Here is a 72,089-nt window from a genome sequence, read left to right as displayed (position 1 = left end):
TGAACGGTGTAGGAATTACAACAGTTTGCATATGTGCCTCCCACTTGTTAAGGGACCAAAAGTAATGGGACAATTGGCTTCTCTGCTGTTCCATGGCCAGGTGTGTGTTATTCCCTCATTATCCCAATTACAATGAGCAGATAAGAGGTCCAGAGTTCATTTCAAGTGTGCTATCTGCATTTGGAACCTGATCCAAAGAGCTGTCACTATCAGTGAAGCAAGCCATCATTAGGCTGAAAAAACACAACAGAGATAGCAAAAACATTAGGCGTGGCCAAAACAACTGTTTGGAACATTCTTAAAAAGAAGGAACGCACCGTTGAGCTTAGCAACACCAAAAGACCCGGAAGACCACAGAAAACAACTGTGGTGGATGACCGAAGAATTCTTTCCCTGGTGAAGAAAACACCCTTCACAACAGTTGGCCAGATCAAGAACACTCTCCAGGAGGTAGGTGTATGTGTGTCAAAGCCAACAATCAAGAGAAGACTTCACCAGAGTGAATACAGAGCGTTTACCACAAGATGTAAACCATTGGTAAGCCTCAAAAACAGTAAGGCCAGATTAGAGTTTGCCAAAGAACATCTAAAAAAGCCTTCACAGTTCTGGAACAACATCCTATGGACAGATGAGACCAAGATCAACTTATACCAGAGTGATGGGAAGAGAACAGTATGGAGAAGGAAAGGAACTGCTTATGATCCTAAGCATTCCACCTCATCAGTGAAGCATGGTGGTGGTAGTGTCATGGTGTGGGCATGTATGGCTGCCAATGGAACTGGTTCTCTTGTATTTATTGATAATGTGACTGCTGACAAAAGCAGCAGGATGAATTCTGAAGTGTTTCGGGCAATATTATCTGCTCATATTAAGCCAAATGCTTCAGAACTCATTGGACGGCGCTTCACAGTGCAGATGGACAATGACCCAATGCATACTGCAAAAGCAACCAAAGAGATTTTTTAAGGGAAAGAAGTGGAATGTTGAGCAATGGCCAAGTCAATCCGATTGAGACATTACCAGGGAAAAAACCCAGCGTCTGGTGATGTCTATGCGTTCCAGACTTCAGGCTGTAATTGACTGCAAAGGATTTGCAACCAAGTATTAAAAAGTGAAAGTTTGATTTATGATTATTATTCTGTCCCATTACTTTTGGTCCCTCAACAAATGGGATGCACATATGCAAACTGTTGTAATTCCTACACCGTTCCCCTGATTTGGATGTAAATACCCTTAAATTAAAGCTGACAGTCTTCAGTTAAAGCACATCTTGTTTGTTTAATTTCAAATCCATTGTGGTGGTGTATAGAGCCAAAAATGTTAGAATTGTGTCAATGTCCCAATATTTATGGTCCTGACTGCATATATCTCTGTACCGACCTTTGATATATGTATACATAGTTATTTGATCTCCTCTTAGTCGTCTTTTTTCTAAGGTGAATAACCCTAATCGGGGGCGTTGCTGGGTTAAAACATTCGGGGCCTGGGCCCCTGATGTTTTGTCCCAGGCCCCGAATGTACTGCCTGCCTGCTAGATACAACTGTATTGCTATCCTCAGGACCGCAATACAATTGAATCTAATGCCCTGCAAGAGCTGAAGGACCTGTGGTTACATCACAGTCCATGTGATCAGTTTTAAGTGCAGTAGCTGAAAGGGACCTGCGATGATGTCACCATCATGTGACCAGCGCAGGAGAGGAGCTCAGCAGTGAAGAAAAGTCCTGGGAAGAAGCTGTGGTGAGGTCTGTACATGAGGAGAGGTAAGTGAAGGGGTGGATTACTCAGTGTGAGAGTCAGAGCAATGTTGAGAGTTGTAGTTATTTAACTAGGACTGTATGTTAGGGCTGAAGGGAGGGAAGGTATTTACATGAGACAGTGGCGTGGAGTGATGTTATTTACATGGGACTGAAAGTTGGAGGTGGCTAGGGCAGGATGATGTTATTTACTTGGGACTGTATGTTGAAGGTGTCTGTGGGAGGGAGTGATATTATTTACATGGGACTGAGTGTTGAGTGGTAAAGTTATTTACACAGGACTGCATGTTGGAGATGGCTGATGAGGGGGCAATTTTATTTACATGGGACTGTATGCTGAAGGTTTCTGGGGGGGGGGTCGATGTTATTTACATGGGACTGAATATTGAGGGGTGTGATTTTATTTAAATGGGACTGTATGTTGAAGGCGGGTGGGGAGGGGTGATGTTATTTATGTGGGACTTTATTCTGGAGGGGGCTGTAGATAGAGAGGGATGTTATTTACATGGCACTGTATATTGGAGGGGGTTGGAGATATGGTGTGATTTTATTTACATGGGATTCTATGGCAGAGGGAGGGGAATAATGTTATTTACATGGGACTGTATGGTGGAGGGGCTGAGGAATTATAATTTCTGAGGACACTAAACAGAGGAATATAACTACAGGGGGCATTATAAATACTGGGGGCGCTTTAGGGCGAGAATTATAACAGTAGAGGGCGGTATAAAAACTGGGGTACTTCAGGGTGAGCATTATAACAGTAGGGGGCAATATAAATACTGGGGGCCCTGTGGGGACATTTTAAATCCAGGGGATATTAGGCGTTCTTATTACTACTGGGGGCTCTATAGAAGGGATCCGCATTTTTTCTACTAAGAGCACTATGGGGGCCTTATTACTACTGAGGGGTCTGTAGATAGCTTTATTACCACTGGGGAAACAATAGGGGGGGGGGCTTATTTCTACTGGGGGCTCTGTAAGGGCATTTTTAATACTGGAGGGCTCTTCTATGAATGGGGGCACTCTTGGGGAGCACTATCACTGTTGGGGGCACTGTAGGGGGCAGTATTACTAATGAGGGCATTCTAGAAGGGAATTACTATAGGTAGGACTATGAGAAGCACTATTACTTTGGGGAAGATTATCTGTATGGCACTCATTTTTCTTCAGGATAGTATTTGGGGGTACAGAAAAGTGAGGAAGCTAAGATGTCCGTGTGTCACACTCTGCAGAGACAAGGCGGCTGAGAGAAGTTGAAGTCTTCAGTGCTAGTGTCTGCGGGGGTTGGGGGTCGGCGATTGGTCGACTTAAGAGATTTGGGCCATATGCATTGAGGCTTGGGCTACGGATCTTTTGAGACCCTAGCCACGCCTAATTACTCTCTAGAAATACACCCAGGCCCCTCTTGAACTCTTTTAGTGAACTCATCATCACCACCTCCTCAGGCAGAGAGTTCCATAGTCTCACTGCTCTTACCGTAAAGAATCCTCTTTTTTCCAAGGTGAATAACCTTAACCCCTTAAGGACACATGACGTACTGGTACGGCATGTTTCCCGAGTCCTTAAGGACACATGACGTACCGGTACGTCATGTGTTGTTCCGATCACTGCCGCCCGGCCGGCTGTGATCGGAACAAGGTGCCTGCTCAAATCATTGAGCAGGCACCTCGGCTAAATGCGCGGGGGGGGTCCCGTGACCCCCCATGTCCGCAATCGCAACAAACCGCAGGTCAATTCAGACCTGCGGTTTGTTGCAATTATTGCAGTTTCTGATCCCCCCGGTCCCTGACAGCGGCGATCAGAAACTTTAGTGTGGCGAAAATATATATTTATCAACCCCCCTGCACCTCTGAATGATTTTAGCCCGGTGGGAGGTGCAGGGGGGTTTGCGGGCGGTGCGGGAGGCGGGCGGTGCGGCAGGCGGGCGGTGCGGCAGGCGGGATCGCGATCCCCCGCCTCCCATTGCGTCCGTAACGACCTGATCTATAAAACGGTCATGTTACTTTACCCGAACGGTGATCGCCATAAAAATAAAAAATAAAAAACTATGATGAAATTGAAATTTTGCCCACCTTGTCTTCCCAAAAAAAGGAAATAAAAGTGATCAAAAAAGTCGCATGTACGCCAAAATTGTAACAATCAAACCGTCATCTCATCCCGTAAAAAATTAGACCCTACTTAAGATAATCGCCCAAAAACTGAAAAAACTATGGCTCTTAGACTATGGAAACACTAAAGCATCATTTTTTTGGTTTCAAAAATGAAATCATTGTGTAAAACTTACATAAATAAAAAAAAGTATGAATATTAGGTATCGCCGCGTCCGTATCGACCGGCTCTATAAAAATATCACATGACCTAACCCCTCAGGTGACCACCGTAATAAAATAAATATAAAAACGGTGTAAAAAAAGCAATTTTTTGTCATCTTACGTCACAAAAAGTGTAATAGCAAGCGATCAAAAAGTCATATGCACCCTCAATCAAACCATCATCTCATCCTGCAAAAAATGACACCCTACTTAAGATAATCACCCAAAAACTGAAAAAACTATGGCTATTAGACTATGGAGACACAAACTTTTTTTTTGTTTTAAAAATGAAATCATTGGGTAAAACTTACATAAATTAAAAAAATTGTATACATATTAGGTATCGCCGTGTCCGTGACAACCTGCTCTATGAAATTACCACATGATCTAACCTGTCAGATGAATGTTGTAAATAAAAAAATAAACGGTGCCAAAAAAGCTATTTCTTGTTACCTTGCAGCACAAAAAGTGTAATATAGAGCAACCAAAAATCATATTTACCCTAAACTAGTACCAACAAAACTGCCACCCTATCCCGTAGTTTCTAAAATGGGGTCACTTTTCTGGAGTTTCTACTCCAGGTGTGCATCAGGGGGGCTTCAAATGGGACATGGTTTAAAAAAAAAACAGTCCAACAAAATCTGCCTTCCAAAAACCATATGGCATTCCTTTCCTTCTGCGCCCTGCCGTGTGCCCGTACAGCATTTTACGATCACATATGGGGTGTTTCTGTAAACTACAGAATCAGGGCCATAAATAATGAGTTTTGTTTGGCTGTTAACCCTTGCTTTGCAACTGGAAAAAAAATATTCAAATGGAAAATCTGCCAAAAAAGTGAAATTTTGAAATTGTATCTCTATTTTCCATTAAATCTTGTGCAACACCTGAAGGGTTAACGACGTTTGTAAAATCAGTTTTGAATACCTTGAGGGGTGTAGTTTCTTAGATAGGGTCACTTTTATGGAGTTTCTACTCTAGGGGTGCATCAGGGGGCTTCAAATGGGACATGGTGTCAAAAAACCAGTCCAGCAAAATCTGGCTTCCAAAAACCAAACGGCGCACCTTTCACTCTACGCCCCGCTGTGTGGCCGTACAGTAGTTTACGGCCACATATTGGGTGTTTCTGTAAACGGCAGAGTCAGGGCAATAAAGATACAGGGCCAGATTTATCATTAGCTCAAGTCAGAATAATGGAGTAAAAAAGTCGCAAATTTTTGCGCAATCACTAAAACTGCGCAAAAATTTGCGACTTTTTTTCTGCTCTGCACTAAGCTCGCCAATTTTCTGAAAGTGGGCATGTTTTCTTATGTAAATTAATCTCTAGACAGATTTACTATTGAGACTATTTAAAAAGTCGCTAAAAAGTCGCTAAAAAGTTGCAAAAAATTGCGCAATTTCACTCCAGTGAGGACCATGCTTATCTTATGAGACTTTTTAATAGAACATGCGACTTTTTCGTAAAGACGTGCAACTTTTTCGTAAAGATGTGCGACTTTTGTAAAGCTGCTTACTGACGGATAAACTGCTACCGTCAAACCACATTTATTACAGTCTTAAAGGGCCGTTCCTAAATCTGACTTGGCTAAAACTGACTTTAGCCATATGTGAAAGTGGAGTGAGCTGTAAGAGTCATGATAAATCTGGCCCATAGTCTTGTTTGGCTGTTAACCCTTGCTTTGTTAGTGGAAAAAATTGGTTAAAATGGAAAATTAGGCAAAAAAATGAAATTCTCAAATTTTATCCCCATTTGCCAATAACTCTTGTGCAACACCTAAAGGGTTAACGAAGTTTGTCAAATCAGTTTTGAATACCTTGAGGGGTGTAGTTTATAGAATGGGGTCATTTTTGGGTGGTTTCTATTATGTAAGCCTCGCAAAGTGACTTCAGAGCTTTAGTGGTCCCTAAAAATGGGGTTTTTGTAAATTTCTGAAAAATTTCAAGATTTGCTTCTAAACTTCTAAGCCTTGTAACATCCCCAAAAAATTAAATTTCATTCCCAAAATAATTCAAACATGAAGTAGACATATGGGGAATGTAAAGTCATCACAAGTTTTGGGGGTATTACTATGTATTACAGAAGTAGAGAAACTGAAACTTTGAAATTTGCAAATTTTTCAATTTTTTTTGTAAATTAGGTATTTTTTTATTTTATTAATTTTTTTTACTTCATTTTACCAGTGTCATGAAGTACAATATGTGATGAAAAAACAATCTCAGAATGGCCTGGATAAGTCAAAGCGTTTTAAAGTTATCACCACTTAAAGTGACACTGGTCAGATTTTCAAAAAATGGCCTGGTCCTTAAGATGAAATAAGGCTGTGTCCTTGAGGGGTTAAAGTATAACTGTCGTATTTTTAATTTTTTTTGGAGTATTGGATTGTGGTGATTAATATCTCCTTGGTGGCCCTATTTCAACTTTTCACTGTGTACTCAATTACCCCTTAATTCCACAGTTTTGTTCCCTGTACTGCCTACTTTTACCTCTGCTTAAAATCAGGTTGCTAGGCATGGTCCGTCTATCTGTTGAAGGACGGAGGACGCAGAAACATGCAGCCTGCAGGGTCACAATACTGACAGCCAGGGACTGTAAGTAAATGATTAAAGCCAGGTCCTCCCCAGAAGCTGATAACAGTGCCTGGGCTGTGTGCACTTCTCCCTGTCCCTGCGCTTGGCAGACGCTCCCTCACTCAGCAGACTGGGACAATGCAGAGCCGAAGCAGCGCAGACCAGGGAAGGGAGATCTGCCATCTGCTCAGTGTATAAATGAAAGCAACATGTGGTAAGAGGACCCCTTTCTGCTGCAGGAGATTAACCCTTTAGGGGGAGGGCTCTGGTTACTGACATCTTTGGGGGGCTATTGTTACTGGCTAGTGAGGGCAGGCGGGATTAGCCTCAGGGTGAGGGCAGTGGCGGCCATCTTAACTGAATAGTGAAATTGCAGTTTTATGCAGACTGGTTGCTAAGGGCTGAATCTTATTAAATATGGGGTAAGTCAGTCTAATAGTAACTGATTCTGGAATATCATGTTATTAGTAACTACATATAGGAAAATTGAAATTAAGGTCTAAGTGTGACAGTTATCCTTTAATTTTAATAATCTTTCTGGGTTCTGTAGCCCACCCATTCTGGTCTGACTAGCAGCACTATGTTCTCATCATGGGGATTTATGCCCCTTTTGATGCAATCCATTATCTTATTGGCCTTGGCAGCAGCTCCCTGACACTGGTTTCTACAGATTTGCTGTTCACTAAAATTCCTAAGTCCTTTTCCGTGTTACCCAGTGTTTTACCATTTAGTATGTACTGGTGACATGTATTTTTCCTTCCCATGTGCATAACCTAACATTTCCCTCTGTAGCAGTATACTGTCATCTTACTTTACACAGTTTAGTGTCATCTGCAAAAATTTATACTTTACTATGCAAGCCTTCTACAAGATCATTCATAAATATATTGAAGAGAATAGGGCCCAATACTGACCCCTGAGGTACTCCACTAGTGACAGTGACCCAATCTTAGTGTGTACCGTTAATAACCACCCTCTGTTTTCTATCACTGAGCCAGTTACTTACCTGCATACAGACATTTTCTCCCAGTCTGAGCATTCTCATTTTATATACTAACCTTTTATGTGGTAAAGTGTCAAATGCTTTGAAGAAGACCAAATATACGATATCCATTGATTCGCCGCAGTCAAGTCTAGAACTTACCTCCTCATTGAAACCGATTAAATTAGTTTGACATGACCGATCCCTCATAAAGCCATGCTGATATGGAGTTATTTGCTTGTTTTCCGTGAGGTACTCCAAGATATCATCTCTTAGAAAACCTTCAAACCGTTTACCCATGACAGATGTTAAACTTACCGGCCTATAGTTTCCGAGCTCTGTTTTTGGACCCTTTTTGAATATTGGCACCACTTTTGCTATGCGCCAATCCTGTGGAACACTCCCTGTCAGTATAAAGTACTTAAATATCAGAAATAGGGGTCTGGCTATAACATTAATGAACTATCTTAGGATACAGGGATGTATGCCGTCTGGTCCCAGCAATTTGTCTATTTTCATCTTTTTAAGAAGCAGTTACACAGGCACTTTTAATGAGGATTTTACTCTTACATTCTGCATTTCATCTGAGAGTTTATTTTCCTCGGTGAATACAGTGGAGAAAAAAATATTTAATAGCTTTGCTTTCTCCTCATCGCTATCTGTATACTTTTCACCATTTATATAATTAAAGAACATTTTAGAGTTGGTTTTACCCTCTTTAGCAATTAATCTCTCGGTCTCTAGTTTGGCTGCTTTTATTTGTCTTTTACATATTCTACTTTTTTTCCTTATATTTTTTCAATGGTTCCTCGCTACCCTCCTGTTTTAGTGATTTAAATGCTTTTTTTTGTGATTTATTGCTTTCTTTACAATTCTATTTATTACCCTTGTTTTTTTTCTTGTTTCTTCCCCTTTTATTCCCATAAGGTATGTTACCTCTCACAATTAGAGTTTAGGATGCTTTAAAAATATCCCATTTTGTGGCTATATTTTAATTTTTGAGGACTTTATCCCAATGACCTCTCTTAGTTGGCTAAATTTAGCTTTTTTAAAGTTTGGTATTTTTGTTCCTCCCTGAAGAAACACTCTTTTGAATGACAATTGGAAAGTTATTACTTTATGGTCACTATTTTCCAGGTGTCCCCCAATCTGCACATCTGTTGTTCTGTCAGGTCTATTGGTTAGTACTAAGTACAGTATGGCCATCCCTCTAGTTGGGTCATGAACCAGTTGGGAAAGGTAATTTTTGGTTATTGCCAAGAACCTGTTTCCTTTATGCAGGGGCATTGCTAGGTTAAAACATTCAGGGCCTGGGACCCTGATGTTTTGTCCCAGGCCCCGAATGTCCTGCCTGCCAAATAGATCCTACTGTATTGCCATACTCAGGAGTCTATTGTCCTGCAAGACCTAAAGGACCTGCGATGATGTCACCATCCTGTGACCAGTTCAGGAGAGCAGTGCTTAGCAGTGAAGAGAAGTCCTGGGAAGAAGCTATGGTGAGGTCTGCTACACGAGGAGAGGTAAGTGAAGGAGTAGATTACACAGTGTGAGAGGCAGAGCAATGTTGGGAGTTGTAGTTATTTAACTGGGACGGTATGTTAGGGCTGAAGGGAGGGAAGTTATTTACATGAGACTGAAGTTGAGGGGGTGATGTTTTTTTACATGGGAATGCATGTTGGAGGTGGCTGGGGCAGGGTGATGTTATTTACATGGGACTGTTTGTTGAAGACAGCTGTGGGATGGAGTGAGATTATTTAAATGGGAATGAATGTTGAGGGGTTATGTTATTTACATGGGACTGCACTTAGGAGTTGGCTGGAGAGGGGGTGGTTTTATTTACATGGGACTGTATGTTCAGGTGTCTGGGGGAGGGAGTGATGTTATTTACATGGGACTAAATATTGAGGGAGTGATTATCGAGAGGGTGGTCGACTTGGGCCATATGCATTGGGGCTTAGGCCTCAGATCTTTTGAGACCCTAGCAATGCCCCTGCCTTTATGAGATGTACAGGTTTCAGTTTCCCAGTCTATATCCAGGTAGTTGAAGTCCCCCATAATAACGACCTCATGATCTGCAGCCTCATCTATCTCGTTTAGAAGTAGATTTTCTGTGGACTCTGGTATATTAGGTGGTTTATAATAAACTCCTATTAGTATTTTATTATTGTTTTTGGCTCCATGTATCTCTACCCACAGTGACTTCACATGTTTAAGTCCCTCACTTATATCTTCCCGGAGCATGGGCTTTAGACAGGACTTTACATAAAGGCAGACCCCTCCCCCTCTCCGGTTTTGATGATCCTTTCTAAACAGACTGTAACCCTGGACATTAACTGCCCAGTCATAGCTATCATCCAGCCATGTCTCAATTATTCCCACTATGTCATAGTCCTCCTCACACATCACTAATTCCAGTTCCCCAGTTTTATTGAAATTAGTGTACATACAATTGAGAGGTTTATGTATATTTGTTACCCTACACCTTTCCTTATGAACTGTTCTAGTCCCTCCTTTCATTCCTCCCCCAGTTTCACTACCTCACCCCAGGTCTCTATCTGCACTATCTTCCCCTACTATAATGTAATTAACCTCCCCACCATGTCCGTAGTTTAAACACTCCTCCAATCTTCTAGCCATCTTCTCCCCCAAAACAGCGGCACCTTCCACATTGAGGTGCAGCCCATCCCTACTATAGAGCCTGTAGTCAACAGAGAAGTTGACCCAGTTCTCCAGGAACCCAAACCCCTCCTTCCTTCACAAGCCACGTGTTAACCTCTGTAATCTCTCGCTGCCTTTCTTGTGTGGCTCATGGTACAGGTAGTATTTCGGAAAACACTACTTATGACCTACCTGTAACTTTGTCATTGGTTCCAAGATGGACCATGATTGCTGGATCTTCACCAACCACTCCCAGTAATCTGTCAGCCCGATCCGCGATATGTCGAACTCAAGTGCCAGGAAGACAACACACCGTTCGATGATATATGATACGCCCCTGTTGACAACGCAGTCCGGAACAAGACGGAACCATTATTTGTGCCCATAGAACTCTATATGAGAGATCAAAACGGAATTGCTTCTAAAGGGTTTTGTTTTGCATTCCGTCCTTAAATTCCGTTATATTTCGTTATAACCCTGTTATATCGGAAAGGTATAATGGAATATACAAAGCATATGTGAACCCAACCTAACTTGGTGTTTTTTGTAGTATCTCTTATGCTGTACTATGCAATTGACTGTTATTTTCTGTGTTCAATAAACGAGTTTTAAAAAAAGGACCTGGTTATTGTCGTCATTCCCCACCCCCTGCACCCCAACTACCACCAGGCAGGAGCCCCAATACCAGGAAGTGCCATGAAGGAAGAAAGGGTGCAACCTTCTTTTACTGCACGGCCCCAGGGAGGATTGCATTGTGAGCACTACTACCACCATCATGGCAACAACCACCACTCCCATCCTCTCTGCCCTATGCCTCCCTTCTGGGTGGTTGTAGAAGTATCAGAGGTGGTTAGTGCCCCTTTTGGTGTGTACAGCTGCCTTGTTCCATCTCCAACTGCCCGCACTCTAGAAAGGGAACATAGGACAAGCAGCAGCCTGAAGACTACCATAAGCATCTCTGTATGTTATGAAAAAATACCTATCAAGAAACTACAAGACCGCATAAGATGTAGGTAAATTTTATTAACACAATACATGAGGGACAGTCCATACATAGAGAATAGGTGCAAGAAAAATGCGGCATCCATAGGAGGAAGACACAAGGGCAATGATTCAATATGATATCCACATATAAATAACAATAAAGTACAAATGCATAGTGCCAAAATAATCAAACATATGTAACACAGAATCAATTACCCATTATGTGCTTCTTCCAGGATAGTGCCAGCCCCGACGCACATTTTGGCGAAGGGAAATAGGTAGGAAATAGAGCAGAGGAAGCAGATCTTGCATCAACCCCACCAGATTGATAATGGACCAGATTAAGAAGATTCTACTCCTAGTCCTACCCCATAAGATTGATAGTAGACCAGAAGAAGCTCCTACATCACTGCACCACACAGCTCTCCAATCTTCAATCATCAGATTTTCCACAGCCCAGAGCAATATTGTGTGTAGCTCAAAATCAGGCTTGTTACGTAAACCAAATCATGGGATTGTCTAGATGAATAAATGGGGAAAAGGGGCACTTCTCACAGCAGATACCATGCCTTATACTATGGACACTTCCCTTACACGCGGCATACTGCCTAGTTAACATCTTGGTAAGATGTCAGCACAATGTTAATAAGAGGCTAAGGTAATTTTTCCCTTACTGAAAAGACATCTGCCAGGGGTTTCTAGGAGCACTGGTGTTCTGCAAGGTGTATATGCAGTTTGGTACAGGTAGAGGTCCCTCAAATATCCTTTTGTCCTCTGCAAATGAACAAGAATAGGGCCTGTGATTGGAATGGTGGACAAACCACAGAGATCCATGAAAAAACGGATGTGTGCATGGCCTCATTAAATTAAAAAACAGCACACTGAAAAAAAATACAGTTGTGTGTGAGCATAAGCAGAGTTAGACTGTCCATATGGCCAATGGCCAGTGTGCCGCACGAGCCCACCTCATGGCCACCGGCTGGTAACAAAACATTCTGGCGCTCCCAGCATTAATTAATGCTTAGAGTTCTACATACTTATGTATGCATTCCGTTCCATTTGGTTGCGCTCCCATCGCGGACAGAATAACGCTGCAAGCGGAGCAAGACGGATCCGTCCTGACACACAATGTAAATCAATGGGGACGGATCCGTTTTCTCTTGACACAATAAAAAACGGATTTGTCCCCATTGACTTTCAATGGTGTTCAAGACGGATCTATCGGATCTCGTCATGGCTATATAAGACATAATACAACCAGATCCATTCATGAAGGATGCAGGCACTTGTATTAGTGTAAAGGAAGCGTTTTTTCTGATCCACAAAAAACGCTAGTGTGAAAGTAGCCTAACTTTTTAGAGATCAGATGGGACTGAAAGATGTAATTTCTGAATGACGATGAAAGATAATGTCTACATTAGAGGAGATATCACTGGATGTAAAAGGTATGTAGTACTGTAATTAGAGATGAGCGAACTTCTCAAAAATTAGATTCGGCCGGTTTACAGAATTTTTTTTTTTTTATTTGGTTCGATCCAAATTTATTTGTGGTGAATCGCATAAAAAAAAAAAAGGCTATTTCCTGGCTGCAGAGAGCCTTTATAGTGGTGTAGAACACTGTGTCTTGAAATGGTAGTGAAACAGTACTGTGAGTCAGTATGACATGCAGATGACAGGCGTCACTCTTAGAATCACTGCACACTTCACTTATTTGGGCAGTTACGGAGCCAAAACTGACCAATGTTAGCGTCAAGAAGAGGCACACTCCTTTTACACCGTTGGCAGCTGATTCCACATAGATGTCTATATAACCTGTTCTATTAAACGCTTATACAAGTAGAGCCCCCCGACAGAGTGGAGAAGGTGTCAGCAAAAAGTTTGTGTTGACGTCATTGATTATTTTGCCCTTCCTCTGATCCGTCAGAACAATAACCCCCCAAAAAAGGATCCTGTGGAGCATCCGCCTTCACTCGATCAGAATTTTCTCAGTAATCCATCAGTATTGCTAAAGCCCAAAAAAATACAGGAGTGGATCCAAAACAGAGATGACACGTGAATGGAATATTTGCATGTCTTCCGTGTTTTGTACCCACTCCTGCTTTTTGCTACCAAATCACAAGCCAATTCTAATGCAAAATAGGGACCATTTCATGCAGGCCTTACAGCTGTTAGAAAGACAGGATCTGTTGTGCGTCTCATTTTTCCTTCCTTCTGACAGATCAGAAGAAGGGTCAAATAAATGATAATGTCAGCCAGGCCAAAAGGCAAAATAGTGGCCCAATCATGAAGTGGGGAGGGTGGGAACAGCATGAGAAGTCCACAGAGTTGCCTTATGACATAGTGGAAGCAGCATGAGGAGACCACAGAGTGACCCAATGACAAAGTCTAGAGGTCGCAGAAGCATCAGGAGGAGGCCACAGAATGGCACAATGACAGTGTAGAGGTGGCAGCAGCAGCATCAGGAGGCCACAGAGTGGCACAATGACAGAGTGTGGAGGTGCGGCAACAGCAGCATCAGGAGGAGGCCACAGAGTGGCATATTGACAGAGTGTGGAGGTGACAGCAGCATCAGGAGAAGGCCACAGGGTGGCACAATGACAGTGTGGAGGTGGCAGCAGTATTAGGAGGCCACAGAGTGGCACAATTACAGAGTGTGGAGGTGGCGGCAGCAGCATCAGGAGGAGGCCACAGAATGTCATATTGACAGAGTGTGGAGGTGGCAGCAGCATCAGGAGGAGGCCACAGAGTGGCACAATAACAGTGTGGAGGTTGCAGCTGCAGCATAAGGAGGCCACAGAGTGGCACAATGACAGAGTGTGGAGGTGGCGGCAGCAGAAGCATCAGGAGGAGGCCACAGGGTGGTACAATGACAGTGTGGAGGTGGCGGCAGCAGCATCAGGAGGTCACAGAGTGGCACAATGACAGAGAGTGGAGGTGGCAGCAGCAGCAACATCAGGAGGAGGCCACAGATTGGCACAATGACAGAGTGGGGAGGTGGTGGCAGCAGCAGCAGGAGGAGGCCACAGGGTGGCACAATGACAGAGTGTGGAGGTGGCAGCAGCATCATCAGGAGGCCACAGAGTGGCACAATGATAGAGTGTGGGGGTGGTGGCAGCAGCATCATCAGGAGGATGCCACAGAGTGGCACAATGACAGTGTGGTAGCATTATCATCAGGAGGCCACAGAGTGGCACAATGACAGTGTGGATGTGTCGGCAGCATCAGGAGGCCACAAAGTGGCACAATGACAGAGTGTGGAGGTGGCAGCAGCAGCATCAGGGAGAGGCCACAGTGTGGCACAATGACAGTGTGGAGGTGGCAGCAGCAGCATCAGGAGGCCACTGTGTGGCACAATGACAGAGTGTGGAGGTGGCAGCAGCATCATCAGGAGGCCACAGAGTGGCACAATGATAGAGTGTGGGGGTGGTGGCAGCAGCATCATCAGGAGGATGCCACAGAGTGGCACAATGACAGTGTGGTAGCACTATCATCAGGGTGCCACTCTGTGGCCTAATGACAGTGTGGATGTGTCGGCAGCATCAGGAGGCCACAAAGTGGCACAATGACAGAGTGTGGAGGTGGCAGCAGCAGCATCAGGGAGAGGCCACAGTGTGGCACAATGACAGTGTGGAGGTGGCAGCAGCAGCATCAGGAGGCCACAGTGTGGCACAATGACAGAGTGTGGAGGTGGCAGCAGCAGCATCAGGGAGAGGCCACAGTGTGGCACAATGACAGTGTGGAGGTGGCAGCAGCAGCATCAGGAGGCCACAGTGTGGCACAATGACAGAGTGTGGAGGTGGTGGCAGCAGCATCAGGGAGAGGCCACAGTGTGGCACAATGACAGTGTGGAGGTGGCAGCAGCAGCATCAGGAGGCCACAGTGTGGCACAATGACAGAGTGTGGAGGTGGCAGCAGCAGCATCAGGGAGAGGCCACAGTGTGGCACAATGACAGTGTGGAGGTGGCAGCAGCAGCATCAGGAGGCCACAGTGTGGCACAATGACAGAGTGTGGAGGTGGTGGCAGCAGCATCAGGAGGCCACAGAGTGGCAAGGTTACATAGTGTAGAGGTGACAGCAGCATCAGGAGATCACAGAGTGGCAAGGTGACATAGTGTGGAGGTGGCAGCAGCATGGGGAGACCACAGAGTGGCAAGGTGACATAGTGTGGAGGTGGCAGCAGCATCAGGAGACCACAGAGTGGCAAAATGACATAGTGTGGAGGTGGAAGCAGCATCAGGAGACCACAGAGTGGCAAGGTGACATAGTGTGGAGGTGGCAGCAGCATCAGGAGACCGCAGAGTGGCAAGGTGACATAATGTGGAGGTGTCAGTAGCTTCAGAAGACCACAGAGTGGCAAGGTGACATAGTGTGGAGGTGGCGACAGCATCAGGAGACCCGGTGACAAAGTGGGGAGGTGGGTGGCAATACCAGTACCAACTGAAGATGGTGTGTGAAAGAAGAAGCACTTGGCATCAGATGTATGGCATCAGGCGGGTGCAATCCTATTTGGCAAAGAAATGACGGCTTGGGACTCTCCACCTCGGCTCGTCACAAGCCATCAGTTATCTGAAAGGTGCAGAGTCCACCACTTGGAAAGAGAGGGACTGCAGCACCCACAACTTGGCCAGGAGTACATTTAGCTTCTTTGCCGCTGGATGAGTGCATGCATACTGTTATCTATTGGCAATCGCTTTGGTGATTGATTGCTGACGGAATGACTGACAAGGAGTAGGAGGAGGAGCAGGAGCATCAGGACCAGCAGATGATGGGAAGGACAGACAGCTCCCTTCGGCTGAGGTGGTGGAGCCTGGACTGCCTGAAATCGGGTGCATACCACTGGGTGATGCAGCGGTTGCTGCAGCAGGCTAGACCACTACATCAGAGCCACGGTTCTCCCAGGCCACTTTATGATGATGCTGCATATGTTGACGCAGGGCCATGGTGCCAACATTGGCACAAAGGCCACGCTTCACCTTCTGCCCACAGATTCTACAAATGGCCATCTTCACCTCCTCCGGGGGCTTAACAAAAAACTGCCACACCACTGAGTAGATGATTTTACCCCCAACTCTTCGCACTGACTGACTGCTACCGCCGCTGCTTCCGTGAACCTCTGCATCACTACTTCCCAGGCAGGTAGGCTCCTGCGAAGCAGGTGGTCTACCCCGGGCACGTTTGGCTCCCGACCTCCTACAGCTGCCACTCTGACTCCCAGCCACGCTAGCGACTTGCTGGCTCCGCCTCTACCTCACGGGCAAGCTGCCACCCTCTTCTCCCGATGATGATGAAGCCCCTAATTCACCCGGCTCCCAAGTGCGATCGGCTACATCATTATCATCGAGTACTGTCTGCATGTCACTGATGTGAGCCTGACCGCTCGCAACACCAGCTTCCACGCCACTCTTATCACTACTTGCCCGCCTAGTGGAGTAAGCGGCGGATGTCTCCTCCACATCTTGGCTGGCCAGTAGCTGCTGACTGTCCTCTAGTAGCTCATCCTCACTGTAAAGTGGAGCTGAGCCCACAGCATATAATACTTCTCTGGCTGAGGGAACAGAAAAGGACATAGGCAGGTTGAGGACAGGTTAGGGCACAGGGCCTGCTTCTGGGCCATGCCAACTAAGGGTTGTGTCTGACGAACCCACCGACTCTTGGCTGGGGGTGTCTGATGTCACTTGGGATGAAGTGGATGACCGAGTCAACCATTCACAAACCGCTGGGTTGCTGGTCAAGACACGGCCGCTAGATGACACCAGGAGCTCAGGCCTCTTGCTGCGACTCCTGCTGCCACGCCCCCTTACTCTGCTGTGACCTGTGCCTGCGCCAGAAACATTTAGGCCTCTGCCACTCCCCTGTGCAGGGCCTGGCACTTCTCTGTCTGACATACTGTTAGATCAAATAAATAAATAAAAAGGAAATTAAAACATCCCAAAAAAGTCAGTAATTTTCTCACTTCACCACACAACGGCTAATAAGCCCTTTTTTCCACTAATACACGCCAAAAATGGCTTTAGGTCATATAACTGCACCGCTGAATGGCAAATAGGCCCTTATTTTTTTCCACTTATATACGCCACAAAAGGCTTTAGAACATACAACTGCACTGCTGGATGGCAAATAATATATATTTTTGTGCCACTAATATACGCCAAAAAGGGCTTTAGAACATATAACTGCACCACTGAACGGCAAATATATTTTTTTGCCACTAATACATGCCAAAAAGGGCTTTAGAACATATAACTGCACCGCTGAACGGCAAATAAATATATTTTTTACAAAGAAAAAATGTGGGGGGGGGGTTCAGCCCGCACAACCCAGTATGCAGGTGCACATTGCTAAGGCGAAATACAGATACAAACGTAAAAACACAAATGCAATCACACTCTGCAAACCAGCACTCTGCCCTGCCTTTATGCTGGATGTTGAATAAGGCATTGGTGTACATTTTGACCAAAGCGTAATAAGCCACTCACCACATCAAGGTCGCCTTCATGAGTGGTCCCTAACACTAGTTCCTACCTGTTATGGGCCATGACAGCCACACAAAGTCCAGGGAAGCGCAGGTACAGCATGCACGCCAAGCACACTCTGCTTTTAACCCCGTCCGGTGCCATTACAGCTTTCATCGGATCCAGGGATGCAAGTACCAACATGCATGCTGAGCCCACTATATACTTCTCCTGGAGCCAAATGGCTACTGGTAGGTGCTATATAAGCAGACTCAGTTTTATACTGACTTTAAAACCAGCCTCCAGGGCAGATTAACTGGTCAGGTGTGCATGACTGCTTGGAGATCGCCACGCTTCCAAGGCAGGGCAGAGTGCTGGTTTGCAGAGTGCGATTGCATTTGTGTTTTTACATTTGTATATATATTTTTTATATGAACGAGTAGTAGGGCACACCTACACTTGGACACACATAGGAGATTTAGTAAATACAATTTATTCAAACAAACACTGTGTGCAATAACACATATGTATAATAACACATAAAATGTAATTAAACAAATATTTGCATGCTATAAATTCTCATAAAAATAAATAAAATCTGTAACAATGTTCACTGAATCACAAACTTGAATGTAGTCCTGAAAAAAGGGAGCCTGATGTAGACAGAGAAGGATGGATCCTTCCAACTATGTTTGTCTGTGAAATGATGCTTGTATAGCAAGTCAGAAATATTCAGCTCTTTAAAATAGTTCGTAGTATTCAGGAAATACAAGGCAAAGTTCACAGGAGTAAGTGGTCTTGTCACTTATATTCCTTTTGCTTGGTTTTGGTGTCCCAAAGCTCACTTTATATATGCACTAGTTCAGCAATAGTTTTTTACTCACGGTTGTGCCGGCTGTATTGCGGTTAGCGTGGCGTCCCACGTATGTTCCGCTTGCAGGCAGTGATGTAGCTTCCAGGGTATGGATCCAGGGATCTTCGGTCATCAATTGCAGGAGTGCTGCAGTTAGGAATTTGTAGGTGGGGATTCCTACCAGGTGCTCAAATTAAGCAGCAGACTGGTTTTTACTGCAGCCATCAGTCTTAGATTTTCTCCTGCCAATTTTGTTAGATACCGATCCCTCTCCTTATTAACGTTATGAAGCGCTTATTCAGTTTCATTGGATCCTCTTTTACCAAACGCGTTTCGGAGTTGGCTACGACTCCTTCCTCAGTGGCTAGTGTTCCCATGAGACTGGTCGTCTTTTATATCCAGCTATCCAGGTGTGAGTTAATTCAGATGTAATAAAAACATGGGGTGGAATTTTCTGACCATTCGCAATGCTATTATAGCAAACATATTTATATCTGTATATATTTCCAATATAAAACTTAAATGCGGTCTATAGAATGTGCAGAGATATACTCCGCTAAATTTTATAAATACATTCATCCTTGTTATTCCTTACTAATTAAAAAACAATAATTAAAAGAGGATCCCATGAAACGGAATATATAACCGGAGTATTGAAGCGCTTCATAACGTTAATAAGGAGAGGGATCGGTATCTAACAAAATTGGCAGGAGAAAATCTAAGACTGATGGCTGCAGTAAAAACCAGTCTGCTGCTTAATTTGAGCACCTGGTAGGAATCCCCACCTACAAATTCCTAACTGCAGCACTCCTGCAATTGATGACCGAAGATCCCTGGATCCATACCCTGGAAGCTACATCACTGCCTGCAAGCGGAACATACGTGGGACGCCACGCTAACCGCAATACAGCCGGCACAACCGTGAGTAAAAAACTATTGCTGAACTAGTGCATATATAAAGTGAGCTTTGGGACACCAAAACCAAACAAAAGGAATATAAGTGACAAGACCACTTACTCCTGTGAACTTTGCCTTGTATTTCCTGAATACTACGAACTATTTTAAAGAGCTGAATATTTCTGACTTGCTATACAAGCATCATTTCACAGACAAACATAGTTGGAAGGATCCATCCTTCTCTGTCTACATCAGGCTCCCTTTTTTCAGGACTACATTCAAGTTTGTGATTCAGTGAACATTTTTACAGATTTTATTTATTTTTATGAGAATTTATAGCATGCAAATATTTGTTTAATTACATTTTATGTGTTATTATACATATGTGTTATTGCACCTATCCTTTCCCTGAACTTCTATACAGTAAAATAAAAGTTTTAAAGTTTTTTCTACCACTGTCCCTAGCACCTGCTGGCGTCTCTCCCTGTACTAAGTACACTGGAAAATGGCTGAATCTAAGATGGCTGACGCTATTTATAGGGCTGTGACATCACAGGGCTGGCTGGCTGGCTGCTGATTGGCTGCATGCATGGCATTATGGGTGATCCCTTGTTCCCAGAGTTCCTTGCTCCATGTCCTAACATGTGCAGCTGCCATTTTATAAAAAATGCAATTCATTACCATGAAGCATGAGGATATTCGGATTTGGTGCGAATCGAATTTTTCCTGAAATTCGGATCGAATTCCACTTCATCAACTTTGATTTGCTCATCTCCAACTGTAATGCCTAACTTGTTTTGTAGTGCTGTATTTAGTGCTGTATTCTCCTGTATGACCAGGCAGTATGCCGACAGTAGGGTTGGCTTGGTGGCCAGTTTCTCACCTCCTCCATATCCTAATTAGAGACAACCGGAGGTGGCAGCTAGTGCTGGCCATCACAGACAGAGTTGGAGTAGGAAGCGCTAATTAGTTATAGTGCCTGGCCGGTGGCACATCCCCCTCCTCCTTTCTTGAGAATCCCGGACATTGCTGTTAACTTATAAATTCCGGTTTGAAATTTTTTTTTAGGTCCCAGAAAAAGGACATGTCCTGGTAAAAGAGGACGGCACTCTAATCATAGATGGACTGGTTCTGTTTGTGCTCCACCTTTCATCAATTTGGACCAGCCTACAACATGGGGCCACTAATTTTTTTTTTTACAGGGCCACTTTAAGTTCCCAACCCCTTCCCCCGGCCATAAGTAGGATTTTCGACCATTACAACTATGATAAGTATGAGGGTTAGTTTCCAGTCAGACAGGACTGTCCAGTCTCCATACATGGAGGCAACAATCGAGGTACGGTATATGGATGAATGCATCAATAATCCTCTTCTGCACTCACACTGGAGATTATCAGCCTCTCATTACTCAACTGTAGGGAGCTCCAAGTATGTGAGAGGTGAATAGGCTTTATCAGGTAGTACAAGGGAGGGTAATATTACAAGGGCGGTATCTCAAGAGCTGGGGGTGGATAGGTAGGGCCAAGGGGGTGTGGGCTGGAGGGAACAGACGTGAAATAAAGGGTTGTGGCCTGAGGAAGACAGGCAGGGACTGAGTGGTGTTCAGAGAAGAAAGAAGTCCAGATCACAGCAAGTTCTGCACTAGCAATCTAGGAGCCTTGGTTTACTCAGGTAGGATTCACTAGGTTTCTGCTTAGTCCTTGGGGAGATGAGGTGCCTGCTACCTGTTCTGATCTTCTTTAGTCTGTTCCTTTTGTTCACACTCTGCTGTAGGTGCTGTGCTCTGGGCTCTGCTCTACCTACATGCCCTGCTGTGTGCCCTCTGCACACCATCCACTCTGCAGTTTTGCAATGATCCCTTTTACTTTGTGTGAATAGTTTGCATAACTCTACATCCGCTGTGAGCACAGGCAGCAAGGGCCCCTGTGCAGGGAGAGCACATGAGCCCCCCCCCCCCCTCCTCCTCTATGTCTTTCACAACACTCCAGTTCTTGTGTTCAGCCCGGATAGCTTGATGTGAACACTCTGCTCCACATTCCTTCCTCACTGACTCCAGGGATTGGCACTTACCAAGCTATTTGCCCCTTCCGAGATCCCTTTATTATGACAAATCTGTCATACTGTATCACACTTTTATACAGAGTGTAAGGAATCACATGACACAGAAACAATTCATTAACCCCCAGGCCATTCATATGAAAAAGTATCTGTCCTCTTAGGGTGCATTCACACGACTTTAAGGCCCCTTTCACACAAGCGAGTTTTCCGTCGCCGTAACTGCCTGCCGGATCCGGCAATCCGGATGCAAACTGATGGCATTTGTCTGATAGATCCAGATGCGGATCTGTCTGACAAATGCATTGAAATACCAGATCCGTCTCTCCGGTGTCATCCGGAAAAACCGGTATTATTTTTTTTTTTGCATTTTTAAAGGTCTGCGCATGCGCAGACCGGAAAGCCGGATCCGTTTTGCCGGAACACTTAATGCCTGATCCCGCACTAATACACTTCAATGTAAATTAATGTCAGATCCAGCATTCCGGTAAGTGTTCAGTATTTCTGGCCGGAGAGAAAACTGCAGCATGCTGCGGTATTTTCTCAGTCCAAAAACCGTACAGTAACTGAACTGAAGACATCCTGATGCATCCTGAACGGATTACTCTCCATTCAGAATGCATTAGGATAAAACTGATCAGTTTTTTTTCCGGTATTGAGCTCCTGTGACGGAACTCAATACCGGAAAACAAAAACGCAAGTGTGAAAGTACCCTTAGGTATAATTGGGTTGGGGCGGAGTTCCAGCGGTAGCGCATGCTGAGAGGCAGCCATACTAAAAGTACTGCATGCACTGCATGCCGATTCGTGTTTTTTTCATCATTTTATCACCCAAGAAAATGAAATAAAAAGTGATCAAGTGATACACACTCCAAAATGGTATTGTCAAAAATGACAGATCGTCCCGCAAAAAATGAGCCCCCATACATCTCCGTAGACATAACTTTATAAAAGTTATGAGGGTCAGAATATTGAGATGAAAAGAAAAAAAAATATTTTATGAAATGAGTCCTGTGTATTCAAAGAGGACCTTTCATTACAATAAAAAAATCTAAACTAAGTATACAGACATGGGATCTCCCTGCACTTACTATTATCCCTGGGCACCGCTCTGTACTCCCGGTATAGCCTACGGTATCTTCAGATTTTTGGCTCAACTGGGAGGAGCCTGCTCTTGTTCTCCTGGGCGTCTCATTCTCCCAGGCTGTAGCGCTGGCCAATCGCAGCGCTCAGCTCATAACCTGAGAGAAAAAAACCTCTCGGGCTATGAGCTGAGCGCTGCGATTGGCCAGCGCTACAGCCTGGGAGAAGGAGACGCCCAGGAGAACAAGAGCAGGCTCCTCCCAGTTGAGCCGAAAATATGAAGATACCGGAGCCTATACCGGGAGAAAGGAGCGGCGCCCAGGGATAATAGTAAGTGCAGGGAGATCCCTGGGCGCCACTCTCCATGTCTGTATAGTTAGTTTAGATTTTTTATTGTAATGAAAGGTCCTCTTTAAGTTTTATTTAGACTCTATTTTTAATACATTTCTATGGGGATGCAAACTCACAACCATCTACATTAAAGGCAAGAACCTTAACCTGAAAACCTCTTAGAGGTTTCTCTTGTATTAAAAAGCTTCAGTTTTTTGGTAATGACTTAGCACTGAGCTCTATAACCCAGTGGTTAAGGTTCTTGTCTTTAATGTGGATGGTTGTGAGTTTGAATCCTCACAGAAACATTTCAAAAATAGAGTCTAAATTAGACTTGTGTACACAGGGTGTCCTCCAAGCATACTGACCATGCTTGGGAATACCCCTTTCATGTTCATAACACCGACTCCACATATGGACACATCTATATATGGAGTCAGAGCAGGGACTCCTAAGCTGGGAAATTCCCCACTCTGGGGCCCTGACTGAGCATAGCTAAAGCAAGCAGGGCCTGGAACAGAAGAAAAGTTGGTGGGGCCTTCCTTGCGCTCAGGGCCCCCCTGTGCCACAGGCCCCATAGCAGCTACATGGTCTGCCTATATTGGTAGGATGCCACTGACCAGGACGCCACTACCAGATGAAATAATCGTGGGAAAACAACCTTGTCCAAGAACCCAATGGTCATTCTGGCTGAGCACCAGCGATCCTGTGTGAAGATGGGAGAGACTTATTTTATGTTGGAGTGATTGTGATGCTACATGTATATGTATTTTCTGTGAACGTATTCGATGTTGAGAACCATATAAAGAGGGATAGAATTATTTACTGTGGATGACATGACTAATAAAGTTGATGGAGCCATATTGGTGTGGTTCTGACCCTTCAATATCCAGCTCTAGCTCTCCATGTGTACTGAGCATATGAATACAAGCATCTATAACTAGGGTTACATGCATAATGTGAAGAAACTTGCTTAAAATCACCCTGCCACCTCACGTCTGAACCCAGGATAAATTTGCAGAGTCATCCTGTAAACCGTCTGTGTACTGTACCTTGTACTGATCCTGTGTTACACCATAGCTTATACTCCAATCACATCCAGAGCTGCAGTTACTTCTAGGCTGTGTTCACATGTCCACTGAAGGATCCAATAGGAGTGCAATTAGCAGAAAACATGCTATGATGAAAACCAAATGAACCCCGCTGCAGTCAATGTGGTCTATCGGGCGCCATCCAAACCTCATCCACATGCATGCATTTTGCCATGGTTTTTGAAGCAGTTGTACAGCTGAAGGACATTTACTGTATATTTACGTTGGATGTGTGGTTTTAACCGCACCTCAACTCCTATGTGTGAATATACCCTTAGGCCTCTTTCACACGAGCGTGACGGATTAGGTCCGGGTGTGTTCAGGGTGCGTTCTGTGAAACTCTCACCATTTTGCAAGCAAGTTCAGTCAGTTTTTTTTCTGCACAGGTGCAATGCGTTTTGATGCGTTTTTTAAGCGCGTGATAAAAAACTGAAGGTTAGCAACCTTCAGTGAAAAACACATCGCATCTGGACTTGCTTGCTGATGCAATGCATTTCTTACTGAAGCCCCATTCACTTCTATAGGGCCAGGGCTGTGTGAAAAACGCACAATATAGAGCATGCACACGGCCGTATGTGTTTTGCAGTCCGCAAATTGGATGATATATATATATATAATTTTTTATTTTATTTTTTGCGGATCCATTGTAACAATGCCTAAAACGGACAGGAATAGGAAATGTTCTATTTTTTTTTTTTTTTTGCAGGGCTACAGAACAGACATACCGACAAACCTTCAGTTTTTATCACACGTGTGAAAAACACATCAAAACGCACTGCACTCATGCGGAAAAAACTGAACGCAATTGCATACAAAACTAACTGAACTTGCTTGCAAAATGGTGCTTTACTGAGCTTTACTGAGCGTATTCATACCTTAAGGCCTCATGCACACGACCGTTGTGTGCATCCGTGGCCGTTGTGCCGTTTTCCGTTTTTTTTCACGGACCCATTGACTTTCAATGGGTCCGTGGAAAAATCGGAAAATGCACCGTTTGGCAGCCGCATCCGTGAGCCGTGTTTCCTGGCCGTGAAAAAAATATGACCTGTCCTATTTTTTTCACGGCCAACGGTTCACGGGCCCATTCAAGTCAATGGGTCCGTGAAAGAACACGGATGCACACAAGATTGGCATCCGTGTCCGTGATCCGTGGCCGTAGGTTAGTTTCATACAGACGGATCCGAAGATCCGTCTGCATAAAAGCTTTTTCAGAGCTGAGTTTTCACTTCGTGAAAACTCAGATCCGACAGTATATTCTAACACAGAGGCGTTCCCATGGTGATGGGACGCTTCTAGTTAGAATACACTACAAACAGTGTACAAGACTGCCCCCTGCTGCCTGGCAGCACCCGATCTCTTACAGGGGGATATGATAGTACAATTAACCCCATCATATCCCCCTGTAAGAGATCAGGGCTGCCAGGCAGCAGGGGGCAGACCCCCCCCTCCCCAGTTTGAATATCATTGTGCGGCCCCCCCCCCTCCCCCTCCCCTGTTGTTAACTCGTTGGTGGCCAGTGTGCGCACCCCCCTCCCTCCCTCTATTGTTTTAATACATTGGGGCCAGTGTGCGCGCGCCCCCAACCCCCCCTTTCTCCCTCTATTGTTTTAATACATTGGGGCCAGTGTGCGCACCCCCCCAACCCCCCCCCCCTCCCTCCCTCTATTGTTTTAATACATTGGGGCCAGTGTGCGCACCCCCCCAACCCCCCCCCCCCCCCTCCCTCCCTCTATTGTAATAATAGCATTGGGGCCAGTGTGCGCACACCCTGCCCCCCCCCCCGATCATCGGTGGCAGCGGAGTAGAAGATTTTCATACTTACCTGGCTGCTGGCTGCTGCGATGTCTGCGTCCGGCCGGGAGCTCCTCCTACTGGTAAGTGACAGGTCTGTGCGGCGCATTGCTGTCACTTACCAGTAGGAGGAGCTCCCGGCCGGACGCAGACATCGCAGCAGCCAGCAGCCAGGTAAGTAGGAAAATCTTCTACTCCGCTGCCACCAATGATGATTACAATAGAGGGAGGGAGGGGGGGGGGGGGGTTGGGGGGGTGCGCACACTGGCCCCAATGTATTAAAACAATAGAGGGAGGGAGGGGGGGTTGGGGGGGCGCGCGCACACTGGCCCCAATGTATTAAAACAATAGAGGGAGGGAGGGGGGGTTGGGGGGCGCGCGCACACTGGCCCCAATGTATTAAAACAATAGAGGGAGGGAGGGAGGGGGGTGCGCACACTGGCCACCAACGAGTTAACAACAGGGGAGGGGGGGCCCACTGGCCACCAATGAGTTAAAAACAGGGGGGGGGGGGGGTCTGCCCCCTGCTGCCTGGCAGCACCTGCCAGGCAGCAGGGGGCAGTCATGTACACAGTTTTTTTGTATATTCTAACCTGAAGCGTCTCCATCACCATGGGAACGCCTCTGTGTTAGAATATACTGTCGGAAATGAGTTTCACGATGTAGCTCATATCCGACAGTATATTCTAACATAGAGGCGTTCCCATGGTGATGGGGACGCTACAAGTTAAAATATACCATCGGATTGGAGAAAACTCCAATCCGATGGTATAACAGAACTCCAGACTTTACATTGAAAGTCAATGGGGACGGATCCGTTTGAAATGGCACCATATTGTGTCAACGTCAAACGGATCCGTCCCCATTGACTTGCATTGTAATTCAGGACGGATCCGTTTGGCTCCGCACGGCCCGGCGGACACCAAAACGACTTTTTTTCATGTCCGTGGATCCTCTAAAAATCCAGGAAGACCCACGGACGGAAAAACGGTCACGGATCACGGACCCACGGACCCCGTTTTTGCGGGCCGTGAAAAAAAACTGTCGTGTGCATGAGGCCTAAGTTTGTGAGAAAGAGGCCTTGGACCTTTTTCACACGAGTGTAATGGATTAGCTCCGGATGCGTTCTGTGAAACTCGCACCATTTTGCAAGCAAGTTCAGTCAGTTTTGTCTGCGATTGCGTTCAGTTTTTTCCACGCGGGTGCAATGCGTTTTGATGCGTTTTTCACACGCGTTTCCATATTTCCGTTCCGTTGACAGATAGAACATGTCCTATTATTGCCCGCAAATCACATTCCGTGGCTCCATTCAAGTCAATGGGTCAGCAAAAAAAACGGAACACATACGGAAATGCATCCGTATGTCTTCCATATCCGTCCATTTTTGCGGAACCATCTATTGAAAATGTTATGCCCAGCCCAATTTTTTTCTATGTAATTACTGTATATGCCATACGGAAAAATGGAATGGAAAAACAACGGAAACAAAAAAACGGAACAACGGATCCGTGAAAAACGGACCGCAAAACACTGAAATAGCCATACGGTAGTGTGAAAGAGGCCTAATGCAAATGAAAAGAAATTGCATTAATGCAGCTTAAAATTAGAATTTTGTGAAAAGGTTCAATATTCTAGGCTCAAAGTGTCACACTCTAGTCAGCTAATTAATCCGTACCCCCTGAGCAAAGGGGACCTCAAAGATGTGACTTTAGGGTTTCATAAGCTGTAAGCCATAATCATCCAAATTATACCAAATAAAGGCTTGAAATATCTCGCTTTGCATGTAATGAGTCTCTCATATGTTAGTTTTACCTTTTAAGTTGCATTACTGAAATAAATGAACTTAGCACAATATTCAAATTTTTCGAGTTTCACCTGTATGGCTATAGGAATTAGTAAAGGCAGGACAAACAGCAGTTATATTAGAACTAACAGCATCATTGATTACTATAAAGCTACCGGCGCATGGGTGTGGGTATACAAACAGAATTTCTACATGGATTTTTGGGTGGATTTCACTGCATTTCCACACCAAAATCTCCATGTTTTTATTTGCAAAGGTTGAAATCAGCGCTAAAAATCCACAGAAACAATTGGCATGCAGTGATGGCCAGTTCACAGTGTTCGCCAACTAACACATGCGGGCTGCCATCCTAACTCACCAGTCCGGTGATGCACAGGTAAGCCCTTACCCGTGCCTGCGCCGCAAGACGGTCTGAAACAAATGCGGTCACAGAAGGGAGCAGGCAATTCCGACAACAGCCGCCGGGGGTCTTCATCGGGCTATTCTCAGAACTGCCTGCTCCTGGTGACCGCATTTGTTTCAGACCGGCTCGCAGCGCCGGACTTGTAAGTCAAGATGGCAGCCCGCATGTGTTCGCTGGTGAAAACTGCAAACTGGCCATCACTGTTGGCATGCTGCAGGTCAATTTCTGCAAAGTATACCTGAGATCTGCCAAATCTCATTCCCTTTGCTGGTATAGACGAAAGTTTTTCTCTGCACGGCAAGGTGTGCAGGCCCCCTAATGCAGCGAGTTCTCACATGAGCAAAGGTCGGTCAGGAACTGCAGCCGTCACGTGGACTGCATTTCATGGACCGCACACAGTAATCTGATTGCAGCTTTAGATGTGAAGTAATTCACTACAAGGTACAAAGAGCGAAGGATTGTGAGTGACTCAGCGTTTATGGAGATTTGTCCTGTGTGGAATGCACCTTTCAGGGATCAGATATTTGAGGCCTTGAGTCTTTCTTTATATTGACTGCCCCTGTTCGCTGTGGAAATAATAGCTTTGAAAAATAACATACTGGTTCACACAGGCTTCATCAGGCTAGGTGCACAGAACGTGTAGAAGAAAACTCAGTAGCAGAATTAGTAGAAAACAGATCGTTTTAGGCCTCTTTTACACGAGCGTGTGCGGATAAGGTCCGGATGGGTTGCGGCAAACCCACGCGAGTAGGTACCCAAAAACAATGTGGTTCACAGAAGTTCAGGTTTGGGTTCAAAGTTGTGTAGATTGCTATTATTTTCCCTTATAACCATGTTATAAGGGAAAATAATAGCATTCTGAATACAGAATGCTAAGTAAAATAGGGCTGGAGGGGTTAAAAAAATAAAGTGCGGATGCGGTGCGATTTTCACGCACTGTTGCTAGGAGACGATCGGGATGGAGACCCGATCATTATTATTTTCCCTTATAACATGGTTATAAGGGAAAATAATAGCATTCTGAATACAGAATGCATAGTAAAATAGCGTTGGAGGGGTTAAAAAAAGATAAAAAAATAATTTAACTTAACTCTTCTGTCTTCTTTCTTTGCTGTGTGCAGGAACAGGACCTGTGGTGACGTCACACCGGTCATCACATGATCTCTTACCTTGGTGATGGATCATGTGATGGACCATGTGATGATCGGAGTGACGTCACCACAGGTCCTGTTCCTGCACACAGCAAAGAAAGAAGACAGAAGAGATGCCGGCTGCGCGATCAAGTGGATTAAGGTGAGTTAAACCATGTTATAAGGGAAAATAATACAATCTACAGAACACTGATTCCAAGCCCGAACTTCTGTGAAGAAGTTCGGGTTTGGGTACCAAACATGCAGATTTTTCTCATGCGAGTGCGAAACGCATTACAAGGTTTTGCACTCGCGCGGAAAAATCGCACATGTTCCCGCAACGCCCGTGTGAAAGAGGCCTTACACTGATCTAATAGACCGAAGCCTCAAGCAGGCTTCAGAGTCTATTAGCTGAAAATACCAATACAGGTCACTAGGTGGCAGCATTGTATTGTTATATTGAAAATTAAGTGTTCAATGATGGCTATATAGCCATCAATAATATAGTCACCCAGGGTTATTTATAATTTTTTTTAATAAAAGTTCCTTAAAATAAAATTACTTAACCAATAAAAAAATAAACATCATGGGCATCACCGCACGCAAACATGCCCATACAAATAAAATATAACAATATAAAAAGCAAATGGCATGACGGGGAAAAAAATAATAGCCAATTTGCAATTTTTTGTCACTTCAACGCCCCAATATTTCTTTTTAATAAAGTGATCAAAAAGTCGCACACACTATTCGGTATCACTGAAAAGTATAGATCACCCCACAAAAAAATTTGCCCTCACACAGCCTTGTACACATAACTACCAAAAAGTTATAGGCGTCAGACTATGGCGATAATTTTATTTTTTTCTCAAGGATTAAAAAAAAAAAATCATTTAAATCATTAATAATATTAATATGCAAGAAAATTCATACAACTGTGATATCGTTGTAACTGTACTGACCTGGAGAATGAAGATAACAGGTCAATTTTACCGCATAGTGTACGGTGTAAAAAAAAAAAAAAAAATGTCAGAATTGCGTTTTTTCCCAATTCTAACCCATTTGGATATTTTTTTCGCTTCCCACTACATGGTATGCAACCGTAAATGGCGCCATTAGAAAGTACAACTTGTCCCACAAAAATAATAAGCCTTCATAAGGCTATATGAACAGAAAAATAAAAAAAGTTAGGACTATGGGAAGGCAGGGAGGGAAAAACGAAAACGCAAAGATGGAAAATCTCAGGGTCCTCTAAAGCCTCTTTCACGCGGGCGAGTTTTCCACGCGGGTGCAATGCGTGAGGTGAACGCATTGCACCCGCACTGAATCCGGACCCATTCATTTCTATGGGGCTGTGCACATGAGCTGTGATTTCCACGCATCACTTATGCGTTGAGTGAAAATCCCAGCATGCTCTATATTGTGCATTTTTCACACAACGCAGGCCCCATAGAAGTGAATGGGGCTGCTGAAATTTGCAAGCATCCGCAATCAAGTGTGGATGTGGTGCAATTTTTCACATGCGGTTGCTAGGGGACGATCAGGATGGGGACCCGATCATTATTATTTTCCCTTATAACATGGTTATAAGGTAAAATAATAGAATTCTTAATACAGAATGCAAAGTACTCCAGCCGTATAGGTTTGTGCGTGAGCTCCGCACTATATATATAGCTATACATTTATTTATGCTGATATGTCGACACTAAACTAAGTTTTGTTTAATATTTAGCGGGTTAACAAATTTTATACATGCAAAAATACTGTGAGCCAGCCTAAATTATTATTGATTTATTCGTTTCTTTTTCAGCTGGTAACTGAAAGGCTGGGCTCCAGTAGTTTGTTGGTGGAGCTTTTCTAAATATTTATTATTAGAATCAAAGTAAATTAGGGATGGAGGGGTTACAAAATAATAAATTTAACTCAACCCATCCACTTGGTCGCGTAGCGGATCTCCTCTTCTTTCTTCAGCACCTGGGAAAAGGACCTTTTTGATGACGTCACTGCGCTCATCACATGGTCCATCACCATGGTGATGGACCATGTGATGAGCGAAGTGACATCATCAAAGGTCCTTTAGCGAGGTTCTGAAGAAAGAAGATAGAAGAGGAGATCCGCTACGCGACCAGGTGGATGGGGTGAGTTAAATTTGTTTATTATTTTTAACCCCTCAATAAACATTTTACTAAGCATTCTGTATTCAGAATGCTATTATTGTCCCTTATAACCATGTTATAAGGGAAAATAAAATCTACACCAAACCCAAACTTCTGTGAAGAAGTTCGGGTCTGGGTACCAAACATGCAGATTTTTCTCACGTGCATACAAAACACAGTTAAACGCTTTGCACTCGCGCAGAAAAATTGTGCATTTTCCTGCGACGCACCCGCATCCGATCCGGCCCTCACACGCGACGCCAGTGTGAAAGAGGCCTAAGAGTTAAGTAGGTTTTTTGATGCAGTTTTTTTAAACCAAAATCAGGAGTGGATCATAAAAAAGAGACAGTATGGTTGCACACGACGGTATGGCTTTTTCAGTATTTTACAGTCTGCAAAATAGGACATGTTCTATCTTTGAACAGAAGGCATACGGAGTACCTTCCTTCTTTTTTTTTTTGCGGATACATTGAAATCAGGGGCGTAGCTATACGGGGTGCAGAGGTAGCAGTCGCTACCGGGCCCAGGAGCCTAAGGGGGCCCTTGTGCCACATATAACACTGGCATTACAGAAAGTGCATACTGGTTAATTTACACCTCTGGCTGGAGCGAAAGGGTTAGGTTAAGAATTCGGCATGAGGAGGTGCCCTTTCAATGTTTGCCTCAGGCAGCAGGAAGGCTACGTGCTCCCCTGCCCCTTGCCAACAAGCACTGAGGGACGGGGGCCCAAGCTAAACTCTTGCACCAGGGCCCATGAGCTTTTAGCTACGCCCCTGATTGAAATGAATGGTTCCGTATACGGAACGCAAAAAACGGAACATAAACTGAAATTAAAAAATTGTGTGTATGAGGCCTTAAGGACAGACTCTACTTCGTTTTTTTAGAATCCAGTCCTTGTTTTGGTTTCAAATACTGCATGAAAAAAACCTGTGTAATTGGCCACAATTGCAATTAAATCCTTTCTTGTTGCTCAAAAACACCCTGTATAAACCACCTAGGTTGTCGAAATTATGAGGTATTGTCAGCGCAGGGGGAATCAAAGACCGTCATAAAGGACCCCTATAGTTCTTGCATGAGGGAATGTTCTTCTTGTGTTGGTCCAGTTATTGGCACCCGGTTCCTGGGGCATCCTCCAGTGGTCACTTGTGGAGCTCTCATCTTAGGGTGTCTGCATTGTCCTTGACCGTTTGACATCTTCTCATTTGCAGGATGCAGCAGCTGGTAGAAAATGAGGTGTTCAGGGCATACGCCACCTACGCCACCATCGTCCTTGTAAAGATGATGTTAATGAGCTTGTTTACCGCTTACTTCAGAATCACCCATAAGGTAAGAGGGAGAGATTTATCAAAACTGGTGTAAAGGAAAAGTGGCCAGAGCAACCAATCAGGTTCTACTTTTCATTTTCCAAAAGAGTTCTGAAAAATGAAAGGTAGAATCTGATTGGTTGCTATGGGCAACTATGCTAGTTGCCCATTACAACAATTTTGACAGATTTCCCCCATAATCTTTATTTCTATAGTGCCAACATATTCCGCAGCAGTTTATAAATCAGCGGGTACATGGTAGAGCTTTAGGCTCCTTTCACACGAGTGAGTTTTCTGCGCGAGTGCGATGTGAACGTATAGCAGCCTAAGGGCTCATGCACACGACCGTATCGCTTTTCCAGTGTTTTGCGGTCCATTTTTTATGGATCCGTTGTTCCGTTTTTTGTTTCCGTTGTGTTTCCGTTTCCTTTCCGTTTTTCCATATGCCATATACAGTAATTACATGGAAAAAATTGGGCTGGGCATAACATTTTGAATAGATGGTTCCGCAAAAACGGAACGGATACGGAAGACATACGGATGCATTTCCGCATGTGTTCCTTTTTTTTGCGGAACCATTGACTTGAATGGAGCCAAGCATCGTGATTTGCGGACAAGAATAGGACACGTTCTATCTTTTCACAGTACGGAAATGCTGAAACGGAATGCACACGGAGACACTTCAGTTTTTTTTGCTGAACCATTTTTTAATGCCTCATTTCTGCGTTGCATGAGAATCGCATGTTCTATATTTCAGCATTTTTCACGCAGCTCTGGCCCCATAAAGTGAATGGGGCTTCAGTGAAAACCACATTGTAAGGCTACATTCACATGAACGTATTTTGTTTACATGTCCGTTCTGTTTTTGTTTTTTTGTGGATAGGATGCAGACCCATTCATTTCAATGCTGTCCGCATCCGTATGTCCATTCCATAGCCCCGACAAAAAATAGAACATGTCCTATTCTTGTCCGTTTTGTGGAGAAGGATAGACATTGTTACAATGGATCTGCAAAAAAAAAAAAAAAAACGGTCGTGTGAATGTAGCCTAGTCCGGATGCGGTCCGGGGCAATGCGTTTTTCAAAGAAGATTGCTAGGAGACGTTGTTTGTAAACCTTCATTTTTTTTTCACACGCGTGAAAAACTGATCAAAATTGATTGCACCCGCACGGAAAAAACTGAAACTCTGAACTCAAATGCAGACAAAACTGACTGAACTAGCTTGCGAAATGGTGCGAGTTTCACTGAACAGAATCCGTATCGTTCATGTGAAAGAGGCCTTAGCTAGGCTTTGTTCCACCCAGGGCAAGTACTCAGCATGGGCCCCATTCCTTGTGTACACACAAACAACTTGACTTTAACACCTTAATGACCTGCGCCGGACCCCTGCTGTATGCGCCGGCAACGGTGAAAAAACTGATGCTGCCGCATTAACCTTTCATGTGCCGCGATCAGCGCTGACCGCAGCACATGCGATGTCCGTGCAGGGATCAGAGCTTCCATCGGGTCCCCACGCTGCTGTGACAGGGACCCGATGGCAGCGAACATAGCCCGAGGCCTTCTTTAGGCATCGCGGCTACCTCTCGTGTTAGCCTGTGAGATCCAGCCCCTTGGATCTCACAGGAAGCAGGCTGTTATTGTTTTAGTCTGTAATACACTTACAGCCAATGCATCACAATACAGAAGTATTGTGATGCATTGTAAAGTGGATCAGACCCCCAAAAGTTGAAGTCCCAGAGTGGGACAAACACATTTTTTCGTCACCTTACATAACTAAAAGTGCAACACCAAGCAATCAAAAAGGCGTATGCCTCCCAAAATAGTACCAATCTAACTGTCACCTCATCCCGCAAAAAATGAGCCCCTACCTAAGACAATCGCCCAAAAAATAAAAAAGCTATGGCTCTCAGACTATGGAGACACTAAAACATGATTTTTATTTATTTTTTTAACAAGAAAGATAATCAAGCTCCCGTCAGGTGAAAAAAAAATTGCTACTTTATTCCAGCGGTTTTAAAATTTCCATACAACAAGATGTATATAGTGACGCGTTTCAGACCTCTAAGACAGATGGGTCCTTCTTCATGACAAACAACAAGATGTATATAGTGACGCGTTTCAGACCTCTTAGACATATGGGTCCTTCTTCATGACAAACATGTTTGTCATGAAGAAGGACCCATCTGTCTTAGAGGTCTGAAACGCGTCACTATATACATCTTGTTGTATGGAAATTTTAAGACCGCTGGAATAAAGTAGCAAATATATTTTTTTTACCCTAGCTGAGCTGGATTATCTTTCTTGTTGGACTATATATTTCCGCATCCAGGTGCGGCTTCCGTGCCCAGAGGGTGTTTTCAACAGGTGAGAGCTGCCTTACATTTGTTTTTTGTTTCAAAAAATATATTATTGTGTAAAACTAAAAAATAAAAAGTATACATATTAGGTATTGCCACATCGTTAACGACCTGCTCTATAAAAATATCACATGACTTAACCCCTCAGGTGAACACAGTAAAAATAATAAAATAAAAACGGTGTCAAAAAAACTTTTTTTTTGTCACCCTACATCACAAAAAGTGTAATAGCAAGACATCAGAAAGTCATACGCACCTCAAAATAGTGCCAATCAAACCGTCATCTCATCCCGCAAAAATTGTATCCTACCTAAGACAATGGCCAAAAATATAAAAAAAACTATGGCTCTCAGACTATGGAGACACTAAAACATGATTTATTTTTTGTTCAAAAATTATATTATTGTGTAAACCTTAATTAAATAAGAAAAAAGTATACATATTAGGTATTGCCACGTCCGTAACTACCTGCTCTAAAAAAAAATACCACATGACCTAACCATTCAGATGAACACCTTAAAAAAAAAACGGTGCTAAAAAAAAACATTTTTTGTCACCTTACATCACTAAAAATGCAACACAAAGCAATCAAAAAGGTGTATTCCCCACAAAATAGTACCAATCCAACAGTCACCTCATCCCGCAAAAAAAGCCCCTACCTAAGACCATCGCCCAAAATATAAAAAAAACGATGACACTAAAACATGTTTCAAAAATGCTGTTGTGTAAAACTTTAAATAAATAAATAAATTAAAAAAAGTATACATATTGTCAATCATGTTAATGCTCTGTGCTTCTGCTGTCCGTATCGGGTCTTGGCTGTCATTCACGGAGCGGATGTCACGCACGGCATCTGCTCGTGTGAAACAGCCCTAAGACATTCACCCAAAAAAATAAAACTATGGCTCTCAGAATATGCAAACACTAAAACATGATTTTTTTCAAATATGCTTTATTATGTAAAACTGAAACAAACAACCAAAAAAAGTACACATTTGGTATTGTCGCGTCCATAACAACCTGCTCTATAAAAAAATACCACATGATCTAACCTGTCAGATGAACATTGTAAATAAAAAAATGGTGCCAAAACAGTTATTTTTTTGTTACCTTGCCTCATAAAAAGTGTAATATAGAGCAACCAAAAATCATATGTACCCTAGAATAGTACCAACAAAACTTCCACCTTGTCTCGTAGTTTCCAAAATGGGGTCACATTTTTGGAGTTTCTACTCTAGGGGTGCATCAGGGGGGCTTCAAATGGGACATGGTGTCAAAAAAACAGTCCAGCAAAATCTGCCTTCCAAAAACCATATGGCGTTCCTTTCCTTCTGCGCCCTGCCGTGTGCCCGTACAGCAGTTTTCAACCACATATATGGTGTTTCTGTAAACTACAGAATCAGGGCCATAAAAATAGAGTTTTGTTTGGCTGTTAACCCTTGCTTTGTAACTGGAAAAAATTTATTAAAATAAAAAAATCTGCCAAAAAAGTGAAATTCTGAAATTTCATCTCCATTTTCCTTTAATTCGTGTGGAACACCTAAAGGGTTAACAAAGTTTGTAAAATCAGTTTTGAATACCTTGAGGGGTGTGTTTTGCGAATACGTGATTTGCGGACCGCCAAACTCACCACGGTCGTGTGCATGAGGCCCTACAATGCATTTTTCACTGAAGCCCCTTTCACTTCTATGGGGAGAGCAGCGTGAAAAAGCAGTATATAGAACATGCTGCGATTCTCATGCAACGCAGAACTGATGAGTGGAAAAAAAATACTCATGTACACATGGAAATTAATGGGTCAGGATTCGGTGTGGGTGCTCTTCGTTTCACTTCATGCATCATACCCGCGTGGAAAACGTACTCGTGTGAAAGGGACCTAAGACTGTGGCTTCACGACGAAAGTGGTCCTGACACCCATCGAGTGACCAACGATTGCTTTGCTTTGCAGCAGTGCATCCGTGAAACTGAATGGGGTCACAGTGCGACCACAAGTTGCCTCAGCCTTAGGGCTTATTCACACGACCGTATGGCTTTTTCAGTGTTTTGCGGACTGTTTTTAATGGATCCGTTGTTCCGTGTATTTTTTTGTTTCCGTTTTGTTTCTGTTCCGTTTTTCTGTTCCGTTTTTCCGTATGGCATATACAGTATAGAGTAATTACATAGAATAAATTGGGCTGGGCATAAAATTTTCAATAGGCCTCATGCACATGACAGTATTTTTTTGCGGTCCGCAAAACGGGGTTCTGTTCCGTGATCCGTTTCCGTTTTTGTTTCCGTGTGTCTTCCTTTATTTTTGGAGGATCATCAGACATGAAGGAAAGTAAAAAAAAAAATCTAAGTCAAGTTTGCCATGCAAATGATAGGAAAAAAACTGATGCGGATGAAAATCTTGTGTGCCTCCGGGTTTTTTCACGGACCCTCTGACTTGAATGGGTCCGCGAACCATTGTCCGTGAATAAAATAGGACAGGTCCTATTTTTTTTCACGGACTGGAAACACGCATCACGGACGCGGATGACAAACGGTGCATTAGCCGAGTTTTCCACGGACCCATTGAAAGTCAAGGGGTCCGCAGAAAATCACAGAAAACTGAAGAACGGACACAGCAACGGTCGTGTGCATGAGGCCATAGATGGTTCCGCAAAAAATGGAACGGATACGGATGCATTCCCGTATGTGTTCAGGTTTTTTTGCGGACCCATTGACTTGAATGGAGCAACGGAATGTGATTTGCGGACAATAATAGGACAAGACTCAAAATGTAGCGGAACTGAAATGGGGACATATGGAAACGGAATGCTCACGGAGTACGTTCCGTTTTTTTTTTTTTTTGCGGACCCATTGAAATGAATGGTTCCGTATACGGAACGCAATAAACGGCCCGTATAAGGAACGCAAAAATTTAATAATCATCTTGGCTATCTCATACATAAATAATAAAAATTTTATGTAGAATTTTAGGAGCAAAACAGTAACAATGCAGTTACATGACAAGAATCTGAACAACTAATCATATGCAGACCTCCAGGGACAGTCCCTCTTTTTGACCCAAGTCTCTCTGTCCCTCTTTGCTCCTTAAATGTCCCTCTTTTTGATCTGAGGTATAGTTTTGCATTATTACATTTACAATATTGATCCAGAATGTGTTTCCCTTGTTCCTATCTACATATTAAAGCCTACCTTGCATATTATTTCCTTATTTGATGTAATTTTGATTTTAGAAATCTCTATATACAGATAATTTTTGCGTTCTTGTGTAAAAACAACAAAAAATAAGCTATTGAGGTATATAAATATGCAGGAAAAGTGGACCTTTCACATAATAGACCATAAGTGTCCCTCTTTGACCGTCCAAAAAGTTGGAAGGGATGATCATATGCAAAACAGTTGCAAGTCCAATTTATGTATGAGATATTCAAGACTATTATCTATAAAATGACGGTAGTCTCACGTTCGAAGCTGTAGTGAGATATGAAGCCTGAAAGTCAAAAGTTCAAAATGTTGTCACCCTTTTGCTAGTCAATGTATTTTTATCGACTGTCCTGAAATTTCTGGACGGCTGGTAACTGATGAGAAACCTGGGCTGCAATGGAATAGAACTGCATGGTCTTTAGTGACAAATCGAGGTTCTGTTTAGGATTTTATGAAGGTCGGGTTAGAATATGGAGGCCTCGTGGTAAGCTCTTCTTTCCTACCCTTGCTGTGGAGTGACACAGTGCCCCAACTGCTGGTGTGATCATCTGGGGAGCCATCACATACAACACTTGGCTACTAGTAGTTGTGATAAGAGGGACACAAACTGATCAGCGATATGTGCAGGACAAACTGCAGCCACATGTGTTGCCTCTCATGGCAGGGCTTCCAACTGGCATTTTTCAGCGGGATAATTCTCATCCCCACAAAGCAAGGGTTTCCCAGGAATGTCTCCGCCTGATTGTAACACTTTCTTGGCTTGAGCAGTTACCAGATTTATCTTCAATCGAGCCTTTATGGGACCAGCCACAGGATAGCTTATGGAACCTGTATGCCTCCATGCCTAACCGTATCCCCTCTTATATCCAGGCTAGAGAAGCCCAACAGGGTCCTTCAGCCTCAATGCAATTGTATATTTTTCCCCAATAAACACTTTGGGTTGTCTCACTTCTGCAAATGGCATTTATCATAGAAAAAGTTAATACAAGGCACTTACTAATGTATTGTGACTGTCCATATTACCTTCTCTACTGGCTAGATTAATTTTCCCCTTTGCCTATGACAGCACCCCGGGAGAGACTGCCTCCTTCTCAGGACAGAAAACAGAAACCACTTTAAAAGAGGGATCACCCCCTAAACCTCCAGTTCTGTTTCCTGTCCTAAGGGGACAGGAGGGAAATTGGAAACCCCCAAGGATTGTATAGAGCTGCAGACGCCCCGCCTGTGTTAAAGAGTATTATAGAGGGCTTTACCCGTGCAGTGTAAGTCTCCTTTAGGAGCCGCTGCTAAGTCTGGGCCTCTTTCTCTCTACTCCCTGCTCCGCCCCTTCTCGGCCCAGGAGGGATTCTTCCCTCTGTGGCCGTGTTGTATGTCCGGCTGTCGGCCCCTCGCCCGAAGCCAGGGGGAGGTGCGTGCGCTCGGACGCCGTGGTCTGAGCAGTGACGTACTTCTGGGGCGACAGTAGAGGGAAGCATGCGCTGTAATCCGGAAGTGGGGGGAGACGGTTTGCGCGCCCGGTAGAGAAAAGTCCAGCCAGCTTGACTTCAGGCTGGGTGAAGAAGTGGGCAGTTCCTCCATTGGAAAGATTCAGTGTCTGAACATGGAGCAGTCTCAGCACGCAGAAGCCACTGAGACCACCAATGATGTGCAGTAAGTGGGGTGAACCCCCTATGGGCATGTTGCTATTTACTCAGGGGGTGATCTTCTATGTCTAGGTGTCTAAGGAGTCTAGAAAGGTCTCCAGATCTAAAGACAAGGGTTGTGCTGTATGTAAAAAGAAGCTACCCTCTGCTTGGTCAAAGCCCCTTTGCCAAGCATGTGTGCTCAAGTTAATGGAGGAGGAAGCTCTGTCTCTGATGAGCAGCATCAAGCAGATGATCCGGGATGAGGTTAAGGAGTCGGTTAGCGGTCTACTAAAGAGCCGGCCTAGTACCTCTGCAGCTGCATCTAATCCCTCCTCTAGCGACAATGATGTACTTTCTGGATTGGAGGAAGAGGGAGAATGGCTTTCATCGAATGACTCCTCTGATGATGAAGCCGCTTTTTCATGCAGAAAAACATAAATTCCCTAGTAAAAGTAGTAAGAGCTACTATGGGTTTAGATGACCAAAAGCCGCCACAATCTGTTCAGGACTCTGTTTGACGTTCTGGGTGCTAAAAGAAGAAAAGTCTTTGATGTGCATAAGAACATTCAGGTTGTTATTGCTAAAGAATGGAAAAAGCCTGATTAGGAAGTTTTTTTTTTTATACCTTCCCCTGTTAAGCGTAAATACCCCTTTGATGAGGAAGTGACTGCCTCTTGGGATAGACCCGGTTGGAAAAATAGCTAATAAAACTGTGCTTCCCCTTGAGGATATGGGTTCTCTAAAAGACCCAATGGATAGAAGGGCTGACATTTATTTAAAGATAAATTGGGAAGCCTCGGCGGGGACTTTAAACCGGCTATCACAGCTACTTCGGTAGCTGGATCCCTTAATGCATGGATGAAGGAGTTGGAGGATCACATTAAAGAGAGTACCCCTAGGGAGCAGTTGTTATCCTCATTTCCTACTTTTTATAATGCCCTAGATTTTATGGCGGATGCTTTAGCAGACTCTCTTAGATTATCGTCCAGAGCTTCCGCTTTATCCAATTCTGCCCGTAGAGCTATCTGGTTAAAAGGCTGTAATGGGGATGCTAGTGCCAAGGCTAAGCTTTGTGCCATTCCGTTTCAGGGGGAATTCTTATTTGGCCCAGTCCTCGACGATCTACTTGAAAAGGCCTCTGAAAAAAAAAAAGGGCTTTCCTTCCACCAGTCAGCAGCCCCCTAAAAAATCCTTCCGCCCCAGGTTTAACAGAGAGGATTTCAGGGGGAAGAGAGAGGTCTAGACAGAATGCGGGAGCAGCAAAAAAGTCAAAGGGGGTTTCTTTTTCCAGGGCAGAGGCCTCAAAGAAACAGCCCCAATGACTCTAGGCCTCCAGTGGGCAGTCATCGGTCTCACTTTTCAAGTCAGTTGTAAAAAAATTCCAACAGCCCATGGATAAATTCGGTTATAAGGGAAGGCTTAAAATTAAAGTTTCAGAGGCTGCTGGCAGAAAGATTTGTGATGACAGATTATCGTTCAGACCCCCCCAAAACAGGCAGCCATCATTTTAGAGTTTTTTTCCCTGTTAGCAAAAAGAGTTGTGGTGGAGATTCCAAAGCAGGAGGAGACGAGGATTTTACTCGACGCTTTTTCTTGTAAAAAAGCAGAATGGTTATTTTCGTACAATAATAAACTTAGTGTCTAAACCGTTTTCTGGTGTATGAAAAATTTCAGACGGAATCCATTAGGTCAACAGTGAACTATCTCTTCCCATCCTGTTATATGGCCACAGTGGATCTCAGGGATGCATATTATGTTTTGATCCATCCCCACCACCAAACGTTTTTGAGAGTGGCAGTACACCTAGAGAACAGGATCCTGCATGCTCAATTTCAGGCCGTTTGGACTGTCTCAGGCCCCAAGGTTTTCACGAAGATCATTGCGGAAATGATGGATCATATGAGAGAAAGGGACTTAGTGATCATTCCCTATCTAGACGATTTTCTTCTCCTCGCCCAGTTAGGTCACATCTTGGAAGAACAGATTACCTGGTTGAGGGAGTTTCTGGGCAAGCTAGGATTGGATATAAACATAGAAAAGTACAGTTTTTTGGGGATGATCCTAGATTCAAAATCCCAGAGGTGTATGTGGTCCTTACTCAAAGCTATGTTAATCACATCATAAATTCAGAGCCTTCTTTCTCGGCAGGTAGTTTCCCTGAGGGAGGCTATGTCGGTGCTGGGGCTCATGACTGCCGAAATTCTGGGGGTAGAATGGGCCCGGTATCACTCAAGGCCTCTACAGCTTCAGATACTGGAGGTTTGGGACAGGTGTATTCTCTCTCTGGATGTGAGGTTTCATCTATCAACCCAGATGTTGATTTCTCTGGAGTGGTGGCTGAATCTACAGAATTTACAGAGGGGTGTTCCTTGGCACAGAGATGCAGTCCTCTCTTTGACCACGGACGCCAGCCCTTTCGGTTGGGGAGCCCATGTAGAGTCTCTTCTGCTGCAGGGGACCTGGGACTTCGGTTCATGAACCCAGTCTTAAAATTTCAGAGAACTGAATGCTATTAGATTAGTGTTGACTCAGAGTCTTCCGATCATCAGGGGTACAAATGTCAGGATCTATTCAGTCAATATGACAGCAGTAGCCCATATCAACAAGCAAGGTGGTACCAGAGCTCTGAGTCTGATGGCTCTAAGCCACCAGATTTTCAATCTAGCAGAGGATTCTCTCATCTCTTTCTGCTGTACATCTGAAAGAGGTAGACAACGTGAAAGCAGATTTCCTCAGCCGTCATCATCTATGCCAAGGTGATTGGTCCCTTGATCAGGGGGTTTTCAACAAGATTTCTGCCTTATGGGGTGTCCCGGAGATAGACCTCTTTGACACCAGGTCAAACAGAAAGGTGGGGGGTTTCTTTTCTCTGTCACCAAAGGAATAGCCGAGGGCTGTGGACGCGTTAGCTCAGTCCTGGAGAAGGGGTCTTCTTTATGCCTTCCCCCCTCTGAAGCTGTTGCCAAGAGTCCTCAAAAAGATTAAGAAATATTGTGCCACAGTCATAGTGATAGCCCCATTTTGGCCAATGGGGCCACCCCCTGCGTTCTTCCAGTATTCTGGGGACTTCTAGCTCAGAGTCCAATCCTTCACCCAGAAGTGGAGAGTCTTCACCTGACTATTGAGAAGGGGTCTCTCTGATAGGATTATCACTACTCTGTTGGTGAGTCGTAAGAAGGTCCCTTCTGAGATTTATTTGAGAGGGCTTTCTGCTGATTTTTCAATAGACCAGTGGATGTTCTAGAGCTTCCAGATATTCCACTTGTGTTAGAATTCCTACAGGAAGGTTGGAGGAGAAAACCGAGGCCTAGCACTTTAGAAGTTCTGATTTCGGCCTTAAGTGCCTTATTTAAATTGGCAGGTCATCCCTCTGTTAGGAGGTTCATTACTGCAGTTTCTTAATTATCCCCAGTTTGTAAGGATAGGATCCCTCCCTGGGAATTCAACTTAGTTCTTTCAGCATTAACTTCAGATCCTTTTGAGCCGATAGCTAGCATTTCCCCTAAGATGCTCTCCCTAAAGTTGGCCTTTCTCCTAGCTATTACCTCTGCTAGGAGAGTTAGTGAGATTTCTGCTCTTTCCATTGACCAGCCTTACTTGAAAATCTTGGAGGATCGAATGGTTATTACTCCTGACCGTTCTTTTTCACCAAAGGTATCTTCCTCCTTTCACCGTTCCCAGGAGATAGTTCTACCCTCTTTCTGTGCTTCTCCAAAAACTGAGAAAGAATCAGAGTTCCATTGTTTAGATGTGAGGAGATGTTTAATTCAAGATCTGCAGGTCACGCAGCCCTGGAGGTCCTCCTTGTTGGGGATGCAACAGCATGTACCATATACAGTATTGTGTATTAATATCACTTGACCAGTAGATCGCACTGTATATTAAGGTTACCAGTTGTGTATATCTGTAAAACTTGTTGGTTCTCTCTCTCTCTCTCTTTATACCAAGATGGCTGCTGTGACAGTTTGCGGAAATGTCTTGTATGTCTGGAACTTATTCCACACAAGTAAACCAAGTTCTGCCTCATCACAAGCTACTAGTGTCTTCTCTGATACATAACCAACACTCCTCCCGTCTGTTGCTTTCCTTTCAGGGTAGGAAGAAGGGCTCTGCTGCATCTTCCCAGACTATCGCTAGATGGATAAGAAAAGCTATTTACTTAGCATACTCATCCAAGGGACCTGTTCCACCATCAGGGTTGGGGGCTCACTCTACTAGATCAGTCTCTACTTCTTGGGCAGAGAGGGCCTCCGCTTCTATAGAGCAGATTTGTAGGGCTGCCACCTGGAGTTCCCCACATACTTTTTTGAAGCACTATAGGATTCAGCTGCCTTCTAATGAAGGCCTCGGTTTTGGCTGTAAGGTACTTTCAGTCTGTTGTCCCACCCTAGATTAATCTTGCTTAAATCTCCAGGGGTGCTGTCATAGGCGAAGGGGAAAGATGAGATTACATTTACAGGTAATCGGTTTTCTTTGAGCCTATGACAGCACCTGACTAATTCCCTTCCCATGTCAAAAAAATAAAAAAATAAAAAAATTTTGTGTGTGAATATGATATCATATTAGGATGTGTCTTAGTTCTTGGAAAAGGACTGGAGGTAGAGGGGGTGGTCCCTCTTTTAAAGCGGTTTCTGGTTCCTGTTTTCTATCCTGAGGAGGAGGAGGCAGTCTCCCCAGGGGTGCTGTCATAGGCTCAAAGAAAACCGATTACAGGTAAGTGTAATCTAATTTTTTCCGTTGTAATATACACTGCTCGTTTCCATGGTTACAACCAGCCTGAAATCCAGCTGTGGCCCTGCTTTCACACTATAGAAAAAAGTGCCGGACTATGCACAGTCCTGCATTCCCGGCCACCTGAGAGGCCGGCACTTTTTCCTATAGTGTGCAGGCACGACCACTGCTGATGGATTGCATAACCCCTGGATACGAGCAGTTCACAATATGATGGAAAAATTAATCTAGCCATCAAAGGAGGCAATATGGTTAATAACAATACATTAGTAAGTGCCTTGTATTAACCTCTTAAGGACATAGGGCGTACAGGTACGCCCTTGTGCCCTGGTACTTAAGGACACAGGGCGTACATGTACGCCCTGTGTATTTCTGATCACTGCCGTGCGGCTGGCAGTGATCGGAACCCGGCGCCTGCTCAAATCATTGAGCAGGCACCTAGGCTAAATGCGCCGGGGGGTCCCGTGACCCCCCCATGTCGGCGATCGCGGCAAACCGCAGGTCAATTCAGACCTGCGGTTTGCTGCGATTTCTGCAGTTTCTGATCCCCGCGGTCCCTGACCGCGGGGATCAGAAACTTTAGTATTCCTAAAATGCATCTGTATCCCTCCCCCCTGCACCCCTTAGTGATTTTTTCCGGGCGGGAGGTGCAGGGGGAGGGTTGCGGGCGGTCCCGCCTGCAGCACCGCCCGCCTCCCATTGCGTAATCGTTGGCGTCTAGTGGGTATACCAGGGTGCCAGCACATTGCTGGCACCCTGGTATAAACGGCTGACATCGGTGATGCGATGTCAGCCGTTTAACCCTTTCCATACATCGGTCCGTACGGACCGCTGTATGGAAAAGGTTAACAGCGCAGGGAGCTCCCTCCCTCTCCCATCGGGGGGCTGCTGTGCCTTTGCAGCCCCTCCGAATGGAGAGGGAGAGAGCTCCCAGGCAGCCCCCCAAGCCCCGTCCTTACCCTTCCCCGTCTGCGCAGTTCTGACCATAACTGAGCAGACGGGGAAGGTTCCCATGGCAACAGGACGCCTTCTCAGGCGTCCTGCTGTCCATGGTGCTGAACAGATCTGTGCTGAAAGGCATAGATCTGTTCAGACAAAGTGTAAAATACAGTACAGTACTATATATTGTACTGTACTGTATTATACAGACATCAGACCCACTGGATCTTCAAGAACCAAGTGGGTCTGGGTCAAAAAGAAAGTGAAAATAAAGTAAAAATCAAAAAACACATTTATCACTGATTAAAAAATAAATAAATGAAATTCCCTACACATGTTTGGTATCGCCGCGTCCGTAACGACCTGATCTATAAAATGGTCATGTTACTTTACCCAAACGGTGAACGCCATAAAAATAAAAAATTAAAAACTATGATGAAATTGAAATTTTGCCCACCTTACTTCCCCAAAAAGTTAATAAAAGTGATCAAAAAAGTTGTATGTACTCCAAAATTGTAACAATCAAACCGTCATCTCATCCCGCAAAAATCATACCCTACCCAAGATAATCGCCCCAAAACTGAAAAAACTATGGCTCTTAGACTATGGAAACACTAAAACATTATTTTTTTTGTTTCAAAAATGAAATCATTGTGTAAAACTTACATAAATAAAAAAAAGTATACATATTGGGTATCGCCGCGTCCGTATCGACCGGCTCTATAAAAATATCACATGACCTAACCCCTCAGATGACCACCGTAAAAAAAAAAAAAAACAAACGGTGTAAAAAAAGCAATTTTTTGTCATCTTACTTCACAAAAAGTGTAACAGCAAGCGATCAAAAAGTCATATGCACCCCAAAATAGTGCCAATAAAACCGTAATCTCATCCTGCAAAAAATGAGACCCTACTTGAGATAATCGCCCAAAAACTAAAAAAAACTATGGCTCTTAGACTATGGAGACACTAAAACTTTTTTTTGTTTTAAAAATTAATTCATTGTGTAAAACTTACATAAATAAAAAAATTGTATACATATTAGGTATCGCCGCGTCCGTGACAACCTGCTCTATAAAATTACCACATGATCTAACCTGTCAGATGAATGTTGTAAATAACAAAAAAAAACGGTGCCAAAAAAGCTATTTCTTGTTACCTTGCCGCACAAAAAGTGTAATATAGAGCAACCAAAAATCATATGTACCCTAAACTAGTACCAACAAAACTGCCACCTTATCCCGTAGTTTCTAAAATGGGGTCACTTTTTTGGAGTTTCTACTCTAGGGGTGCATCAGGGGGGCTTCAAATGGGACATGGTGTCAATAAAACCAGTCCAGCAAAATCTGCCTTTCAAAAACCGTATGGCATTCCTTTCCTTCTGCGCCCTGTCGTGTGCCCGTACAGCAGTTTACGACCACATATGGGGTGTTTCTGTAAACTACAGAATCAGGGCCATAAATAATGAGTTTTGTTTGGCTGTTAACCCTTGCTTTGTAACTGGAAAAAAAAAATATTAAAATGGAAAATCTGCCAAAAAAGTGAAATTTTGAAATTGTATCTCTATTTTCCATTAAATCTTGTGCAACACCTAAAGGGTTAACAAACTTTGTAAAATCAGTTTTGAATACCTTGAGGGGTGTAGTTTCTTAGATGGGGTCACTTTTTTGGAGTTTCTACTCTAGGGGTGCATCAGGGGGGCTTCAAATGGGACATGGTGTCAAAAAAACTGTCCAGCAAAACCTGCCTTCCAAAAACCATACGGCGCACCTTTCACTCTACGCCCCGCTGTGTGCCCGTACAGTAGTTTACGGCCACATATGGGGTGTTTCTGTAAACGGCAAAGTCAGGGCAATAAAGATACAGTCTTGTTTGGCTGTTAACCCTTGCTTTGTTAGTGGAAAAAATGGGTTAAAATGGAAAATTAGGCAAAAAAATGAAATTCTCAAATTTCATCCCCATTTGCCAATAACTCTTGTGCAACACCTAAAGGGTTAGTGAAGTTAGTAAAATCAGTTTTGAATACCTTGAGGGGTGTAGTTTCTTAGATGGTGTCACTTTTATGTAGTTTCTACTCTAGGGGTGCATCAGGGGGCTTCAAATGGGACATGGAGTCAAAAAAACAGTCCAGCAAAACCTGTCTTCCAAAAACCATATGGCGCACCTTTCACTCTACGCCCCGCTGTGTGGCCGTACAGTAGTTTACGGCCACATATGGGGTGTTTCTGTAAACGGCAGAGTCAGGGCAATAAAGATACAGTCTTGTTTGGCTGTTAACCCTTGCTTTGTTAGTGGAAAAAATGGGTTAAAATGGAAAATTAGCCAAAAAAATGAAATTCTCAAATTTCATCCCCATTTGCCAATAACTCTTGTGCAACACCTAAAGGGTTAACGAAGTTTGTAAAATCAGTTTTGAATACCTTGAGGGGTGTAGTTTATAGAATGGGGTCATTTTTGGGTGGTTTCTATTATGTAAGCCTCGCAAAGTGACTTCAGAGCTGTAGTGGTCCCTAAAAATTGGGTTTTTGTAAATTTCTGAAAAATTTCAAGATTTGCTTCTAAACTTCTAAGCCTTGTAACATCCCCAAAAAATAAAATATAATTCCCAAAATAATTCAAACATGAAGTAGACATATGGGGAATGTAAAGGCATCACAATTTTTAGGGGTATTACTATGTATTACAGAAGTAGAGAAACTGAAACTTTGAAATTTGCAAATTTTTCCAAATTTTTGTTAAATTAGGTATTTTTGGGTGCAAAAAAAAATTTTTTTTTAACTTCATTTTACCAGTGTCATGAAGTACAATATGTGACGAAAAAACAATCTCAGAACGGCCTGGATAAGTCAAAGAGTTTTAAAGTTATCAGCACTTATAGTGACACTGGTCAGATTTGCAAAAAATGGCCTGGTCCTAAGGTGTAAAAAGGCTGTGTCCTTAAGGGGTTAACTTTTTCTACATTATAAATGCCATTTGCTGAAGTGACACAGCCCCTTTTAATATAGTAATCACTTACTTACAGTCCTGATCAAAAGTTTAAGACCACTTGAAAAATGGCAAAAAATCATATTTTACATTGTTGAGTCTTAACAAGATTCCAAGTAGAGCTTCAACATGCAACAAGAAGAAATAGGAGTGAGACAAAACATTTTTTGAGCATTCAATTAATTGAAAATAACGATTAAACTGAAATAGGCTGTTTTTTAGCTGATCCAAATTTTAGGACCACATGCTTAAAAGGCCAAATCTGTGCAAAGATGTGGATTTATTGTCATTTTCTGTCAGGTAGTCACACGTTGGGAGGCAAAAAGGGAGGCAAAAAAACTCTCCCTTTTTGAACATGGTCGGGTTGTTGATCTGCTAAGCAGGGTCTCTCACAGCGCGCCATCGCTGCTAAGGTGGGACGCAGTAAGACATGGCATGCAAATGCAATCTTTTTCAAACAGTCAAGTTTCTCTAAAAGTGATTTCTAACACATGAAAATGGACCGTGGGGGAGATTTATCACAACTGGTGTAAAGAAAACTGGTTTAGTTGCTTATAGCAACCACCTTTCATTTTTCTCCTTTGTAAAATAAAAGATGATTGGTTGCTATGGGCAACTAAGCCAGTTCTACTTTACACCCCCTCCACCAACCATGCACTTACTGACAGGGGTAGGGAGGACAGCCCTTGGTCAGTCATTTTAAACGAGGGCTCACCACTGTCAGTAAGTGCAAAGTTTGTGGAAGGGTCCCCCATATACTGCCGTCAAATACACTGACTCCCACCTCCCCAGTAATAATCAGAGCTTAGCCCCATGCAGGTTTACCATCCTCCCCCAAAGTTGTCAGAATCTTGCATCCCATCATCCCCACATGCCCCCCAGCAATCAAAAACAGTTTCAAACCTCCCCCCACCACCACCAATCACATTCAGGCTAACTATCCTCCCGCCAACCCCCAAAATAGTCAAAAGCTTGCTCCCCTCTTCCCACATCTCTCAACAGCAGGCCTACCATCCTCTCCCACCACCCAAAGTTGTCACAAGTTTGCTCCCCATTGTGCCACCATCCTCCCCTCACCCCCAAATTAGTCACCATGCTCATTTACCTTATCCCCAAACTCACCAGCTCCACCCAAGGTGACAGATTCAGATAACAGCAGCAGCCATGAGGTAGCGGCAGAGTGCATTTGGGTGGCCAGGCCAGGGAGACGTGCTGTGCATGGCACATGTCTTCATTTATTAAAGGCACAGTGCAGTGTATCGCTGCGCTACACGGCCAGCCCATGAGGTAGCAGAGTGTACTCTGCTGGCTGGCGTGGTGGGAAGCATCAGGGGCGGCGAGCCTGGTGCGTCTGACATTACTTTGTTTATTAAAGGTGCCGCCACCAAAAATTGCAGTGGCGTGCCAGTAAAAAAGCAGCCTGCGTGCCATCTTTGGCACGTGTGTCGGGGGTTGCCAACTACTGCTCTAGTCACATCCAAAGAAACACCATTCTACTGTTTCCCTGTTAGCTCTCAGGTCTTCACCTCCCTTATGCTCCCGGCTGGGGGGCAGGAGGACACTGGATCCACAAGGAGCAGTATTGGCTAGCTCTGTATCTGATAGACTAGCCAAGGCAAAGCAGCTTGCAGTTGCCATCCCCATGGTGCCCAGTTTCTGCCCTACACTGTGGTTTCCATAATGCATGTCTTCTTGCGATTACAGGCCTTTTCCAACCCTGAAGATGCTGCAGTTCACGGCAAAGGAGGTGACTCAAAGAGATTCCTCCGGATTGACCAAGATGTGGAGCGAGTGCGCAGGTAATAATTGCCAACCAGCATATCCAGTAACATGGAAGTCTGTCTTCGGGGATCTTCACGTAGTGTCCTCTCATCTCTCCTCCACCCACATGGGGAAACCTCGTGCCTCTCCTCCCACTGGGTGCCCTCGTGTTCCCTCTGCCTGGGCATCCTTATGTCTGTTCTTGCTCTGCATGGGTCACCCTAGCATTTTTTCTCCCCCTGCCCAGGGTGCCCTCACACGTCTTCTCCACCTGCCCAAGGTGCCCTTGTGTATCTCTTCCACCTGTTTGGAATGCCCTCACATCTCTCCTGCTTATGTTGAGAACCTCTCTACATATATCTGTCTTCCATCAGCTTATATCTATAGCTTCTTAGCTGGATAGCTTCTTTGTTTCTCGACTCCATTGAAACCATCCTTGTGTCTCTTTCATTTGCGCATGGGGATAATTTGCAGATAAAACATTACTGATCTAATGGAGACTGGTGACAGCAGCTAAGTGTGCAGTAACCATGAGTGGCCACTAGAGGGCAGCAGTGGACCTCCTGGTAGAGTATGCTTTATGAAACTAAACTGCTTCGCTAATTTCCCTGTGGGTACTTTCACATAAGTGTCATATTGATGGGATCTGAGATCCATTACATGGGAAAAAAAAAATCTTCCTGCGGAAATTGTGGCGAGTGGCCTACATGTGTATTAACTTAATTGAATAGGGCTAATCTGTGGCCTGTAAAATTAAAAATCTACCGCAGCAATCAGAGGGTCAGCCAAGAAATCCATGACAAATGCACATTGGATATTTCCAGTGTGATGACATGCCCTAATGGTTTCGATATTTGTTCTCCTAGTGGTTTTGTCATGTGAATTTCATCTCAATGTGCCCTTATTCACACGTCAGTGATTTTGAGCCAAAACCAGGTGCGGCTCTAAACACAGATCAGGTGCAGCTCTTTCCCTTATACCTTATGTTTGTGGAGGCTCCAATCCTGGTTTTGGTTCACAATCACTGATGGAAATCACTGACGTGTGAATGAGGCTTAAGGCTACATGACATGAACGTATTTTGTTTCCGTGTCCGTTCTGTTTCTTTTGCGCATAGGATGCGGAACCATTAATTTCAATGGGGCCGCAAAAAATGTGGACAGCACACGGTGTGCTGTCCACATCAGTATGTCCGTTCAGTAGCCCTGCAAAAAAAAAATGTCCTATTCTTGTCCATTTTAGGCATTGTTACAATAGATCCGCAAAAAAAAAACCAAAAAAACAGATGGCATATGGATCGTATGAGCGCAAAACACATACGGTCGTGTGCATGTAGCCTAACAATGCTCAATGCTCAACAATGCCTAAAACGGACAAGGATAGGACATGTCCTATTTTTTGGGGCGGGGCTACGGAACAGACATACTGATGTGGACAGCACACTGTGTTGAAATTAATGGGTCCGCATCCTATCCGCAAAAAAAACACAACAACGGAAACAAATAACGTTTGTGTGCATGTAGCCTAAAAGAGGAAGTATTTATCACATGAAACCGATGCAACTGGTGTCCTCAATATTAGTGAAAGACATGCACCACTTTTAACCGTTTACAACAGATTTGAAACAAGGATCATCAAAGTGGGGAGGGGCTAAAAAAATGATTAATGCACTACAGTGTCACCCTTCCCACACTACTGACATATGTTCTAGGGTGAAGCCCCTGCCTCTCTGTGAATTCCCTTCCCCTATTTATCCCACCTCCCTCTGCATATCCCCCTCTGTTCATCTTCTCACCCCCTTGTCATCTCCTCCACCTCTGTTCACTAATCCCCCCCAGCCTTCTGGTCTTCCCCAACCCAATCTGTTATTTCCCCTCCACCCCTGCTCGTGCTGTCTCGCCTCTGTTCAAGTCCCTATGCCTTTTGGTCATCATCCACCTACTATGATCATGCTCTCCACCACTGTTCATCCCCTTGTTTTTCTGCTTATCCTCCACACCTGCTCATTCCTCTGGTCACCCCCACCACCCCTTTTTGTCCTCTTTCCCTCTCTTCATCCCCCTCCCCTCTATTAACCTTCATGTAGTAATGATGATCACTGTGTACCTTTCTGCAGGTGTCACCTGAATGACATTGAGAACATTGTCCCGTTTGTCGGCGTGGGTCTTCTCTATGCTCTCAGTAATCCCGAGCTGTCCTGTGCCCTGCTGCATTTCCGCGTCTTTGCTGCCAGCCGTGTGCTGCACACCATCTTTTACCTGGCACCTGTGCCGCAGCCCAGCCGTGCTCTGGCCTTCTTTGTTGGACTCCTGGCAACACTGTCCATGGCGTTCTGCACTGTGCGAAGCCTGCTCTACATCTAGAGGTGCCTCCTGCAGGAGAAGAAGTCCCTCCTCTGCCTGAACAATACATTTGGGTTGTTGTACCTGATTTGTTTTATGGCTTGTCTTTGTTTCTGACATAAGAAATAAAGCTCTGAAGTTTTTTTGAAACAGCACCCCTCCTGTCCATGTTTGTGTGTGGTACTGCAGCTCAGCCCCATTGATGTGAATACCAAACAGCAGGGCTGGTGTGTCTAACATCTGCCAATCTTCCCGAATATTGCATGGTCAATGTCTGCCTATAAACCTCCACATTTCCTCAGTCTTTCAGGAATTCTCACCAGCGAGGAAGATCCAGGATTTAGTGTCCCCATCACAAAGTGCCCTCTATATGCTACCTGTATTGATATATTTGAACAAATCAGGAAAGGCATGTTCTTCACAGGGAATTATCTACACTGTTACATTGTTACAAACCATCATCTGTGAAAGTTATTAGCGCTAAACCAGTTTTCTGTGTCTAATGAATGTTTCTTTTCACTGACCGCAAACAGAGATCTTGAAAATGGTGACAAAGAGGGAAGATTTATCAAAATTTGTGCAAATAAAAGGTGAAGCAACAGTTCCCATAGCAACCAATCAGATTCCAGCTCTCATTTCTCTAAGCCTTTATTTTTTTATTTTATTTTTGGGGGGAAATGAGAGCAGGTCTATAATTGGTTGCTATTGCCAACCGCTAGTTTTGTTAAAGATCACCCAATGTCTACTATAAAGTAGAGTGAGGGGTGGTCAATAGATTCCGGGAGCCCCACCATCTTTCCTATAGTGATAGCTCGATCACACACTTCCCTGCTGTGATCCGCATGCTGCGGTATTATGTCCGGCCAAAACGCCTGACAGTGACTGAACGGAAGACATCCTGATGCAAACTGAATGGATTTCTATCCATTCAGAATGCATTAGGGTATGCCTGATCAGTTCTTTTCCGGTATAGAGCCCTTTTGACGGAACTCTATGCCAGTAAAGAATAACGCTAGTGTGAAAGTACCCTTATTAGTGTATATATACTAATGCCAGAAGCCTGACTAATAAAGCTGGGGAACTGGAATTAGTGATGTGTGAGGAGGACTATGACATAGTGGGAATAACTGAGACATGGCTGGATGATAGCTATGACTGGGCGGTTAATGTACAGGGTTACAGTCTGTTTAGGCTACTTTCACACTGGCGTTTTGGCTTTCCGTTTGTGAGATCCGTTCAGGGCTCTCAGAAGCGGTCCAAAACGGATCAGTTTTGCCCTAATGCATTTTGAATGGTAAAGGATCCGCTCAGAATTCATCAGTTTGCCTCCGATCAGTCACCATTCCGCTCTGGAGGCTGCCTGCAGCGTTTTGCTGTCTGCCTAACGAAACTGAGCCAAAAAGTTTTCTCTGACACAATCTGGCACTATAGAAAAACGGATCTGTCTCCCATTGACTTTCAATGGAGTTCATGACGGATCTGTCTTGGCTATGTTACAGATAATACAAACGGATTGGTTCATGACGGATGCATGTGGTTGTGTTATTGTAACAAATCCATTTTTGCAGATCCATGATGGATCCGCCCAAAACGCGAGTGTGAAAGTAGCCTTAGAAAGGATCATAAAAACTGGAGACGGGGAGGGGTTTGCCATTATGTAAAGTCCTGTCTAAAGCCCACAGTCTGGGAAGATATAAGTGAGGGACATGAACATGTGGAGTCACTGTGGGTAGAAATACATGGAGGCAAAAACAATAATAAATTACTAATAGGAGTTTATTATAAGCCACCTAATATACCCGAGTCCACAGAAAATCTACTACTAAAGAAATAGATGAGGCTGCAAATCAGGAGGTGGTTATTATCGGGGACTTCAACTACCCAGATATAGACCGGGAAACTGAGACCTGTACATCTCATAAAGGAAACAGGTTCTTGGCAATAACTAAAGACAATGACCTTTCTCAAGTGGTTCAGGACCCGACTAGAGGGACGGCCATACTGGACTTAGTATTACCCAATAGACCTGACAGAACAACAGACGTGCAGGTTGGGGGACACCTGGGAAATAGTGACCAATCGTTAACTCTAATTGTGAGAGGTACATACTGTATGGGAATAAAAGGGCGAGGAACAAGAAATTTAAAGGAAGCAATGGATGACAAAAATAAAGCATTTAAATTACTAAAACAGGAAGGTGGTGAGAATGCATTGAAAAACTATAAGGAAAAAATAGAATATGTAAAAGACAGATAAAAGCAGCCAAGCTGTAGATAGAGAGATGCATTGCCAAGGAGAGTTAAACTAACCCTAAAATGTTCTTCAACAGTGATGGCCAGTTTGCAATGTTCGCCAGCGAACACATGCGGGCGGCCATCTTTTCTCACCAGTCCGGCGATGCACAGGTAAGCCCTTTACCTGTGCCTGTGCCGCGAGCCGGTCTGATATAAATGCAGTCACCGGGAGCAGGCAGTTCCGACAACAGCCGCCAGTGGCCTTCTTCTGACTGTTCTCGGTACTGCCTGCTCCCGGTGACCGCATTTGTTTCAGACCGGCTCACGGCACAGGTAAGGACTTACCTGTGCATCGCCGGACTTGTGAGTCAAGATGGCAGCCCGCATGTGTTCGCTGGCCATCACTGTTCTTCAATTATATAAATGGTAAAAGTTTTAATCCCGAGACCGTTGGCCCATTGCAGAGTGATGAGGGAGGAGTTGTAGAGAGCAATGTGGAGAAAGCAAAGCTATTAAATATTTTTTTCTGTATTGTGTTCACTGAAGAAAATGAACTGTCAGATGAAATGTATGGGATTTTTTGCCTTCCTCTGGATCAGCTTGCAGGATAACAGGCTGAACTGGATGGACCTATTTTTTTCAGCCTTATACACTATGTTACTATGTTGATCACCAAGGATACAAATATGAACCCTTTCACTATCATAGACTGCCATGGATGTTGACATTAATACTATCATTCTCCTAGAACAAATGATTTATTTGCATAAAGGACAATACAAAGAATTATCACATGACAATTTATTTAGGACTATTGGGGGTCATTTATTAAGACCGGCGTTTTAGATGCCTCTTTTATTGACCTCTACACTGGCGGTGGATCCGTCAAATTTATATAGAGGCGCTAGCCTCCTAGCTGGCGTAGATTTAGAACATTTTCTATGCCGAAAACATGCGTAAAAAATGATAACTGTGATGGGCCTGGTGGTCTGCCCATGCCATGCCCCCCTTTTTTTTTTTTAGACCTGCCGTGAGCAGGGAAAAGTCGCAGATTGCGGCGCAAATAACCTTTGCACTACTATCTGCAACAGAGATACGCCAGAAAAATGGCGTATATCAGTTAGTAAGTGACCCCCATTATTCTTCATAAGCAGTGCTGTGTCATATGGTATCTGGTGGACCACGCTGCAATATTTGAGGTGTTAGCTTATGTATGGATCACAATTCTTGCCAGGTGGAGCCGCTGCCTGCTTTGATCAGGACAGGCCTGTCAACTCTCCCGGTTTTGCCCAGAGTAATCCAGTTTTGGGCCTCCTCTCCTGCTCACCCTGTCATCAGGTCTATTTCCCCAGGTCCCCAGCTTCCCTGCACTTGTATACACATACCAGGGCTCAAATACAATTTAGCAGTTGCCGCTACTGGTGGGACAAACATCATTTGATGACAATGTGGGACTACAGACAGGTAAGTATTTTTAGACTAAGGGGGCACAGTATGTCAGACTGTTAACAGGGGGTGACACTCTAGGGAGCACAGCGTGAGTGCTATTATCTACATGGGCCACAGAAGGCATGGCACTATATACACAGAGCATGAGGTACCATATAAGTGGGCACAAAGCGTGTTGCACTATAGGGGGCAAATAGTGTTTATTACTATATACAGGGGTACAGAGTATGTGACATTATCTACATTGGGCACATAGCTTGTGGCACTATATACAGGAGGACGGAGAGTGTGGCACTATAGTGGAATGGAGTGTGTGGTAGTATCTGTAGGGACACCATGTGTGTGTGGTGCTTTATTCGCATGGGGCAAAGTCCATGGCACTATTTTCATATGGGACGATGTCTGTTATTTCATAGAGCTCTGTGTGCGTGTCGCTATATTTTCAGGGTACATAATATTTGATATGAATGTATTCAGGAGCACAGTGTATTTTGCAATTATATTCAAGGCACACTATATGGTACTAAGAGGAGTTTGTGTTAGTATATAGGTGCAGATGTCTTAGAAAAATAGGCATGAGATAAGTCATGGTTGGGAGAAGTTATCATGGTGCTCTGAATCGTATGGTAAGAAAGGGAACAGAATATGCTACATCTGGAGAGGATATCACCTGTAGGTCTCTAAATGTAAATGTTTATTCTGGTTGTGTGTGATCAGTATTATAGTCACTTCTATGTAGATTAGCCACACTCTATTAAACAATCCACATCCTCAAACAACCACTGTCACTTTCTGCTGCCACCTGCCCTATAATGAGCTCTCCCAGGTTGACATGGTCTGGGTTGGGAGTCAGGTGAAGATCCTGGAGCTTCTCTCGTGCACTCAGTATACTATACATGTGCTGAATCCTGTATGTACTTTATATAACCTCCATAGTGACCAGCACATTCCTAGAGAGAGGATAGCTCAGCTGCTCATGCTCTTAGCCATCTCCAGGGAGCCTTTACCTCGTCACATGGATATAATTAGAGAAGATGGAATCTTAAGCACTTAATAAACATCTGATGATGATAATGATGCTGCTCCTGAGTGAGATCCTTTAAGTGCCTTTAATTTCAGGTTTACAAGTGGCACTGATTCTGATAGATTCTGGATGGTTCTTCTTGAGAAGTGAGGTGCTTATCGCTTCCTCAGACCTATTTAGGCCTTTTCTCTGAAGGACTTGCTCGCTGCATTCGTTAACACACTTCGTCTTCTTTCTTGTAATTGTCCAAATTTTCCATTGAAGCTTCTCCTGAGAAAGATGAGAAATTAACACTGACGCTAAAAATATCCCTCACTGTGGATTGTATGAAATGCACCAATGGAAGCAAATATTTTACCTGCCTAAAACCACCTTCAGGGAATCTCCCAATCCCCCCCCAAACCGAAACCCTAACTACGACTGACATCTGAATTTAGGATCTTGGAGAAATTCTCCAAGGATCACCACTGAATTGGAAATTTTTGGACAATACTATAACTGGTACAGCTAATCCTAAACCAATGTTCTGGGGTAGTAGATGCATATTACCCCTGATGTGGCTAACCTGCTCCCCAGATACTGGCAAGCATCATGTCATTATGCTGTCAACATGACCACTGCTGTTCTGCCAATCACAATAGCTGTGACTGGTACCTAGAATCTAACACTCCTCCTAGGTTGCGTCTCCAAACTGTGACTTGTTCCACCTCTGTATCACCACTGTGGTGTATGGCTGTCTCTCCCTATGAGACACTACTGTACTGCTCCCGCAATCCTGCAGGGGATAAGCGGTAGCTATATAGCTCCAACACACATGGCAGACCCCAACACTCTCTACATGTGCTTACACTGGCTGTGCTAATTTTCAATCTCCTGGACCTTTACAGGAAGGTCATGTGATCTAAAGGCACTGCTGTATGTACACAATGCCAAAACATTACATATTTTGGACACTAGGTGGCGGCATAATAAGAAACATAATAAACCATACAGTTCTCAGACAATGAAATGGATGCACATTAAAGTAAAACACACTTATGTGCATAATAGCATAAAATGGCAGAATTTTAGTTGAAATGCACAGCAACATATAAACCAACCATACACATATCATCAACTTTCTCACACATATTTAGAGAGGGAGGTCTCTCCAATACTTATAGCTGGGGATCAGCAATCGTCAGCACCCCAGTTGGGATGAAACTATGACTCCCAGCATGTACACTTGCTTGACTGTCCTCAGAACTTCCATGGTGGGGAATGGAGGATAGAGGGAGTTGTAGTTGCTGAAAGCTGTCCTACAGGCTCGTGGGTCAGGCACGATCCTCTACTGATTCCTGATCTCATAATTGGTCATCCACAATTGGGGAGTCCAGGAGCACAAGAATTGAAGTTCTACTTAGATCATAGAGAACCCAGTGATGTCTCAATTCCAACAATTTTGAAGTGATCTATTTGTGCAAAACCAACTGAAAACTGGGTCCTGTGATTTACTGATACGATTATTCTTCACTGATATCCAGAGTAGTAGCTTAATACATAAGGCAACATGTTCACCATGCAAGAGTACAGGTAAGACTCGATTGCCAGCTCACTTAGGTACTGAGTCTTCATTTAGGAGCTCTGTAGGTCCAACCTGTTGAGAAAGCTAGTTACATCCAACGAGATACCTTTTTATAGCCTCTATCTCCATCATAAGAAAGCAATTCAGAGCCAGTCTTATCTGACTCTTATTTGGGCTTTTTGCAGGTGGAGCAGGACAGAACAAGCTCACTGCAAAGGGTTAACTGATGTCATGATGTATATTGCTAAATTTCTTGTTAAATATTGTGATCTGCTGTATTTGTGTACCTAAAAGCACTGTATGGACAATTAAGGATTAAACCTGTGTTTGGGTTACTGGGAGATGGACCCTGGTTCCATCTCCAGAGGAGTCTAGTCTAAGAAGAGGAAAAGGCAACAAGGTCTCAAGTCTCAGAGAACCACCATCTCTGAGACTTCTACAGCTAAAGAACATCTGCTATACCAGAGTACTCCAGAGTGAGCGAAGGAAGTTAGAGGGTCCACAATCTACAAGGTCATGCATTAGAGTCAGTCAGCAAGGTATTGTGCATGTTTATTGTAGCTAGACCTTACTGCTCTGAATGAGAACATTGCTAGCACATGCTTACACACTAGGAGACGGTTTGGCCAGCCGTATCTCAAATCTGCACCCCTCAGCCGGTGAACTGCAGAAGCTTACCAACAACTGCCTTGTATACATAAGGTTCTGCAGAGAGACTTTAAAGAGAGACAAGAAGGAATACTAAAACCTCAATTATTGTTGCTGTCCATAACCCTGTTGGGGAAGGATTACACTGTGTTATATGTCTTGGAACTGTTCCTTGTTATTGCTGGATGTACTACTACATCTATTCTGCTCTTTATGAAAGAGAGACTTAATTATTGATACTATCTATATAGGTTACTGACTCCACCATTCAGCGACCATTGCGCCTGTCCTTCTGCCTTGTACCCAGACCAACAACTAACATCAAAGGCACCCCAACTACCACCAGACAAGAGCCCCAATACCATTGTGTGCTCTGAGGGAAGTACTCCAGTCACTGTACATTCTCAGAAAGAGACAGTGCTATAGCAAAATACAAGAAGAGCCGCGTGTGTGGGACCAGGATGGAGCATTAAAGTGCTGGGGGCTAAAAGCCTCTCACTTGATGGTGTTGTGCTGGTGCACAATAACCACATTGACATGTAGTGTATGATGATCCTGCTGCTGCTGCTTGGCCTCCTGCCAGTACTGGATGTTCTGGTACATTTGCAGGGGCATGAGGAAAACAACAAGGATTAGTGACGGTGCAGCAAGGAGGGAGCGAAGAGTTCGTCTTAGCGTTTGATAACCTTTATTGATGGTTCTACATGTTTCACGGTCCGGCCCTTTCCCCAGGTAAATACATCAAACTGAGGAAGAGGCCAGTTCGACCCTGAAACACATTGTAGAACCATCAATAAAGCTTATCTCCTCTCCCTCCTTGCAGCGCTCCCACGTGCCCCAGGAAGAGCCTGAGGGAGATACTGCCACTGTAAACACTACTACCACCCTCAGGACCACAGCTACCACTCCCATCTTCATTGCCTTCCCTCCAGGTCACTGCACTATGTGTAGCAGAAAGATTGGTGAGTACAATGAGAAGAGTATCACTTTGTGTGATTATTTCCTACCATAATTATTGTGCTTATTACTGATCTTCCTGTGCTCTGTATGTGGAGTCTCCTGGGACATAAGTGCAGAGCTCTGCATTAAGGACCCCAAGTGTTTGAGATGTGACATCAAGTTGTACCAATGTAGATTGCTCTCTGCAGGTGCTGGCAACAGGTGCTGAAGTGCCAGCTCTAGATACAATGTCATCACAGCTTCCGATATTCGGGATGATTGCACTCTTGAGCCTGTTGGATGAATCTGCTGCTGTGAGGGAGACGTTCTCCTGCCAAGCTCTCCCTGTCAACCATCACACTTATTAGCAATTCAGTCTCTAAAGATAAGATGACAAGAACCTTGCGTCGCCATCACTTATTCACAGCTTTTGCTGCAATCCACACATTCATCATGTCATCAGTCAGTGGTCGCACAGTCCAGAACCACTAAATGCAAGATGTTTCCACACAGTCTTAACACCTGCTAAGATCTGTGCACAGTGATGATCTCACCAAGGGTGTACCTATAGAGGGTACAGAGATAGCAGCCCAGGGTATAGCTATAAGGGGAACACAGGTAGCAGTCTGGGATGTAGCGAGAGAGTGTGCAGAGGTAGCAGCCAAGGTATAGGAGCGCACAGAAGTGTGCAGAAGTACAGGCTCAGGTTTTAGCTATAGAAAGTACAGAGGCCGCAGTCAGTACGCAGCAGTCAAAGGAATATCTATGCAGATGTAGCGGTCGTACCTGGGCCATGGTGTCTAAGGAATTCAAAATGCTCCTCCACCACAGATGATACCAATATTGTATATAACACATGGTAGGTGGAGTACAGATGTTACATTAGGCCCTTAAGCTTTAAATGGGTTTTCCAGGAATAATAAGTGTATATTTAATGCCTGCAGCATGCCTTTCTAAACAGAAGATTCATACTTACCTGCTCCCTGACGCTTCGGTCTTGCATCTTCTGTTACCTTGCATCTGCTGTGTCCATGTTCCAGTCCCTGCAGTGTTGACATTTAGAGCAGCATGGGCATGGACACATGCTCTGTGGCAGCCTATGACTGGCTTCACTGGTGACGTGCTGCTTCTGGCCATTTTCCCAATTAAGTCCGGTTTTGGCTGAGAACCCCTTTAAAGTACTTGCCCCTTTAAAGTACTTGTCTGGTATTTATACAACAGCACTATGAAAATCTGGGGAGGAACAGTGTCTCTTATGTGAATTCTATCATCTTAGGCACAACTATCTGACCATACAAGGTCACTCAGAGGTTTTCGGTCACATGCAGATGTCTGGAGTCACCTCTATTTTTCACATTTGTAATGGTGATGCCCCACTCTTAGGGCCACCACTCTGTGGAATAGAATTGTAAGTAGAGATGAATGAATCAATTCTAAACTAATCACATTTGTTACAAATTTCCCCAAAATTCCAAGTTTCAAGGATTCGATTCAGATGAATCACACATATGGTGCCCACCATTTTAACTCAGTACACTAGTAGCGGTCAGAGGAGGAAGAGACCACAAGGCAGTATTCAAGTACAGTACAGTAGCCAAGGAGACTGAAGATAAACCGGCTTTATTAAAGAACTAGATGTAACTGCCGGAAAATCGGATTAACAGTATAAACAGGTTTACATAGAATATTTGAACAAGAGTTAGAATAAATGCGTTCCCCAGCACATCAGAGTTCAGGCTACACTCAGCTAATATACTCCTATCTACCCCTGCTACTCAGGGAAAAGTCCCTCTCTCTATAACCTATCATAGAAAAGCACCGGTGCCACTCACAGTTCTCAAGATTCCTCTTGATCCGGTAAGTGACGGAACGCGCAGTCTGATTCCAGGTCCAGTCGCTTGCTTGTCTGTCTTTCTCTCTCTGGTTGGATCACAGCAGATGCAGGTCTTCACCTAATTCCAGCTCTGGCAGGAAGGATCCGGCTGGCCTCTACACACGGTTCCACTTCTCTGGAACACACAGTGCAATCTCTTTTTCTGGGTTATATCTGCAGCACTTCAGTTCAGAGTCTATCTTGGCCTGTCTCCAGCACAGCCAGCTTCTCAGGACTCCTTCAGTCAGGCTCCGTGTCCCATCACTAGCCTTTACTTGGCTCCTAACATGGCAGCCATCCTCACAGCTACCAGGGCACACACACACCTCCAGCCAGGACTCCAACCACGGGAACTTCTGGCTCCTCCTACCTCTTGTGCATCTCAGAAAAAGTTCAGCTTTCTCTACTCAGAGCCACAGCGACCTCTAGTGGCTGAAATAAGTCATCACAGTCTATGTAACACCATATTGTAGATATCTGTGCAAAGAACAGTATTCTAGGTGCCGAGCCTTACATGCCCCCCCTCCCACTTTAAAGGTGGTCGTCCTCGGCCACGCTGTATAGTCCATGGAAAAAAATGGGGTTAATGGAACATTTAAACGGCAGTACAACATTGTCCACAATACCTACAGGCCGACCAAATTACCTCTCAGCAGCGTACCTGTTTGTTGGAACCCCTGCAGTAGACCTACTGGATCTCCAGAGGTCTTGACTATCTGCTAAGACCTGACTTTCTCCACTGGGAGCTGTTAACCTGGGTTCTTCCTTGACAGCAGGAGATCTGGATGTGGTCGCGGGTTCCTCCTCATCACGAGACGGTAGTGGTTCTGTAGCAGGAGCCTCTTCACCTGCGGCCTGGGGACCTTCCGCAGTGTCAGGAATGGTCCACCAGTCTTCACATTTGTTTCCATCGGAGATCACACGTTCTGGGTATGGGGCAGGAGGATAAGGTGTCCTCTGAATAGGTGCAGGATCTGCGGACCGGCATGGCCGTAGCATATTCCTATGTAAAGTCCATGAAGCAAACTCCTCATTTTTAACCTGCACTTCGTGAGCCGGACCATTGGGATACACGCTCTTGCTCGCTTTGTCTGGCCGTACCTCCCAACACTCACTCAACTGGCCTCTGGGACGTTTCTCTAGCGGCATTACGACAGATTGGTGCGCTGGGACTCTTCCAGGTCTGTATATAAACACAACCTTAATGAATAGCTGGTCACACTTGTATATAATGACGCCCAAGGTATATAATCGCTAAATTGAATATTGGAAAGTCTTAAAAAGATATATCTTTAATGGTATCAATTTAAAATGATAGGCTCAACATCGAATATGTAGTATCACAAACCTCTCATGGAGGACGAATAAATCCCTGCCAACTACAGTGAACTGGTCGGGTTTGAAAAAATGTGGAGCCAGGAGGTGGGACACTGTTTTTTTGTTTTTGTTTTTCTTCCTTGCATCTGACTTTCTAGAGGTGACTGGTCCTTTTACTTCCGACGAAGCTGGGCAGTCAAATAATAGGTCTGAGGGCCATCTAGGGTCAGACGGATGGAGTTCCAATGACAGAACACAGGGATATATGTAGGTGTTGTGACCCAGTACCTGTCTCCCTCTCTTTATTTCTATCACTGTTGTTTTCCTAACTCACTCCTCCGAGTGGGCCAGTGTTCACACCTCCTGGCTCCACATTTTTTCAAACCCGACCAGTTCACTGTAGTTGGCAGGGATTTATTCGTCCTCCATGAGAGGTTTGTGATACTACATATTCGATGTTGAGCCTATCATTTTAAATTGATACCATTAAAGATATATCTTTTTAAGACTTTCCAATATTCAATTTAGCGACTCTTCCAGGTCCCACAAAATCGGATCCACCGTTGAAATGCTATCTGGGTAGGTTTGTGCGGAGTGGCCTGCTTCCAATAATCCTGCAGTTCTGGGTGTCCAGGCGAATCACTCCAACACTCTTGCGAAATGTCCTATAGTTCCACACCGCCAACACTGTGCCCTTAGACGGCCCCCTCTTTGCCTGCGTGTGGGAGGTGTCCCTAGAACTTGGTGGGAAGGCAACTTCAGGTGATGACGTTCTGGTGTAGGAACCCGCAGGGTTGCCTGACAGGCTTGTTGTCAGGCCGGACAGGCAGCCTCAGGGAGATTCCTTCTGTTTTTCCAGTTGCATCAACTTTTCGTGCATAGCACTCAGGACGCTCTGTAAGTCTTGTACCACTCTGACTAGGACCTCTTTGCGCTTTGTAACCCCGAGGGTTGTGACGGTCTGGGTCAGTATCACTCCAGATGCATAACTTTGCTCTTTACTCCGTGCCACAGCCTCTGCCAATATTTGTCAGAAGGTTAGGGCAGGGTCCACCCTGATTCGTTCCCGCAGGGCCTGTCTCAGGGGAGTGCTGTAGAGTCCCAGAATGAATTGTTCCCGCAGTATCCGGTCTACGGGCCCCAGGCCGGTTACTCCATCTGCCTCCTTTTTCTGTACCTCAGCTAATATTCACTGTAACGCCATCGCATATTGTGAGACCCCTTCATCTTCTGAATGAATCCGGTAAAAGAATGTTGCCCGGAGGTGCCCCGCACTATTTGTCTCACCGTATATTTCTTCGGGTGGCTTCTGGCTGTAGGAAAACATTTCTCCGGGCCTCACCCTCTAAGGCGGCCAACGCGATTTCCACCTGTAGTTCTGGGCCGACATTGTAAATCCTAGCAGCGCTCCGTAACCTTGTCACCCAGTCCGACAGTGACATATGAAGCAGGGAGCGCTGTGGGTGGAGAACCCTGGATTTCCCGGGGTCTGTCCACCACCAAGCGCTGCTCCCATAGAAGTGAGTGGGAGCGCACTGCGCAAGCGCAGCCCATGCTCCCATTCATTTCTATGGGGCAGACGGCAATAGTCGAGCCAGCACTTGGCTATTTTCGGCGGCCCCATAGAAATGAATGGAGGGCGCATGCGCAGTGCGCCCTCCGTTCATTTTCCGGCTCCGTTCTAATTGTAGGTGCGGGTCCCAGCGGTGGGACCCGCACCTATCAGACAATGGGGCCATATCGTAGCGATATGTTTTCCCATTTTCTGAGATTGGAAAACCCCTTTTAAGTAAATATACTCAGTCTTTGCCTGTCAAGTAACAGCATTAGAAAATCCCTCCATTGACAATTGCCTAAAACTGATAAAAGGATTTCATTTACCATAACATCTGAATCATTACTGGTGCCATATGAATGCACTTTATTAAAAGACTGTAACATCTGCCTTGAGACTATTGATTCAAGTAAATGTTTTAATTGTTTTACAACAACTGACTCTTTATTACTACTATTACACTCAACATTTGCACCTTACGGTGCTGGCATCATGAACACAGGGGTCCAGTCACCAAAGCACCTTAAAGACCTATACCATCAAGGGAACCTCAACTTCCATCTGGCTGGTATTCCCTGCGATAGAGAGTGCCCCGGAGGATTTAGTGCTGTCTTCCCATCCACTGCATTGCTGGCCCAGGGAGGCTCTGCTAACCGTGAGTACATGAACTACTACCCCCATCGACCAATGAGCCTCACGTGTTTCCCCGACTTGCTGCACAAGTAAGTATATTTTGCTGTGTCATCAGCAGGGTATATTTTAACTGCAGAGGTTGTCCAGTTGCTCATGTTTTCCCCAAAAACCTGTTGCAAATTATCTACTATTAATAAGTGTACAATAAGCATCACCAGCAGCATATGTTTAGGCCACAGACATTGTGCAATTGCATTTTTTTTTCCAAACTTTCTACAATTAATAAGTGTACAATAAGCATATTTTCCAGCATCACACCAGCAACATATATTTTGCCATAGTCTGTGTCCATTTGCACATTTATTTTTCATAAAACTGTTGAAAAAATGTAGTACACAAAATTCTATTTTGCACAGACTAATATACCTAACCTGACATCTCGTCTGCATCATGGTTGCCATATATAATACTATCTGTTAGTACAGGTCCAAAAGCTGTGGCAGACCAGAACTCGGGTGGTGGGTGCGGTGGTGGCACAAATTATGTGATCGTTGTTGTTAGGTGCTCTGTGTGGGTATCACCAACATGATAATTTTTCTCCACAGTACTGGCTATCCAATTGCACATTTTTTTTCTAAAAAATGTATAAATAATAGTTTTCTTGTCTTCAAAAACAACAGTTTTATTGAGTGTGCCTTGTATGACAAACCATTGCTACCTTCTAGCTCTACGTTGTCCAGAATGATATTTTTTTAAATAGTTGAAAATTGTCGTCTTCAAGAAATTCTGTTCACCAGTGTTATATACCTGACCTCACATTGATTGTATTAGACTTTGCTCAATTGCCACTTTTTTTTATTGTAAAACATTGAAAAAAAATTATTCTCTTAAAAAATTGCTAAAAACTGTCTTCTTGTCTTCAAAAATGGTTGAAAATTGTCTTCTGTCTTCAAAAAATGGTTGAAAATTGTCCTCACCCATTATTTCTCTCCCACGTGGTAGAGATTGTGAGCCTCACCCTGGAATTGTTGCTGTGCGGCAAGCTACACCCCACCATTGACATGAAAGGCAGCTGTTATTGTCAGAGACAGTACCGTATATTGTATGTCTTTCATGGCCCACTGGGTCAATGTTTTGCGTGGTGGTGGCAGTACTGCACCACAGCAACAAATTCAGGTCCTAATGACACTTCCACATTTGGGCCCATCTGGTTTCCACACCACAAGCTTAATCACTTCCTTCAAATCCTCATCAATGGACATCCTCCCGTCCCCAACAGAAAAGGAGAGACCGTTGCTTCCTCTCCAACTCTCTCCTTTCACATGTGTAAACTGAAGCATTGCCATGCTGTCTTACAACTGATGAGCCTAGGCAAAAGGAGCCACACAGCGGATCAATTGCTAACATGTAACAAGAAGAAAATGTACTGCTCGATGTCTCTACAGTCCCTGCCAACTACAACTGGCAAATGTGGTCAGCGACAATAGCAGAAACATTTTAGGTGCACTGCATTAGGGGGGTATAACACATACTCCCTACATGGTGCACATCATATGTTTGGTAGTGCAAATTTCTAGGAGAGTATGCGCATTTCAGCCATTGCTATGTGGGTAAGAACGCCCTCTTGACAAACAATCTGATTTTGCAGCGCATGATCTTGGACGTTCCAACTGGAATTCCACCATGTATTTGCTGGACCAGCCTTACAAGCAGAGTCAAGCTGCATCATATACCAGAGCTTACATCATACTTCAGAACCTTACATCATACACCAGACCACCACATTGGAGAAGGATGAGAAGCTATGACTGGAGGAATAGGAGTTGTTAGTGCAGAGTATGGAGTTTTCCCAGGCACAGCTAAGGGAGGACACTGACACTTGTTACGATAGACATGCTGATAAATGTGCCTGATGAAGTCAATGGTTCAGCAACAAACACGTAGTACTTATACTTAATGTTAATTTTAATACTATTCCTTTAATAAAGTTTGGAAATAGCACCCCTGGATCTGCAGTTTAATATTAAACTTATTTGCTATCTGTGTGGGATTCGACTGGAAGTTTAATTGCAGGAGAGAGTTGCTGTGATTTCCATCCTTTGTTCTATCTATGTGCCTTTAAGTGTTCTACCTGTTTAGCACAATATATTCTGGTAAGCAGCTAGCTACCTGGGACTATTTTCTTACAAGTCAGAGATCTTAGACATGAGGCATGGCCCACTTTTCTTTATACACAGGCAGGGGCTGGTATGTGCAGTATAATGTATGTTACACAATGATGTGGCTCTATAAAGAAACATTGGAAAACGTGTAATAATGCTTGTATACATATACCGTAATACAAAAATGAGCTTTTATGCTACATAGGCCAAGTGTAAAGTACAGTATGGCTGCTCCACACCAGGGCAGTAGTCCAGGCTGCTGACAGTCTCCAGGGTCCATGAATGCCTCTGCTCCAGCCGCTCCTTCTTGCGAAGTAGGCCAGTGAGTTACAGTTAATGCTCTAACATAATGGCCTGTTCACTTCCAGACATGCTCACAGACCTGGGACGCCTTTCATGTGTTCTGTGCTACAAAAAAACAGATTTGTTGCCATCTCTATTTACACATGAGCTTTAAAGTGTCAGAATCGGTGAAGGACTCATGAATTATTGTAGACAGACATTTTGAAATTCGAAATTCCATTCTTACTTGGAGGCATGAGGTACAGTTTCTGAAGATCTGTCAGGGGCGATTGAAGCAAATGTCTCCGTGTTGGTGAATATTTCATAATGTCTCTCTGTAAGTAGCGGTATTAATATAGTACAGATGTAGCAAACTTTACCCAAACACAACAAAAGCCATTGAAAAAGTCCAGTTATGTCTGCTCAAATCATATATATGTGATGCCACACCGAACATCTTCCATTCAACGCCTCATAATTAACGACTCTATCAAAGTAAATGTCGAAAAGTAGACTCAGTAGAAACAGGACATGAATAGATGAGTGGAACATAGAGACGTGGGATATGAAGAGAATTACAGGACTGAAAGAGAGCGTCTCGACATGAAGAGAGCAAAAGAACATAAGGAGAGAGAATAGCGTGACACAAAGAGAGTATAGGGACGTGAAGTGAGTGATAGAACAGGAAGAGAGCAACAGGGTATGGAGAGAGCAGTGGCCCATAAGGAGAAAGAAGAGAACAGTGAGAAACGAAGAGAGTGGAGAGATGTGAAGAGAGTGAAAGGGCAGGAAGAGAGCAACAGGGTATGAAAGTAGCAGCGGACCATAAGGAGAGAGAAGAGAACAGTGAGAAACGAAGAGAGAGGCAGGATGTGAAGAGAGTAAAAGGACAGGAAGAAAGCAACAGATCCTAAAGAGAGAGAACAGCAGTACACGAAGAGAGTGGAGGGATGTGAAGAGAGTGATAGGATAGAAAGAGAGCAACAGGGTATGAAGAGAACAATGGAACATAAGGAGAGAGAGAGGAGAACAGTGAGAAACGAAGAGAGAGGCAGGATGAAGAGAGTGAAAGGACAGGAAGAGAGCAGTGGAACATGAAAAGAGTAGTATTAATTACATAAAGAGAGCAGCAGGACAGGAAGAGAGTGGTATTTTGTGAACAGTTACAGCTAAAGATATGTGCACTATCCCGGGATATAGGTGGACAACCTGTATATACTGTACACTGTCCTGGGATACAACAGAACATGAACATATACATATAACAAAATTTTTGTTGATAAAAAAAAAGCCATTTAAAGGGAACCTGTTTTATGGTGTCCTAACTAAGGGCAACATAAATAAGTGACTGATTCTCTTAGCAAAATGCTGGGTCACTTTCTTTAATTGACCCAGTCAATCTGCCAACATCTTGTATTGAAAGCTCCAGCTGATAATGATAAGTCCTGAATATTCATGAGCTCCTGACTCTCCCCGCCTACCTGCTGCAGATTGACAGTTATTTTCCATATGAATCAGCAGCAGGTGGGCAGGGGAGTGGCTATAGCTCTGAATTAAATATACCCTGGACTCAATGACATCACGCTGGACTCAAATCAGCTCATTAGCATGCAGCATCTTTGTGTGTATATTATGAGGTAACCATCTGTCACACCAGTAAGTGAATACATCTAAGGTACTTTTTAGTAGTTAATAATTGTATATAATTAGTTAGATTATAATCAAATATCCACATGACAGGTTCCCTTTAAGCTCCACCCATAAATGCCCAAACCAGCCCAGGGATACCCTCTTCTGGACATGGTTTACACAAGCCCCAACCATTTTTGTCAGGGACAGGCCATTTTGTAGGTCTCTGAAAATTAGGGACACAGTGAATACACTGCCCCCATGTGGTGAATGAGTACATCTCAGATAGACAGGGTGGTGAGGGGTGACAAGACATCACAGTAAACACGTCGCTAGACAACCAGAATAAAACCTACCTTGACCACATTACTGGCTGCTGGAAGATAGATAAACTTGAGTTATTTTATTTCCTAAATGAACAACTTTATTAATGGAAAATATGTGCCCCCTTGTAAATATAAAGCGATCCTGGAATCTGCTGTCTAATCAGGTTTGGAGTCTCCTCAGTAGACTGCATATAAACTGTTATTTGGCGTCTTCACCCAGACAATGTGCTTCTTAATTACCGGCAATTCCCTTTAATTGGTTTTATTTTTCAGTGCTATAAATTAATTTGAACGACCAATATCGGAGTTCTCGCTAATCAAAGCTTCTGCTTGTCCCGGCGACATTACTGCTGCTCATTCAATTACAGTTAGATTGTTTAATAGAAAATATAATTGCTTCTTCATACAGAATTCCCATTAAGGCAAAGTAAAACCCTGCGGTGACGTGTCGGCTGTGCGGGGAATTAAAGGCGCGGCGACGCTGCTCACCACGACATGACGCGCATCCTTTCACTTTTCTAGTTAGTGTGGCGGCTGGCTCAGCAGATAGATTATGCTGATGGCTGGAGATTGAGCGTCTGATTACCATAAGCAATTTACATTTTATTGATCTTCTCTTCTGAATGTCGTAATTGAGCGAGGATGTTGGGTCCTTTCACTGTTGAATTTTGCTGCAAGGCCGAGCTGTGGATTACTCCCTGGATCAATAATCATTCAGCCAAATTAACAAAGGAACGAAGCCATTAACGAGCCGCAGGGCGAGAACCACTTCATTTGTTTATTTGTCAACCAGTCATAACAAGAGCCACACCAATCATAGTATGACCTCAACCAGTTATAGCAAGTCCTCCACAGTCACAGTGTGACCTCCACCAGTCAAAGCAAGAACTTAACTAGTTATAGCATGACCTCCATCAGTCATAGCAATAGCTTTACCTGTCATAACTCAACCTCTACTGGCCATTAAAAAGAAATCCAGCAGTCATAAATTGACCTCCACTAGTCATAGTAGGAGCTCCACCAGCCACAGTGTAACCTCCACCAGCCATAGTGTAGCAACTACCAGTCATAGCAAGAGATCCATCAGTCATAGTGATACCTCCATTAGTCATAGCAAGCAATCCACCAGTCATAGCGCAACCTCCACCTGCCATGAAAACCTCCACCAGCCACAGTGTAACCTTCACCTATCACAGTGTGGCCTCTACCAGTCATTGTGTGACTTCTATCAGTTATACAAGAGATCCACAGTTATAGTGGCCTCCACTAGTAATAGTAAGAACTCCAATGATGATAGCTCAACCTCCACCTGCCATGAAAACCTCCACCAGCCACAGTGTAACCTTCATCTATCACAGTGTGGCCTCTACCAGTCATTGTGTGACTTCTATCAGTTATACAAGAGATCCACAGTTATAGTGACCTATACTAGTAATAGTAAGGACTCCAATGATCATAGCTCAACCTCCATTGGCTATAAAAGAAAATCCAGTAGTCATGGTTTGATCTCCACTAGTCATAACAGTAGCTCCATTAGTCACAGTGTAGCCTCCACCAATCATTGTGTGGCCTCTACCAGGCTTTGTGTGATTTCCATTAGTCATAGCAAGAGATCCCCTGCTCATAGCTCAACTGCCACTGGTCTTAAAACTCCAGTGGTTGTAGTGTGACCTTTTCTCATAGGAGGAGCTCCAGTGGTCATAGCTCAATCTCCTCTAGTCATTATGTGACCTCAACCATTGATAGCCAGAGCAGTCATAATGTGACCTCTATCAGTCATAACAGAGCTCTATTGATCAAAGTATGACCTCTACTAGTCACAGTTAGAGCTCCACTGGTGATAACAACACTTCCACCTGTCATAGCAAGAGCTCCAATGTATAAAATTAAGTTTAAGCTAAGCCCTTATAACGAA

The 72,089-nt window shown here is 44.1% G+C and overlaps 1 protein-coding gene across 1 annotated transcript; it reads left to right on the top strand.

The window, feature by feature from the left end:
- Positions 1-20,997: 20,997 nt before the first annotated feature.
- On the top strand, positions 20,998-52,694 carry MGST1 (microsomal glutathione S-transferase 1). Its single transcript, XM_044281505.1, has 4 exons — positions 20,998-21,132; positions 32,512-32,629; positions 50,141-50,235; positions 52,314-52,694. The coding sequence occupies exons 2-4, from the start codon at positions 32,513-32,515 to the stop codon at positions 52,558-52,560; spliced, it is 459 nt and encodes a 152-aa protein (XP_044137440.1). The 5' UTR covers positions 20,998-21,132; position 32,512; the 3' UTR covers positions 52,561-52,694.
- The last annotated feature ends 19,395 nt before the right edge of the window (positions 52,695-72,089 follow it).

The sequence above is a fragment of the Bufo gargarizans genome, chromosome 2 (assembly GCF_014858855.1).
Source record: "Bufo gargarizans isolate SCDJY-AF-19 chromosome 2, ASM1485885v1, whole genome shotgun sequence".
Classification (NCBI taxonomy): Eukaryota; Metazoa; Chordata; class Amphibia; order Anura; family Bufonidae; genus Bufo; species Bufo gargarizans.
The sequence above is the reverse complement of the archived record's forward strand: the minus strand, read 5'-3'. Positions and strand labels throughout refer to the sequence as shown.

Coding starts and splice junctions, on each gene's coding strand:
- MGST1 (XM_044281505.1), top strand. CDS start 32,513: ATGCAGCAGCTGGTAGAAAATGAGGTGTTCAGGGCATACGCCACCTAC. Junction 32,630..50,140: donor ACTTCAGAATCACCCATAAG/GTAAGAGGGAGA, acceptor TTGCGATTACAG/GCCTTTTCCAACCCTGAAGA. Junction 50,236..52,313: donor GATGTGGAGCGAGTGCGCAG/GTAATAATTGCC, acceptor ACCTTTCTGCAG/GTGTCACCTGAATGACATTG.